Source organism: Bidens hawaiensis, unplaced genomic scaffold (genome assembly GCF_021521415.1).
Source record: "Bidens hawaiensis isolate Kalapana, Puna unplaced genomic scaffold, B.hawaiensis_p1.1 tig00025392_1, whole genome shotgun sequence".
In the NCBI taxonomy this organism is placed as follows: domain Eukaryota; kingdom Viridiplantae; phylum Streptophyta; class Magnoliopsida; order Asterales; family Asteraceae; genus Bidens; species Bidens hawaiensis.
This window is the reverse complement of record NW_027494060.1, coordinates 221,682-293,770: the sequence shown is the minus strand read 5'-3', so window position 1 is coordinate 293,770 and position 72,089 is coordinate 221,682. Positions and strand designations below refer to the sequence as shown.

The 72,089-nt window shown below is 38.4% G+C and overlaps 7 protein-coding genes and 1 pseudogene across 8 annotated transcripts; 4 read left to right on the top strand and 4 right to left on the bottom strand.

The window, feature by feature from the left end:
- Window positions 1-37,460: 37,460 nt before the first annotated feature.
- LOC143571553 (uncharacterized) lies at window positions 37,461-38,276 on the bottom strand. The gene has a single exon (XM_077056948.1). It carries the CDS (start codon window positions 38,274-38,276, stop codon window positions 37,461-37,463), a length of 816 nt encoding a protein of 271 aa, XP_076913063.1.
- A 2,907-nt stretch (window positions 38,277-41,183) lies between these two features.
- On the top strand, window positions 41,184-41,889 carry LOC143571552 (uncharacterized). The gene is made up of 2 exons (XM_077056947.1): window positions 41,184-41,534; window positions 41,617-41,889. Exons 1-2 carry the CDS (start codon window positions 41,184-41,186, stop codon window positions 41,887-41,889), a joined length of 624 nt encoding a protein of 207 aa, XP_076913062.1.
- Window positions 41,890-42,184: 295 nt separating this feature from the next.
- Window positions 42,185-43,342, top strand: LOC143571551 (uncharacterized). Its single transcript, XM_077056946.1, has one exon. The coding sequence runs from the start codon at window positions 42,185-42,187 to the stop codon at window positions 43,340-43,342; it is 1,158 nt and encodes a 385-aa protein (XP_076913061.1).
- Window positions 43,343-43,741: 399 nt separating this feature from the next.
- On the top strand, window positions 43,742-44,308 carry LOC143571550 (uncharacterized). Its single transcript, XM_077056945.1, has one exon. The coding sequence runs from the start codon at window positions 43,742-43,744 to the stop codon at window positions 44,306-44,308; it is 567 nt and encodes a 188-aa protein (XP_076913060.1).
- A 115-nt stretch (window positions 44,309-44,423) lies between these two features.
- LOC143571549 (uncharacterized) lies at window positions 44,424-45,161 on the top strand. The gene has a single exon (XM_077056944.1). The coding sequence runs from the start codon at window positions 44,424-44,426 to the stop codon at window positions 45,159-45,161; it is 738 nt and encodes a 245-aa protein (XP_076913059.1).
- Window positions 45,162-47,337: 2,176 nt separating this feature from the next.
- Window positions 47,338-56,292, bottom strand: LOC143571548 (rhodanese-like domain-containing protein 4, chloroplastic; annotated as a pseudogene). The gene is made up of 16 exons (XR_013142114.1): window positions 56,203-56,292; window positions 54,958-55,025; window positions 54,800-54,880; window positions 53,833-53,917; window positions 53,237-53,334; window positions 53,053-53,140; window positions 52,649-52,976; window positions 52,335-52,580; window positions 50,548-51,128; window positions 49,153-49,255; window positions 48,990-49,076; window positions 48,855-48,929; window positions 48,700-48,774; window positions 48,446-48,526; window positions 47,664-47,957; window positions 47,338-47,549 (listed from the first exon to the last, which is right to left on the bottom strand). The product of XR_013142114.1 is annotated as a rhodanese-like domain-containing protein 4, chloroplastic (transcript).
- Window positions 56,293-59,538: 3,246 nt separating this feature from the next.
- LOC143571547 (uncharacterized) lies at window positions 59,539-59,976 on the bottom strand. The gene has a single exon (XM_077056943.1). The coding sequence runs from the start codon at window positions 59,974-59,976 to the stop codon at window positions 59,539-59,541; it is 438 nt and encodes a 145-aa protein (XP_076913058.1).
- A 544-nt stretch (window positions 59,977-60,520) lies between these two features.
- Window positions 60,521-61,069, bottom strand: LOC143571546 (uncharacterized). Its single transcript, XM_077056942.1, has one exon. The coding sequence runs from the start codon at window positions 61,067-61,069 to the stop codon at window positions 60,521-60,523; it is 549 nt and encodes a 182-aa protein (XP_076913057.1).
- Window positions 61,070-72,089: the final 11,020 nt, after the last annotated feature.

Below are 72,089 nucleotides of genomic sequence, written 5' to 3'. Positions count from 1 at the left end.
GGCAATCCGTTGCACCCTGGCATGTTCCGCCGCCTTTGGTCAGGGTGTGACACAATCAATACTACCAAGTATCCCAGGAAATTAATGTTTTGTTTCATGACATTCATATAATTTTTGAATCACTCATATAGGGCTACGCAAATACGTTTTGCTATATAACTTAATCATATTTTTGGTAAACTTATAACCACTATCGCGTACCATTCTTTCGGACATTTGAAGATACTCGTACAAAAAATCATGAACCATGCCATATGTCATATGTCGGATCACTGCAGTGCACATTTGTATTGGAGTAAAACCTCTTCCCCCCTCACATTCGAACGAAACTCAAACCAGGGATCCGTTCTCACTATATCGCTGACTATTCTTTGAAATATACGTTTACTCATTCAAAAGCGCCTCCTAAAATCTCCGCATGTGAAAGTTACAATTTACGGCAAGTAGTCGGCTACCAAACCGTCGTGTGCACCTTTACGATCTCGATTTAACCGAGCTTTTCTTGTGAGAGAAGGCGATGTTTGGTCGTCACAAAATAAAACATGTTCGATCGTAAACTCCATTGCATGTAGAAAAAAACATGTATCATCGGACAAAGAAGAATCATTCATTTTGAATTTTTGGGTTGAAATTATATTGTTTTGGTTAAAATAGGTAGAAATGATTTGAGAATGGTCGAAATGGTTTGAGAATGGTTTAAATGGATTTTTTTTGTACTTATAGTAATATAATAAAATCAAATTCTTTAAGAAATGAACCAATTCAACGGTCATCAAGTTTCACTAACCATATTGACAGTGGTCATTGGGGTTTCAGAGAGACCCATCGCGTGAGGGGTGTTACCTAGGCAGCCACGTCGGTTCATTTCCTCACTCACTGGCCCATACCGGTCAGCCTTATGGTTCATTATCTGGTTGCTAAGTGGGTGTAGAGGTAGGGTATTAAACCCACCATACAATTAAGTGCAACTCCCAAATCAAGGCTTGCTCATGCGCTTAGCGGAACACTTGGCGTCCTAACGTCAGCGGACATACTATACGCCAAACATAATGCATGGCACCAAGGTTATAGCCTGATATAATAAACATTCCCTGACACCTAGGGAATGGTAGCGCAAAAGTCTCCACCAGCATGGGACAAAAAGTTACAACTTACATGAGAAATAACACCCAGCTAATGGGGATTGAACAACACATAAAGGACGGTACAAAACAGTACAACACGTCCATGTCAAAATGTCATGATGCCCATCAACTTCCACCAACCTCCATGACCGCACGGGTGGAGAATATTATTGGTGGAAAGCCTGACAAAGTGGTTGACCATACTCTCTCTCCTCTGGCTATAAATACCAATGGATCTCTAAACGGTAAAGGATATACACGCTCCATTATTACTACTCTCTCAATACATTCTATTTGTACGATCAAGTACTGATTCTCACACCGGAGGGTGGTTACGAGAGAATCACCCCCCCTATTCCTCGTAACGAGCTCACGGTGTTCTGTTTTTCAGGATACTCTCGTCTGCACCAAGAAGGTTTTATAACCCATCGTGGGGAATACTTAACCATAACCCTCGGACTAACATGCTAGACCTTGAGGGGAGGATTTGTGTTTCTTCATTGGCACCATCCGTGCATATCGCTAGAACAGTTACTCAAATATCACTCCGTTCTTGATTCAGATGAGTGGCAAAACTACACCGAAAGAGGTTGGCCACACTCAAAGGCCAACCAAGAAGGAAATATTGAAATTCTAGACATCATAGGTAGTGGTGAAGGCATCGCTAGCGCGTCCACCCCTCACCCTACTATGACAAAAAAAGCAAAAACGAAACCACATTCACAACTAACCATGCCACCAGATATAATGGCTTGGTTAGAAGTTGAACAACAGAAACTTAAGGACAAAGTCCAAGAAAAAATGGCGGCAGTCCTTAAACCACGAACGTTGTTCGATGGTGAAACCAGCAGCAACGGCGATGAAGAAGAGTACGAAGAACACTCAACGCCAGTTCCTACGAAGCACCAACCGCAAAATCACCACCTGCTCGGCAAAACAACAAAGAAAAATCACGTCAGTCGCGCCTAGAAGACGACTCACATCTAGATGATCCCGACTACGAAGCTAGTTGGAGAGGCCTAGACAACGCCGGAAAGTTGGTAAAATATCATCCAGATGCAACGGAAGATTTCTCCAAGCCGTACCAGATAACAACATCGGCCGGAAAATCAAAGTTCGTTGCAAAAATTTTCGAGGCGGAACTACCAGAAAACCCAAAGATTCCGCCAACGGTAGGCCAGTACGAAGGAATATCAGAGCCAGATGATCATTTGCAAACTTATACAACTGTCGGGCTAGTATCAAGGTGGACCATGCCGTTGTGGTGCCACATTTTCACGTTGACGCTGGTCGGGGCCGCCAGAGCCTGGTTCGAAAGACTGCCAGAAGACCAGATCACAAGTTGGGAGGACTTTGCAAAAAAGTTCATCCAACAATTTAGCCAACAAAGGCGTCACATCAGCGACCCAGCAGATATTCTAAATGTGACTAGAAGGGATAATGGAATGCTTGAAGATTTCATTGCCAGATTCAACCAGGAGGGTCTGAACATCAGACAGAAGATGTCGATTTCTTGGTCATGGAAACGCCCCACCCACACTATGACGTAATCTTAGGAAGGGAGGCGATTAGGGACTTCAACGCTAACCCCAAGACAGCCCATGGCATATTGGGAGTACCAACTCTAACAGGGATAGCGATGACCCAGGACAACAAAGAATGCAACGTGTCAGAAAGAAAAACACTGCCACAAAAGATATCAAAAACGAGCAAAGAAAGAGAAGTGGAAAAATGGGTGCTCAATAAAAAATTTCCAGAACAGAGCATAACCATTGGACCAACCATCTCAGATGAGGCGCGGGCGGCGCTAAAAGGTTTTTAGTTAGGAGCGTGGATTTGTATTCGCATGGACCCCGACAGACACAACGGGGGTCCCAAGAAGCAATGAGGAGAATAAGCTAAAAGTTAACTCGACTTTTGTGCCATTGCTACAGAAGCGAAGGAAGATGGGGCCAGACCAAGAAAACGCCTGCAATGAGCAAGTCCAACAACTTGTAGACGCGGGAAATATCCCCGACATCCAATACCAAACTTGGGTAGCCAACCCAGTGATGGTGCCTAAAGCAAACGGGCAATGGCGCATGTGTATCGACTTCGAAGATCTCAACAAAGCATACCCAAAAGACTGCTACCCGTTGCCAGAAATTGACCTCAAAGTGGACACATTAGTCCCCTTTCATTTCAAATGTTTTCTGGACGCATACAAGGGATATCATCAAATTCTTATGGCGGCGGGAGACCATGATAAAACGGCGTTCAGAACAAACAATGGAACGTATTGTTACAAAATGATGCCATTTGGCCTCAAAAACGTCGGGTCGACATACCAACGGTTGATGGACAAAGAATTCAAGTATCAGGTTGGGAGAAACTTAGAGGTTTACATGGATGACTTAGTCATCAAAAGCAAGAAAGAAGCAGAGATGCTAAAAGACATTGAGGAAACCTTCAAGACGTTGCGATCGATCAGCATGAAATTAAACCCAGGAAAATGTTCCTTTGGAATGGAAGAAGGAAAATTCTTGGGGGTAATTGTAACTAATGGAGGGTTCAAAGCCAACCCGGAGAAGTAAAATGTTCCTTTAGCAATGCATTCCCCACAATCTATTAAACAAGTGCAAACACTTAATGGCTGATTGGTCGCACTTAACAAATTCCTGTCAAGTTATGCGGAAAGATCTTTCCCGTTCGTCTCAACCTTAAGGAACTGCCTCAAAAAATCTCAATTTCGGTGGACTGCGAAAGCGGAAGCGGCATTCCAAGAGATCAAGTCTGTCAGCAGAGTTACCAACGTTAAAGGCACCAAAGGTGGGAGAACCATTGATAATATATTTAGCAGCTTCTGACAAAGCAATTAATGCGATGCTAATGGTGGAATGAAGCGGTGTCCAGACGCCGAGTTATTATGTAAGCTGTACCCTAGAATATGCAGAGACAAGATACTCCACCCTAGAAAAATTGGTATTATCTCTTGTACAGTCACGGAGCTTGAGAAGATACTTTCAAGGACACCCGATACACGTTCTCACCAATTATCGCTTGCAAAACATGTTGAGCAAGCCAGAGCTATCTGGGAGACTAGCAAAATGGGCGATAGAATTGGGAGAGCATGTCATCGAATATAAACCTAGGCCAGCAATCAAGGGCCAGGTTTTGGCTGATTTCATAGCGGAAGTACCTCACGAAAAAGAGGAAGAATGACGAAAAGAAATAGAGCCCCCCGTCGATCAAAAAAAAAGAACAGGTTTGGAAGCTGTTCACAGATGGGGCATCTAACGATGAAGGTGCAGGCGCAGGGCTAAGAATAACCAACCCAGAAGGACAACACTTCACATACGCGATACGCCTAGAATTCAAAAGTACAAACAATGAGGCAAAGTATGAAGCGTTGTTAGTAGGGTTAAGAATAGCCAATAAGTTAAGGGCTCGGCACTTAGAAACACACGTTGATTCAATGCTAGTGGCAAATCAAATTGAAGGGTCATATAACGCAAAGGACGACAAAATGGCGTCGTACTTGGTGCAAGCTAAGGCATTGATAGCAACCTTCATCACGTGCAAAGTAAAACACATCAAGCGAAGTGAAAACAAACAAGCAAACGCCCTTAGAGAATTGGCATCGGTTGGTTTCGAACATCTTGCAAAAGATGTCCGCATAGAGGTACTAGCAACACCTTCAACAATGAACAGGGAGGTCTGCGTATGTTCAGCAGTGGAACCAAATTGGATGACACCAATTGTCACTTACCTTTGAACGGGTATTTTACCAGACAAAAAAGCAGAGGCCCGAAAGATTCGCCACAAAGCACTGAATTATACAATTCAGAATGGCATCTTATATAGGTGATCGTCTTTAGGGCCACTCCTCAGATGCGTAGATCCACAAGACGCAAACTACCTGTTAAGGGAAATTCGCGAAGGGATATATGGTGTACATTGTCACACCTCGACCAAAGGCAGCGGAACATGCCGGGGTGCAACGTGATTGGACAAATACACAAGACACTATTTAAAGTGACATATTAAATCAACTCTTTTATTTCAACAAATCAATAAACAACACATTTCATCCACACAAACAAATTGAATACAAGTAACATTTATATTGTTCGTTTTACTAATACCCTAATGGTCTTGGTAACGTTTTTCGTCAAGTCCTCAAGTCAACAAAAGTCAAACCTGTAACATTTCATAAAATAAAGTTTGTCAACAAAAAGGTTGGTGAGCAATTCATAAGTTTGAGCATATAAATATATAGTAATAAGAAGCTACAACACTTGTATACAAAACAATAATAAAAGCACTAGAGTTGGATAAATTGACAATTGCTAAACACATTAGCACCACCTAGCTATCTAGGATTTTATGACAATTGCTAAACACATTAGCACCACCTAGCTATTTAGGATTTTATGACAATTGCTAAACACATTAGCACCACCTAGCTATTCTAGGATTTTATAGTTATCGTTAATTGCATTACGTTAACGACACCTTTCAATGAGGGGTTGCCAAATGGTATAGAATTTATAGTTCCACCATCCAAAAGCGATAAACACATAAGCATATAAGCATGTAAGCATATGACACCAAATCAAGCAATTATTCAGGTAAAGTATACAATCACGTTTGTGGGTTTAAAGATTCAAGTAATTAAAGCATTTAGTTTAATAAGTATGAAATGTCACCCCAAAACGGAAGATGGAAAACGGGGTATGAAAGTACTCACCTCGATTGATGAACCGAGAAATAAATAGATAAATAAATGGAGCTCGAACGGTAAACGAACAGATCCGACTTGAAACGATAAACACCTTAGCTAAAATAAATAATGTAATATATTAATAAACTTGAAACCATAATGAAACTATATTGGAAACATTGAATGAGATGGTTCGGTTGTAAATCGGATTACCGGTTAATTTGTTACTAATTAGGGACTCGTACTTAATTGATAATTTAAAATAAAATAATAATATTTTATTGGGATTTTAGATAACTAAACCAATATTAAATAGAAACAAGACGGTTTAAATCAGGAGTTCGGTTTTATAAAAATGAATTGATAATAAAGTTTATAATAATATTATTAATGATAAAGATAGTAAAGATAATAATGACTTTAAAAATATGTTATATATATATAGGATTAGGTTCATTTCAGAAGTATTTTTAGTGCGAGAAGTGCGAGAAGAAATTTTGGCCAATCATGTAATTTTTTTTTAAATTCTAATTATTTAATTAGAAGGTTATATTAGTAAATGTGCATTTTTCTTACTTTGGTAACTATTTTTATAATTAATGATAAGTTACACATTAGTATTTTATTAATCTATAAAGTTTTATTATATAGTTTAACCCAATTTATTTGTTCATATATAACATTCCAATTAAGTTTAGACGATTTCTCTTAAACTTTTCATCACAGTTCCCACTTCATTAATTTAGCAAATTATTTTAATTCGATTAACCAATAACCAAAACGTGTACATATAGATGTAGGTTCATTAATTTAAATATTCATCATACAAAGACTATGAGATACAAATTTCATGATCTGATTTCAAACCCATTTCATTAATACTTTAAAGTATTACAAAATCCTTAACCATGACATAAACAAAATTAAGAGTTCAAGCTTTTTCCAAGCTCCATAATTTCATTATAGACAAAATACCAACTACATAAAGTTAAACCAAAACATAATTTTTAGAAATACAATCATGGATTAACCAAACTTTCATTCAGATTCAAGATCATCCCAAAATATGATATCTTTTCGTGTTTACCCTTCGCTTTCGACCTTCTTCTCTTCTCGGCATCAAAGTAACCACTACTGGCTGATTGTTAAAATCTAAACATACCAGATAATAGATAATAATGATCAGCCGGTTTAATCAGACATGAACTTACACAAAAACTTACAAAGCCCTACGCACATTAAAAATTACCTACACATAATCAACCATGAACTTACATAGCCCTACACAGATTACAAATTACCAACACATAACCAGACATGAACTTACACATGAACTTACAAAAACCTACACAAAAGTTACAAGACCTACACAGATTACAGTTTACCAACACATTATCAGACATGAACTTACACATAAACTTACAGAGCCCTGCATAGAAGCTACATAGCCCTACATATATTTCAACTTACCTACACATAATCAGACATGAACTTACAGAGCCCAACACAAAATTTACAAAGCACTGCCCAGATTACAAATTACCTACACATAGTCCTACACTTAATCAGGTATGAACTTACAAAGCACTACACATATAAAAAATTACCTACACATAGTCCTAAACTTAATCAGACATGAACTTACAAAGCCCTACACAGAATAAAAATTACATACATATTTTACATGTGAGCTTACACAATCTTAGTATACCATATTTTATTACTCTCGCACCATTATTTTCATTGACCATCCTCTTGCCTATTATAAAACATACTAGATCAAACATTAGCATTATTTACAGTTTGTATTCAAACCCTCTTGATATTCATTTATACAACACCCACAAATTAAAACCAAATAATATTTTATCAAACAAAAAAATGGATTAAAGCAACTAACCATTTTTTTACTAATGTTGCCGACGTCTTCATCAACATCTACTGGATTCAACAAATTGATTCTAAACCAAAGAAAATATATTTTCTTTGCAATCAACACACGAAAATTAAACCTAATTAGTAGGCATAGGGCAATAAGATGAACTGAAGCTAAAGTAAGTCAAAGTATGTGCATAATTTGTTTATATGCTACCCATAATTAAAAAAAACACCACATATTATACTACATACCTTCAATTTCTTGTGTAGGGTTCATCGCTTGAGCTTAAAAAAAACCCCAATTATGCTTCTAAATACACCAATAAACAAAAAAGGAGGACCGATTGCTTCTTATACTCAACCAAACACAATCAATCTATTTTAAACTAGTGAATTTTGTGTATCAATTGGAGGAGGGAAGACGGGTTTCCCGGTAATAGTTTAGGCCGACGGTTTGGGAGTGAAAATTGGGATACCATACGTTACTATTGGTAATCCTAACCACTACTGACGAATTTGCCCTTTTAGCATAAATCAGCTTATAAAATTTTCAAAGTATTTACAAAATTGCCATCGTGTAACTATAACCATTGATTTGTGTAATGAATGGTTGAGATTCACTTCTCGCACTTCTCACTCTTAAACCACTTCTCGCATGATTCATCCCCTATATATATATATATATATATATGTATATATAAGGTAATAATGATAATAATAATAATAACAATAATTATTTTTCAATAATACTAATATAGTATAGTAATTATAACACTAATTATTATTAAAAATACTAATAATAATATTTATAGAATAAAAGCATTGGTATTAATTAAGGTGTTGTTGATAAAAATAATAATAATAGTAAATAATATTACCATACTCGATGTTGGTTCGATTTATAACCGAGTTCACAAAATAACTATATTAATATTATTGCTAGTAATTAATGATAAAAATATGTTTTTAATAGATAATAATAATATAACCCTTAATAATGTTAATAACAACTTTAATATATATAATATTAATGATAGTAATAATAATAATAATAATAATAATAATAATAATATTAACGATAACTAAAATTTAATAGTAAGTTATATGTAAAAATACTAATAAAAATCTTTATGTATTGATGTTAATACTAATAGTATACATTTGTTAAGTATAAAAAAAATAATACTAACACCAGTCTAGGATGAGACGGGAACCCGTGACCTCTAGTTCAACAACTTAGGTACCAACCAACCGAAACAAGATATCAATTGTTAACTTAAACCCGTAAAAAAAATAACATATCCATTTCCCGTGTGTTCATCTTTTCCCCAAATCAAAATAACTCTATACTCAAACCGACTCGTTTCAAAGTGTATAACCAAATATATAACCGATACTACCAAACCAATTATTAACCATTTAAACCCGACAATCGATATATGAAAATTATTAATAACAAAACTCAAATTAATTTTACCTATTATACGTTCACGAGTCGTCGGAGTTGATTCGGCCGCCGGAGGCGCGCCGGAAAACGGAACAGAGAGAGAGGGAGAGACGGGTAGGGGGAAGAGAGGGGGTGCCGAGAGAGATAGAGAAATAGAGAGAGCCGAAAGTTGCGGTGGGAGAGAGACTGCCGGAGAGAGAGAGCTGCGATGCCGGCGTTACACGGCGGCCGGATCTTTGGTCGCCGGAAAAACGACAGAGAAGGGGAAAACGGGGTGGCTGGCGTCGGGTTGGGTTACAGGGAGGCAGAGAGTGGTGGTGTGCGGTGAGAAGTGGTGGTTGTGGCCGGAAATCGGCATCGCCGGAAAAACGAGCTGGCAGGGGGGCGGCTGTGTGTTGTGTGAGTGTGTTGGAGGTGGTGGTCGGAGTTGGCGGTGCTCGCCGGAGGCGGCGGCGGCCAGGAAAACAAGAGAGAAAGAGATGAGGCTTGATGTTTATGTTAGGGTTAGGTTTTGTGTTGGTGGTATATGTAATGCATTTTTCAAAACAAGTCCTCCAAGTTTCAACCGTTGTTTAACACGAGTTTAAAGGTTTTCAAAGTTTATAACGAGTTTACGAAAATCCGTTTGAACCTCTTATGTTTTTCTTAACAACACTAAATGATGACAAACATCGGTTTATTTAAGATTGAGGTCTAAAATAATATTTTATAATAATTTAATAAAGTTCTAAAAATGTTGAGTCGGGTTTACGTAATAAAAGTTTACAAAACAAAAACAACTCGAGACTCGAATTTGACGGATGTCACAGTATCCCCAACTTTTTAGAAATTTCGTCCCGAAATTAAAATAAACTCAAAGAAAGGTAATTATGATTGGATATCGTCTTTAGTAAGATAATTTGATGAACAAATTTTTTTTTGCAAAAGAATAACGTCAATTCCTTAGATCACTCGAAAAACGCTACCAATGAGAAACATAATAAAGGCACTTATATATAGGAAGTACCAACGGCGTATCCACCATGCCCTTATCATGACTCGCATTCCTACCTCTTTCCGTTATCATCCTCGGACCTGAGTTATCGCACACAAGTGTACTTACTATGGCTTCCATACGGGGATTTCGATAATTAAGTGTGCACCCATAATTATTTCGATCGTCGCATGGTCCACATGGTTCGTTTGATTGCGTGGTTTAAGAGACATATATATATATATATATATATATATATATATATATATATATATATATATATATATATTGAAATCTTTAACTATTAAATGTGTAAATAAATTTGTTGAATTTTTTTTTTTTACCAAAATTGGTAAAACAGTACTAGCTGATGTGTTGTAAAACACACTTACTTTTCCTATCCTTTTTTTTAACATAATTAAAATCATTCAAGAATCAATCTCAATCAAGCACAAGTCAATCTTTAAGTTACTTGCAAAACAATCCAAGATAAAAGATCAAAACAACTAGTTAAGTATCTTGAACAAAAGACAAAGTTTATGGATGAATTACTTAGTATTAGGGTTGAGTTTCTTGATGAATATTGTCCCTAGCAGTTGTACCAAGTTATCCCGAGCCTCCTTCTTCCTTTCCTAGCCAACAAAAATCAAAAAACTGATTTTTTCTTTGCTACTGCCCTATTTCCGATCGGACCAAGTATTGTGGCTAAGTTCTTGGAATTAAATTTGTTTGAGCTGCTTTATATGTGAGAAATTCCCAGCCACACAATAATTAACTTTTCCTAAAACCCACAATCTAGCCGACCACAACACAAAACTCCACAAATTGATTTTTTTTCGATCGGCCTATATTGAGCTGCTTAGGTTAGGTGCTTGCTTAGGGTTTTAATTTTTTAAGTTATATTATATATTAAGACATGTAAGGCTTTCTCTAGCGGGCTTGGGTCGGGCTTTGAGCTTTAGTCTTATTAACTTGATCATAAAGGCCTCCAATATCGGCGCCGTTGCCGGGGAAATTTTCGGAAATTTCCTTACTTGATCAAGTAAGTGTGTTTTACGACACATCACTAGCGGTCGGAAATTTTCGGGATTGACTTTTTAATAAGTAGGAAGATGGGATACATAAATGAAACAATTAAAATCTTAAAGTATAACCAAGGTGAAAATAACTATTTTGGTATAAATAAGTAAAGACGATTAAATAAATAAAATCTAATAAGTGAAACGAGGATCCAAAGAGTGAAAATGAGAAACCCGAAAGGTGAGTACATGAGTTAGGGGTAAACAACGTTACAATTTACAATAATGTCGTACCTTGAGTTTCATACGCGTACAAACTTGAGGTTATAAGTAATTGAAAATCCGATTTCGTGAAATCACGACGATGAGGTGAGTTTCTTTGGGGTGACGCATACGTGCATAAATATAAATAAAATAGCATTTGATTAACAACCAAAAACAATCGATGAAATGTGATAAAACATGAATTTATATAATCGTCATTATAATAACGGTTTCCAATAGGGCCAAAACTAGTAGACAGCCACACATAGACCGTTAATATATTAGATAAAGTGATATAGAATAACGTATAGAATCGCGTTACACAAATGCTCAAATATAAATAACATAGTCATGAAAATATCGTTTAAAAGATAAACGATATTTTGGCGAAGTTAAGGTTTTGAAAGTATTACACAAATTGTTATTGAATAACTTGAATTCGGTCATGATAATCGAAACACCAAAATGAAATCTCGTGTGCATAATATTGTCATCGAAACATCTCATCAATGGGAAAGAAAAATCCCAATAACAGTGAGACTCGAATAAATGACGAAATATGTAAATCGCGTTTTATATGCTCATTGAAAATATAAGAATAACATCGAAAATGAAATCTCAAATAAAGTCGTTTTATTGTTTCCAAGAAAAATGAATATAATAATATCAATATATCGTGGTATCGCATAGCTAGAGAAACGTTTTGGTCATTATCAAGTGTAAATCTTGTAAGTCCAATTTGTTAAAGGAATTTGTATACATAAAGCGGTTGTGATGAAAAATATTTATAAACTGATGCTTGCGATAATAAGAAGTAATAGTTTGCGTAAATAGTTATTGAACAAAAATTTATGTTACAATATAAAATATTTATAAGTGCGTCCCAAAAGATTTGCAAGCCATGGTCATTGAGTTTATGCAATATGGTGAAAGTTGTAAATTAATACTAAATAAATCCCGCATTCAACATTTAAAATGAAATCTCGTATTTATAAAGTTATTAAGAGATTTATCACCTTAGGTGACAATATTTATAAATCTTGAAATCACCCATATAATTATTTAATAATCTCTTTTTTTTAAACAATTCCTCATAATAAAATTTTGTTGTCATGACAATATTACATTTTACAAAGATAATTTATAAGATATGGACATAACATGTAAACCGTTAATCTTGAAAGAGTTTATAATCTATAAGTGATTAATTGCACACATGAGGTTGTTATAAATACGCTAGTTGTATGTAGGTATACATATATATATATAAAAAGATTTAAGGGTAAAGCGAAGCTTGCGTGTGTAGGGAGAGGTCTTAGGCTTCGTACGGTGAATGGGTTGGAATTTAGTGGTAAGTGAGAGTGTTTAGGTCGGCTTGAGTAGTTGAGTTTTTTTTTTTTTTTTTTTTTGAGTTGAATCGATGGGGTTTGTTGAGTTTAGGTCTTTTGAGTGGGTTAAGCTTGGATGATTTGTGTGAGTAGTGGTTAGGCTAATAGGTGAGGTTTTTCTTATTTGAGCTTGGGTTAAGTTGATGGGTTGGAAAGTTCAATCTTGACTAGTTTGGGTTGAGATTCGGTTTATACATGTATTTTGTAAGGGTTGTTTGGGTTGCTATTTTGATATCGAACTCTATATTGGATGGGAACGGTGTGGCTATATGGGTCGTGATTTGACATAGCAAGGATCGAATAATTTGAGTCATAGTTGGGTAAGCTTTGGTTTGTATATGTTCAAGGCATTCGTGAGTGTGTTTGTCGGTGTTCTTGAAGTATTAGGATGGTGAGTTTGATAGGTTTTCGTGGCGTGGGAGTGTTGGTATTTAAGGCTTTTTGTTGGGTTGATTTTGTACATCTTGGATTTACGTGGGGTTGGAGTTGGTGAGGGTATAACTTCGGTATGTTAGGTTTCGTTCATATTGAGGGAAGATTTGAGTGTTCGGGAAAACTTTTGAGTGATCGTCCAAAATAAACGGAATAGTTATAAAATTTTATAAAATTTTCTACAAGGACTTTAAAGACTGTTTAAAGTTTATACAATATGAAAATTTACTTGAAAAGTTGAGGTGAAATTTATCATAAAACCTTCTTAATATGATGAAATTTATATAATAAGATTTTAGTTTATAAATTGTCTTATTGAAAATAAATGGCATATTAAAAATTATTATGAATATATCAAACTCTATATATGCATATATTTAGTTATTTATTTTCCTTTTTATAACTAAGAGATTTTAATGAACGAAATTGCAATAAAAATCCTTGTGAAATTAAAATGAGAAAATTGGTGTAAATTTTACCATATAAAATCGAGATATAAAAGAATTATTAAAAATAAAAAAATATAACATTTATAAATGAAGACTTGTGATAAGGATTTATAATAAAATAAAGGGAAAATGGTTTAAGTTATTGAAATGTACAAATAAAGTTTTAAGATTTAAATGCGGAAAAATCGTGCATGAACCACCATGACTTGACATTCCGACACTAAAAACCTTTTTTCAAAAATACCATGTTGGAGTCTAAACATGTGCACGTAATCACCGCGACTTTTTCATGTTTTAGACTCAAATAACAATGATAACACAATAAATCGAGATACAACGTCATTCCAAAACACTAGTCCACGAAATCACCATAGTCCTATTGTTTTAACACCAAAAATTAGGATGGCGAGCGAAACGCTCGCATTCGACTACTTAAAGTGGTCATCTCATATGAGACAATCTTTAAGGAGATTTGAAACAACGGGATCCAAGTTAAGCTTGTGATCCATAACACATAATAAAAACTAATGTTTTTGCGTTTTAAGGTAAGGATACCTTGGAGTACTATGAAAGTGTGTGTATGTATATTTATGATTTGATAAATAAATAAGTATATAAATAAACAAGTGCATTGAACAATCAAGTAGGGTAAACACGTATAGGCAACACGTATAAGGACCACAAAGTAAAGACTATACTAGGTCGTTACGTCTAACCACCTATCCTATAGTCTTGTGGCTCTGATACCAATCGGTCACACCTCGACCAAAGGCGGCGGAACATGCAGGGGTGCAACGTGATTGGACAAATACACAAGACACTATTTAAAGTGACAATATTTAATCAACTCTTTTTATTTCAACAAATCAATAAACAACACATTTCGTCCACACAAACAAATTAAATACAAGTAACATTCATATTGTTCGTTTTACTAATACACTAATGGTCTTGGTAACATTTTTCGTCAAGTCCTCAAGTCAAGAAAAGTCAAACCTGTAACATTTCATAAAATAAAGTTTGTCAACACAAAGGTTAGTGAGCAATTCATAAGTTTGAGCATATAAATATATAGTAATAAGAAGCCACAACACTTGTATACAAAATAATGAATAAAACACTAGAGTTGGATAAATTGACAATTGCTAAACACATTAGCACCACCTAGCTATCTAGGATTTTATGACAATTGCTAAACACATTAGCACCACCTAGCTATCTAGGATTTTATGACAATTGCTAAACACATTAGCACCACCTAGCTATTCTAGGATTTTATAGTTATCGTTAATTGCATTACGTTAACGACACCTTTCCATGAGGGGTTGCCAAATGGTATAGGATTTATAGTTCCACCATCCAAAAGCGATAAACACATAAGCATATAAGCATGTAAGCATAGGACACCAAATCAAGCAATTATTCAGGTAAAGTATACAATCACGTTTGTGGGTTTAAAGATTCAAGTAATTAAAGCATTTAGTTTAATAAGTATGAAATGTCACCCCAAAACGGAAGATGGAAAACGGGGTATGAAAGTACTCACCTCGATTGATGAACCGAGAAATAAATAGATAAATAAATGGAGCTCGAACGGTAAACGAACAGATCCGACTTGAAACGATAAACACCTTAGCTAAAATAAATAATGTAATATATTAATGAACTTGAAACCATAATGAAACTATATTGGAAACATTGCATGAGAAGGTTCGGTTGTAAATCGGATTACCAGTTAATTTGTTAATGATTAGGGACTCGTGCTTAATTGATAATTTAAAATTAAATAATAATATTTTATTGGGATTTTAGATAACTAAACCAATATTAAATAGAAACAAGACGGTTTAAATCAGGAGTTCGGTTTTATAAAAATGAATTGATAATAGAGTTTATAATAATATTATTAATGATAAAGATAGTAAAGATAATAATGGCTTTAAAAATATGTTATATATATATATGTATATATAAGGTAATAACGATAATAATAATAACAATAATTATTTTTCAATAATACTAATATAGTATAGTAATTATAACACTAATTATTATTAAAAATACTAATAATAATAGTTATAGAATAAAAGCCTTGGTATTAATTAAGGTGTTGTTGATAAAAATAATAATAATAGTAAATAATATTCTCATACTCGATGTTGGTTCGATTTATAACCGAGTTCACAAAATAACTATATTAAATTTATTGCTAGTAATTAATGATAAAATATGTTTTTAATAGATAATAATAATATAACCATTAATAATGTTAATAACAACTTTAATATATATAATATTAATGATAGTAATAATAATAATAATAATAATAATAATGACGATAACTAAAATTTAATAGTAAGTTATATGTAAAAATACTAATAAAAATCTTTATGTATTGATGTTAATACTAATAGTAATAATACATTTGTTAAGTATAAAAAAAATAATACTAACACCGGTTTAGGATGAGACTCGAACCCGTGACCTCTAGTTCAACAACTTAGGTACCAACCAACCGAAACAAGATATCAATTGTTAACTTAAACCCGTAAAAAAATAGCATATCCATTTCCCGTGTGTTCATCTTTTCCCCAAATCAAAATAACTCTATACTCAAACCGACTCGTTTCAAAGTGTATAACCAAATATATAACCGATACTACCAAACCAATTATTAACCATTTAAACCCGACAATCGATATATGAAAATTATTAATAACAAAACTCAAATTAATTTTACCTATTATACGTTCACGAGTCGTCGGAGTTGATTCCGGCCGCCGGAGGCGCGCCGGAAAACGGAACAGAGAGAGAGGGAGAGACGGGTAGGGGTAAGAGAGGGGGTGCCGAGAGAGATAGAGAAATAGAGAGAGCCGAAAGTTGCGGTGGGAGAGAGACTGCCGGAGAGAGAGAGCTGCAGTGCCGGCGTTACACGGCGGCCGGATCTTCGGTCGCCGGAAAAACGACAGCGAAGGGGAAAACGGGGTGGCCGGCGTCTGGTTGGGTTACAGGGAGGCGGAGAGTGGTGGTGTGCGGTGAGAGGTGGTGGTTGTGACCGGAAATCGGCATCACCGGAAAAACGAGCCGGTAGGGGGACGGCTGTGTGTTGTGTGAGTGTGTTAGAGGTGGTGGCCGGAGTTGGCGGTGCTCGCCGGAGGCGGCGGCGGAGGCGGCCGGGAAAACAAGAGAGAAAAAGATGATGCTTGATGTTTATGTTAGGGTTAGGTTTTGTGTTGGTGGTATATGTAATGCATTTTTCAAAACAAGCCCTCCAAGTTTCAACCGTTGTTTAACACGAGTTTAAAGGTTTTCAAAGTTTATAACGAGTTTACGAAAATCTGTTTGAACCTCTTATGTTTTTCTTAACAACACTAAATAATGACAAAGATCGATTTATTTAAGATTGAGGTCTAAAATAATATTATATAATAATTTAATAAAGTTCTAAAAATGTTGAGTCGGGTTTACGTAATAAAAGTTTACAAAACGAAAACAACTCGAGACTCGAGTTTAACGGATGTCACATACATGCGGGTCCAAGAATGGTGGTCGCCAAGATCATGAACACCGGGTATTATTGGCCAAGATCATGAACACCGGGTATTATTCGCCAAGATCATGAACCATATACCTTGCGCCCAAAAAATGCACTGATCCCGGTGACAGCCTCTTGGCCATTCCAAAAATGGGCGATTGATATAACAGGACCGTTCCCCGAAGCACCGGGACGAGTGAAGTTCCTGATTGTCGCAATCGATTACTTCACAAAGTGGTCGAAGTGAAGCCAGTGGCGACGATAAATGCGACTAGCGTCAAAAAATTCATATTGGAATTTATCATATGTCGCTTCGGATTACCCATGAATTTGGTCAGCGATCACGGAACACAATTCGCAGATCAATACATCCAAGGATGGCTGAAGGAGTTGAATATTACCCAAACATTCACTTCTGTTGCCCATCCACAAGGAAACGGGGAAGTGGAACGCGCCAATCGTACCATTGTCGGCGTTATCAAGAAAAGGCTGGTGAGTTATAAGTTAGGATGGGTTGAACAAGTGCCTCATGTCCTTTGGGTGATACGAACCCAAAGAAGTACAAGTAATGCAGAAACACCGTTCAGCTTGACTTACGGTACTGAAGCAATGATCCCATCCGAAGTTGGTGTGCCATCACCAAGAATCACGCTGCCAAATGATAATGAGGCGGAGAGGCGTCTAGACCTAATGCTCCTAGAAGAACGAAGAGAATTGGCTGCAATGCGAGAACAAAATTACAAGCACCAATTACAGAAGTACTACGATACAAAAGTAAAGGTATGTGAGTTCAATGTTGGAGATTACGTCCTTCGCAACAACGAGGCATCAAGAACGCAAGCGCAAGGGAAACTAGCGCCATCTTGGGAAGACCCTTATCAAATTAAAGAAGTATTGGGGAAAGGTGCCTATGTACTGATGCAACTCGATGGCTCACCGATTCCAAGAACATGGAACGCGGCACAGCTGCGAAGGTGTTACATGTAAATCGATTCCAAAATTGTATAAACAGGCCAAGGGTCAACAAATTTGAATGGAAACGATACTCCGCATTTCAAAAATGGAAAAGAAAAGAAAGTTCATTTCATATATTTAAAAATAATTACAATCGGATACCAACACCCGCAAAAGAAGTTACAAGCCTAACTATACAGATCAAGGGGATGACCTAATCGACATCGTTTATACTCTTCCCCGATTGATCAACTGCAGCGCCATCTCCATCGCCGCTACCAGATACGGTAGACGGACCAGCCTTCGTAGGCTCCAGCAGCTTCCTTAGCAGTTGCACGCCATTTTCTTCTTTGGTATACTGCGCTTCAGTGGCTTTGTACTCCCTTTCCACATCGATAGCATGAAGAACATAAGCTTCAGGAGGAAGGTTATTACGCAGATGCGTCACAGCCTCCTGAAAGCCAGTCTTGTGACCAACTTGCTGAGCAGAAGTAACAAGGGTCCCAACACACCACGTTAAATCGTCATCGTTAATGATGCGTTGGGCGACCTGAAAAACAAGGGCGTTAGAAAAATATAAAGCGATAAAAGAGAGTGTATATCTACTTGGAAATAGTTACCTTGAAGATGGCATGTTTTAACAGCCAACCGCGGTCAGCGGTAGCAGCGGCACGTTCATCAGTCAAAGACTCAATAGTCTTCTCATGCGAAACCAGCGTATCAGCCAACTTGCCCGCATCCGCTTTTCTCAAATCGGCTTCCGCCTCCAACTTTTCAATACGCTTGCGCAAAGCAGCGTTCTCATCCTTGAGCTTCGCGGAAGCCTCCTTGGCAGAAAGAGCGTGGCTGCGTGCATCAGCAAGATCGACATTAAACTTCTTGCAGGCAGCCTGAAACTCTTTATAGCGGCCAGCACGCTCACCGGCGGACTCTGCCAAGTCTGCCTCAACTTTGGCCAATTTCTCTTCAGCAACAGTCAGAGCCTGGCGGTGCTCTGCTGCTTCTTTACCTACCTTCCAGGCGGCAGCCTCTGTGTTTTTCACCGACTGCTCCATCTCTTTCATAGCGGCACTTGCCACGATCTTCTCCTAATGAAGAGCGCGATTTTCGCGCATCAGCTCCACTAAACTGGAGAGAGACTGGACGTGATGAAAAGCAGCGTCAAAATACAAACTATTCCAAGGCTGAATTTTACGAGCAATACGCTCGCCGGGAGGAATAACATGTTCCAAAAAATCTGTACAAGTGGCAGGATCTTCAAAATTGGCACTGCGAGTGACCATCCATCGAGGCCGAAAAATTTGGCCCGCCTCCACGGAATCGCTAGGATCTGTATCTACACTCAACACCCCGCTACTCAGACCACCGCCACTGCTACCAGGAAAATCAAAAAACCTACCGCTAACAACCGCACCAACGCTAAAAGGGGGCGGCTGCACAATCTCGTCGCCGTAAAGAACAAAGGTCTTGTCCAGCGAGGATTGCTTAGACTTCATGAAGTCAGCAAAGGAAACACCAGCCGACTTGTTGCAAAAAACCTTAGGCAAATCATCCACAATTTCCTTCATCGGTTCAACAGACTCCATTGGCTGAGGATCAGGCGGAACAACAGATTCCGCTGACGCAGCCACCGTCGCCACAATGGTTTCGGCCTCAGACGGGCCAACCACACCCATCATCATCGGCAAAGTAATCATCTGAGAAACTGGCATCGCCTCAAACAAGTTACCCACACTTGTCATCATTGGCAAACTGGCAAACAAAGCCGCCAGAGAAGAAGCAAAGGTGGAAACCGTGGAAGCAGCAGTCGATGAAGAAGTCGCCAAAGTTCCTATAACACAGATGAACATAAGTAACGTCACATAGAAGGAAAATTTTGACAAAAATATAAAATGTCATACCTGACGACTTAACCAGACTATCAATCTTCACGAATTCGCCAAGACGAGGTTTCTTGAAGTGGCGATGCGCCTCTTCTTCTTCTTCATCACCCGCAGGGGTGGAAGCCAAATTGTGTGGAACAGTGAACGTCCCACCGGCTGAGGAGGAAGAAGATGAACTGGTAGATACGAAATTCGTATCCACAATAGTTCCAGGAGTTGTGGCTGTAGAAGACACAAGATCGGTAGCCACCAAAATTGGAGTTGTGGCGACCAGACTTGTGCCCAAGACATACACAGCAGTCACAGGATGCGAGACTGAAGGCAAGGAGAAGCCAACAAAAACCTGATGGCTGACGGTTGGGGATGACACTGCGCCACTGCCAGAGCCAGGCGACACAAGTAATGTCGCCGACGAAGATACCGGAGAACCAAACAGCACGCTAGACATGATTACCTCGTCTTCATCATCATCGCTGGCGTTTACACCGGCGGCACCTCTCGGCGGCGCAGTAGGCTTCCAACCGCTAGGTTGCGCACCTTTCCCGATGCATTTAGGAAAGCGCACAACGTGAGAGCGTTACCTTAAGACAAAAAACTGTTATTAGCAAAAAGCAAAGCAAAAAAATAGTCATGTAAACTAAAACTTTCTGCTGACTCATTCTCCTATGGGTTAACAAAGCTGGGAGGTGGCAGTGGCCGAGGGGGTAGTGGTCGCTCCATAGGAAGAGGAAACACAAAGTTGGAGGTAGTCCTCATAAGGATCGGCTCCTCACGAGGGCCTAACTCCCTCCGGTGCAACAACTTGTTGCCCTCTGGAGCGGGTTGCAGTAGGAGCATGGGATCCTCCACCTCTGAAAAAAGGGCACAATGTCAGATTACCAAAGCAAATAAAGTAGGATTACAAAGCAAACAAATAAAATGCTAACCTTGACCGCCGTTATGGATGACCGGCACCTTCATCGTATCTTCCTAGATACGACTCATGCCGAGTAGCGCCAACGCGCGCTCCGAGTAATGACGGAGTGGGGAAAGGCTGACCTGTAAAGTGGTGAACCACTCCGTCCCAGAATAGGGGACCAGTTTAGGCTCAGCAAGCTCTTTCACATCCGTAAAATACATAGCATGCGGAACAACGCGGGCAGAAACGTAGAAGAAAAGGCTCTTCCACTCGTGCAAACTCTGCGGTGCTTCCAAAGCAATGGCCTTGGCGCCAGGGAGGGTAAATATATTATACCACCCCTGGGAGAAACGCCACCAGTAAAAGGCCGATAACTTGTCAGCCGTAGGCGTAATGCCGAGGCAATGACAAGTATACTCGAAATGGCGAAGGCGAGCCATTCCAAGTGGATGAATCTGGCTGAGGTGCAGCCCAAATTCATCCAACACACCCAGAAGAAATCGGGTGATGGGCAAATGAAAGTTTCCTAAAAGAAAATACTCCTTATACACGGAAATCTTGCCGACAGGAGCTTGTCGAGCCGTCTGACCCAAACGGGGCAACTCGGGCTCGAATTCTAGGCCAAGGCCATAAACCTTGACCATGTTGTTGAAATCCTCGGGAGCCATACGACAACCGACGAACTCCATTGTATTATTCTTCTTTGTCTTTGAAGTTTGAGATGATTCAGCCATAAACGAAAGAAAAAATTTCTAGAGAGAAGAAGTGTGAAATAAGCAAATTTGTGTGATATGAAATCCGAACGAGGTTGGCTCCCCTTTTATAACCATCACAATTAATGAAGGGAAGGGGTGCAGAAAGGATGAAAGCCACACGGTCCAATCATAACACGCTAACTACATGGCAGATAAATGTGTTGCAACTAGGCGCGTCACCGAGATTCTCGCCCACGCGCCTGACACAGACAAAAAAGCTGCACTAAAGGGCAACCGTCGTCAAACTGTCATGTCAAACCATCGTTTCACTGATGCATTTAATTCACCTCTTCCAGCCAAATAACATGTCAATATAGATGGAAAGATGACAAGTATTAGCAAGATAGGCCACACCATGGGATGATTATCAAAAATCACCCGCCAGAATAGGCTACTCCATGGGATGATTATCAAAAATCACCCGCCAAAATAGGCTCCGCCAAGGGATGATTATCAATAATCCCCGCCAAAATAGGCTCCGCCATGGGATGATTATCAAAAACCACCCGCCAAAATAGGCTCCGTCAAGGGATGATTAAAATAATCACCCGCCAAAATAGGCTCCGTCATGGGATGATTATCAATAATCACCCGCCAAAATAGGCTCCGCCATGGGATGATTATCAATAATCACCCACCAAAGTAGGCTCCGCCATGGGATGTTTATCAAAAATCACCCGCCAAAATAGGCTCCTCCATGGGATTATTATCAATAATCACCCGCAAAAGTAGTCTCCACCATGGGACGATTATCAATAATCACTCGCCAAAATAGGCTCCGCCATGGGATGATTATCAACAATCACCCACCAAAATAGACTACGGCAAAGAATGATTATCAACTATCACCCGCCAGAATAGGCTCTGCCTTCGAATGCTTGTTAATAACCATCCTCCAGGTAGTCCGAGGATGATTATCACTAATCACCCGCCAAATTAGGCTCCGCCATGGGATGATTATCAGAAACCACCCTCCAAAATAGGCTCCTCCATGGGATGATTATCAATAATCACCCGCCAAAGTAGGCTCTGCTATGGGACGATTATCAATAATCGCCCGCCAAAATAGGCTCCGCCATGGGATGATTATCAACAATCACCCGCCAAAATAGACTACGGCAAAGGATGATTATCAACTATCACCCGCCAGAATAGGCTTCGCCTTCGAATGCTTGTTAATAACCATCCACCAGGTAGAATGGTTTTCATTAACCAGACACCCAAATAGGCAATGACAGATGGTAAAAGGCAAGCAAAGGACAAATGGCTAAAACATACATTCGCAACCAAAAGCCCATGATAAGTCCATAGCTCCCATTTCTTCAAGAAGGGCAACTACGGACTAGGGGGACTTGTAGAGGTAGGGTATTAAACCCTCTATACATTTAAGTGCAACACCCAAATCAAGGCTAACTCATGCGCTTGGCGAAACACTTGGCACTCTAACGTTGGCGAACATACTATACGCCAAACATAATGCATGATGCCAAGGTTGTATCCTAATATAATAAACATTCCCTGACACCTAAGGAATGGTAGGGCAAAAGTCTCCACCAGCATGGCACAAAAAGATACAACTTACATGGGAAATAACACCCAACCAATGGGGATTGGACAACACATAAAGGACGGTACAAAATAGTACAACATGTCCATGTCAAAAGGCCATGATGCCCACCAACCTCCATGACCGCACGGGTGGAGAATATTATTGGTGGAAAGCTTGACAAAGTGGTTGACCATACTCTCTCTCCTCCGGCTATAAATATCAATGGATCTCCAGACGGTAAAGGATATACACGCTCCATTATTACTACTCTCTCAATACATTCTATTTGTACGATCAAGTACAGATTCTCACGCTGGAGGGTGGTTACGATAGAATCCCCCCCCCCTCCCCCTCATTCATTGTAACGAGCTCACGGCGTTATGTTTTGCAGGATACTCTCGTCTGCGCCAAGAAGGTTTTATAACCCATACGTCTATTTATACATCCCGTATCAAGTGAAAAGTTGTGTTTCTTTAATGTTTTGAGTTTGGTTTGATTCGTGTTTCGTTTATCTTTTTTAATTTAAGTTTTGAGTCAATTATGTTATAGTTATAGTGTTTTAGATTGTTTGGTGTCTTGAATGTTAAGCTTTAAATCTTTCAATCATTTTATGAGAAGTTTATGTTCGTGTTTGTTCGTAAATGATTATATGATTTAGATCATTAATGTCTTGTTACGTTTTCATATAAATGATGGCTTGTTAGTTAAGAGAAAGAAGGTCTAGAAGCTTCTCATCATTACTTGGAGATCAAGGGAGATATTTATCAAGTTTATGCAAGATTTAACAAGAAATAACAACAAAATCTCGTTGCCTCCTCCATGACCACGCCGCGCCGCGCGAAGGCAAGCTTAAGAGGGGCCGTGCGGCGCCTAGGGCCTTCTGGTCAGCTCGTTTAAGCCCATACGCGCTTATATAAACATCTCTTGCAAACCTAGCCGAGGGAAAGTTTTTAGCATCCGATTTAAAGAGGTTTTCCAAGGATTTGAAGGTGATTTGAAGCTAGTAACTAAGGAGGATCAAGAGAGCTTTCATCCAGGTGTTCGAGGATCAATTGCAAAGGGTTTTATTGCTCTAACTTTCGTTCCTTGTTCATTATTTGTCATGTCTTGCCTCCTTGTTTTTAAGACTTGTTTAGTATTGCTTTTAATAATGATTCTAGGCAAGACTTCATGTATACCTAGGTTTGATGAACATGTTTGATGCATGATTCTTACTTTGGACAATTGTTTGATTATGGTTTCGTTATATTAATAGTAAAGACTTGATTTTTCTTTCATGATGCATATGAATGTTTGTTATCTTGATTGATTATTAATCATTGCTTCACATGGATCTTGTTTTCTATTGATTGTGTTCTTTAGATATTAGGTTTCATGTTTAATCAATTACTTGGTGTTTTGTTTATTATGGTTGAATAGGCCTATTATATCATAGAAGCTTGTTGATAGTTGGTTAGGATTTTGAATGTTTTGCTAAATTCCAATAGCTTTAAGGTGAGGAATTGTTCATGTGTCTTGGTCAATTGCATGCTAGGATACTAGTGACAATATTCTCGCTTATTGTGTTGATCCATGTTCATGATGTCATGTTAGTTTATCAAGTTATCTAGAGTTTTGTGTTTCGTAAGATTGCTTGCTTTAGATACTATTAATTAACCCTATTTGATAACCGTAAGGAAGCCAATATAATTGATTGCTTAATAATCTAATATTTATTCTTTGCGATTCCGTTTGATTCAGTCAGTGGTCCTTAGGGTTTGTTAGATGAATACGTTTAGAAATCAATTTCTATAATCATGTGTCCATTGCTTGATGATTGTTGATTCATGGGATTCTTACCTAGGTAGATTCCTTCTCTGATTGGTTTCGATCTCGTGATTAATTGCTTGTTTTCTCGTTCACTTGTTTATTTAATTTCTTAGCTTAATCTTAGTTTAAAACCCCCATTTAAACATTAATAATAAATAGTCGTGTCGTAAGTTGAGTCTAATTAGTTAATTAACGTAATTTATAGAGTCCTGTGGGTTCGATATTCTGGACTTACTTAGCTTTAGTACAATTGACCGGTTCACTTGCCAGTGTTTTGTGTAGTTGAGTCTTAAATCTAGTTTTTATTACTTGTTTAATTTAGTTAATATTTAATTGACTGTTTCTAGCACATCAAGTTTTTGGCTTATCGATTGCGTTAATAGCTTTACTTGGACTTACTTGCTATATTCATGCTATTTGTTTTATTTTCGTTTGAGTCGTAGGAGTCTAATTTAAGTTTTAGTTTATTTTTAAGTATTCGAGTCTACTCACTTAGTCTTTTGCATTTTTCAGGTTTATGCCACATCTCCGTTCGCAAGGACCGCTGTTGGATAATCTGGATTTGTCCCCGTTAAAGACCAAGGCTAGTTCAACACAAAAATCGTCACCGTACAGTTCACCGCCAGAAAGCCCGAGAAGTCAGCCAGATGTTCAAATGGCCGACGATAGAACAATTGTTGCTCAAGCCTTCAATGGCTTAACCAGAAACCAGTCATGCATCGTCGTTCCCGCAATCAACAATCCCAACTTGTGGCAGATTCCATCATACGTCATGAACAACATCGTTCAAACTAATCAGTTCACGGGGCATGATGACGAGGATGCACCGGCTCACATTAACCGACTTTACCGCGTTCTTAAAACTTTTAATTTACAAGGTGCTACCAAAGATGCTATTTTCTTACATATGTTTCCGTTTTCACAAGCAGGTAAAGCAGCTACTTGGCTTGACACGCAACCACCTGGCACGTTCACCACTTAGGAAGCACTACGTTCTGCATTTATCAAGAGATACTTCCCACCGGCTAAAGCGGCTATTCTTCGTGATCAGATTCACTCGTTTCACATGGAGCCAGATGAACAATATTGTCATGCTTGGGAGCGTTTTCAGAGCTTGTTGTCTCGATGCTCACAGAATGGTCTCACACCATGGGCTCTCGTGGAGAAACTTTACAATGGGTTGAACTACGAAACCCAAGTTCGGTTCGACACGGCCGCGGGAGGAAGTCTACTGGCTAGGAAGAATGTCGCCGAATGTAACGAGATGTTTGAGAGCTTCGCTCAATCGGACCTTGCCAAAGAGCCACATCGCGGGAATTCCACTCCCGTCAGCAGTACATCCTTATCCACTCGAGGTGTACACCAGGTTAATCTGGATACTAGTGTGGCTGCTGCTTTGGAATCACTGACTAGAGAGGTTAAGGAGCTAAAGGCTAAGGTGGACAGGTGTGTGTTTTGTAGAGGTGGACATGGTACGTTGGAGTGCCCGGTGATGAATCAACAGGTTGACTTTGTTGCTGGTCAGACTAGGTTTCCCAACAATTACAACAACAGTCAGAGTTGGAACACTTATAAGAACCCGAATCAGAATAATGCTAATTGTCGTCCGTCGGGTGCACCACCCGGATTTCAAAATTCTTATAATCAAGGACAAGGTCAGTATTATAATAATAATAACACCGATGGTACTAATGTTCAAAATAATATGCAGGATTCGAACGGTGGACTTGGGCGTTTGGAAGAGATGATGAAGGTAATCTTGGATAGAGATCAAGTTACACAGAAAAAGTTAGACATACACGATTTGCTCTTCAAGAATCAACAAATTCTATTCTCGATATTCAAAGGATTGTTGGTGATATTGCTAGTCGTTTAGAAGAAAGGCCCCCAGGTCAGTTTTCGGGTATCCCTCAAACTAATCCGGCTGCTCAATTGAAAGCCATCTCCACTCGTAGTGGTAGAGTTTTTGGTCCGGAGGTAGTTAGTAGAGAAATTAGGGAAGATGGGGACGATGAGTTGATAGATGAGGAGATAGAGGTAGAGGCTCCAGGTAAGTCACATAATACAACACCAATCATAGAGCCGCAAGTTAAGAAAAAACGATAAGAAGCCGGTTGGTGCCCGGCCACCACCACACACCATTGACCTAGCCTATGTCTCGTATCCTGCTCGTCTAAAGAATCAAAAGTATACGAAAGATTACGGGCATTTTCTTAATATGTTTAGCCAATTGAATGTTAATCTCCCGTTTGTCGAAGTTCTTCAGCATATGCCTAAGTACGCCAAATTTTTGAAAGACCTTCTTAAAAGAAAGGATAAGTTGGAGGAGCTGTCAACTGTGCCCCTAAAAGGGGAGTATTCCGCAGTAGTGCTTAATAAAGTTCTGGAGAAATTACCCGACCCCGGTGTTTTTACCATTCCATGCCTTTACGGAAGTGATACGACATGTCAAGCATTAGCCGATCTAGGAGCTTGTATAAACCTTATGCCATATTCTTTGTATGAAAAGCTAGACCTAGGAGAGCTCACCCCCACTCGTATGACGTTGTCTTTAGCCGATCGTTCCGCTAAGTATCCGAGGGGTGTCGTAGAGAATTTGCTCGTTAAGGTAGATAATTTGGTTTTCCCCGCAGATTTCGTTGTTTTAGATATGGAGGTCGACGAGAGAGTTCCTATCATTTTAGGTCGTCCGTTTTTACGTACTGCTAGGGCTATTATTGATGTGTTTGAAGGTAAGATCACTCTTAGAGCCGTTGATGATAGTGCCACCTATTTAGCTAAGTCCATGAGACATCCGAGTGGTCAAGACGGTCTCATTGATCCATGTCACCGAGTTTACTCGATAAAATCATTTAGCTCGGGCATGGGCCCTAGTCTTGACGATTCTCGTTCTGTATGTTTAAGTGTGGGGAAGGAGCGAGCGGTTTCTAGTTCTCGGGAAATGATGAAGCATGTGGGAGAAAAAGGTGGTGGTAAGAGAAAGATTGAGAAGGTTCGTGGAGTTAGAAAGAAGAAGACCAAGATTGATGAATGGTCGGACCGTGATTCGGTATCCTTGAGGGCATTGGAGTTCTACCGAGGTGGAGGAAGCTCCACTCGGTCCGCCACGTGATTCGCATTGCATGGGTTATTGAGTGAAAGCTCAAGTGTAGAGTTGTATACTTTATTTTATTTTTATTTCTATTTTCTTTTTCATTGAGTCACTAACGTAGTCTTTTGTAGTTCTTCTTTGTTTTGGTGTTTTTGAGTTTTGCTAGGTAAAAGAGAGACTGTATGAGCTAGAGAGATGATCCCCAAGGAAGAATTTAATGAAAAAGGCAAGTGTGGGGGTGGAGCAGCTGAGCCGTATACTTTTTATTTATTTATTTTGCTGCTAATTATTCATGATTTGTTTGTTGGTTGGTAAAACACTTTAATTGCTTAATATCTATCATTATGATAAGATACATTTTTAGACATGTTTGTTTTGTTTTGCCGCTTACGTTCGTGAGAAAAGGAGTTACCATTTGCTGAGCACGTTCGTAGTTGGAGGGCATTCATGGAAGAAGACTTTGGCATCATGTTCCATTCGCATATTACCAGCTAAGTCTTTTCCATTATCTAGCTCATTAATTTTTTATTTTGTTTTTGTTTTTATATTTTTTAGAGTCTTAGTTTTTGTAGTCCGACTTTATTTTTATTTTATTTTTATTCTAAGTCATCCTTATCCTTGCATTGAGGACAATGCAAAATTTAAGTGTGGGGATAGGATATTTGAGTCGTAGTTTAAATTGATTTTGCTTTCAAAAAAAATGCTTTAAAAATGTCCCTTGAATATAGTTTTTTGCGTTAAAGTGGGAGATGATGATATTTATCGGGAAATTGGTTTTTCAAACTACTAATAATATGAGATAAATAATAGAAAACGCACTTAACATGGGATGTGTCGGTAGGCTTAGCCTTGAAAATGAAATGGCAAATTTGATAAAATGGTTAAAACGGAAATCTTTTGTGGGTAAAGCGTTTTATCCGTGGAAAATAAGTAATGAAAGGCCGGACCATACTCAAGCATAAATTATTGGTATGAAAAGTGGAAATATTATAAGTTTTAAAATCTGAATATGTTATCATATGATGCTTGGGTAGGTTTAACGTTAGAGTATGCCGTGTAGCCTGTGATATAAACTTTAAACTGCTATTTTAGTGTTTTACACCTCATTGGCGTATGGTTTAATAATCTTAAATCTTGTATTGATGGGATGCTTCGGGTCCGGAGACCATGGGTCTGTATGCAATATATTCATCTGGGTATTCACAATTCCTAAGTGGGGTTGTGGATATTTAAATAAAGCCAAAAAGATCAAACCCTTATAAGTCTATAAACATGATCACAAGAGTACAAAAGTACAAATTCACTACAGACTTGATCATCCACGCTGTTAGCCATGTGGGGTCCCCTTGCTCGTGTCTCATTACCATTAAGAAACGGACCACAAGGGACACGCTACATGTAAGCCCTACAGATGAAATTTTGCATGCTCACCTATGGTGATGGTTCTGGGGTGTTGCTTGATAACGGGGGTATGTCATGTTGTGGGGAACACTAGCTATTAATTAATTGAACCTTATTCGTATCTAATGGCTGCTTGGTAGACTTTGATGCTTAAGCTTAGGTGGATAAACAATACCCTTGATCGTCTTAACTATTCATGAAAAAATAGAGCAACAAAAGTTTTAAATCTGCTAATTTTGAGGTTTAAGTCAAGTTGGGGTGGTCTGGTCCGGTAAAAGCTGAAAATAAGCGGGTCTTAAATGTGTAAACCACTGAGTACTAATTGTCGGATCTTATTTGTCCTGGTAAAGATTAAGGCATGGGTTTAAGTGGACAACAATATCGGTGATCGCGGTTTTTGCGTTCTTCCAAGCTTTAAAAATTAACCTATATGTTTTTAAAACTGTATTTTCCGATTCTGATCCAACTGCATAAGACTTTTTCAGGGACAAAAAAAGAGTAAGTGTGAAGATATTTGATATACGTCTATTTATACATCTCGTATCCCGTGTAAAGTTGTGTTTCTTTAATGTTTTGAGTTCGGTTTGATTCGTGTTTCGTTTATATTTTATAATTTAAGTTTTGAGTCAAGTATGTTATAGTTATAGTGTTTTAGATTGTTTGGTGTCTTGAATGTTAAGCTTTAATTCTTTCTATCATTTTATGAGAAGTTTATGTTCGTGTTTGTTCATAAATGATTATATGATTTAGATCACTAATGTCTTGTTACGTTTTCATATAAATGATGGCTTGTTAGTTAAGAGAAAGAAGGTCTAGAAGCTTCTCATCATTACTTGGAGATCAAGGGAGATATTTATCAAGTTTATGCAAGATTTAACAAGAAATAACAACAAAATCACGTTGCCTCCTCCATGACCAAGCCGCGCCGCGCGAAGGCAAGCCCAAGGGGGGCCGCGCGGCGCCTAGGGCCTTCTGGTCAGCTCGTTTTTGCAAGTCCAAGCCCATACTCGCTTATATAAACATCTCTTGCAAACCTAGCCGAGGGAAAGTTTTTGGCATCCTATTTCAAAAGGTTTTCCAAGGATTTGAAGGTGATTTGAAGCTAAGAACTAAGGAGGATCAAGAGAGCTTTCATCTGGGTGTTCCGAGGATCAATTGCAATGGGTTTTATCGCTCTAACATTCGTTCCTTGTTCCTTATTTGTCATGTCTTGCCTCCTTGTTTTTAAGACTTGTTTAGTATTTCTTTTAATAATGATTCTAGGTTAGACTTCATGTCTACCTAGGTTTGATGAACATGTTTGATGCATGATTCTTGCTTTGGACAATTGTTTGATTGTGGTTTCGTTATATTAATAGTAAAGACTTGATTTTGCTTTCATGATGCATATGAATGTTTGAAATCTTGATTGATTATTAATCATTGCTTCACATGGATCTTGTTTTCTATTGATTGTGTTCTTTAGATATTAGGGTTCATGTTTAATCATTTACTTGGTGTTTTGATTATTATGGTTGAATAGGCCTATTAGATCATAGAAGCTTGTTGATAGTTGGTTAGGATTTTGAATGTTTTGCTAAATTCCAATAGTTGTAAGGTGAGGAATTGTTCATGTGTCTTGGTCAATTGCATGCTAGGATACTAGTGACAATATTCTCGCTTATTGTGTTGATCCTTGTTCATGATGTCATGTTAGTTTATCAAGTTATCTAGAGTTTTGTGTTGCGTAAGATTGCTTGCGTTAGTACTATTAATTAACCCTATTTGATAACCGTAAGGAAGTCAATATAACTGATTGCTTAATAATCTAATATTCATTCTTTATTATTTCGTTTGATTCAGTCAATGGTCCTTAGGGTTTGTTAGATGAATACGTTTAGAAATCAGTTTCCATAATCATGTTATTTGTCCATTGCTTGATGATTGTTGATTCATGGGATTCTTACCTAGGTAGATTCCTCATCTCTGATTGGTTTCGATCTCGTGATTAATTGCTTGTTTTCTCGTTCACTTGTTTATTTAATTTCTTAGCTTAATCTTAGTTTAAAATCCCCATTTAAACATTAATAATAAATAGTCGTGTCGTAAGTCGAGTCTAATTAGTTAATTAACGTAATTTATAGAGTCATGTGGGTTCGATATTCCGGACTTACATAGCTTTAGTAAAATTGACCGGTTCACTTGCCGGTGTTTTGTGTAGTTGAGTCTTAAGTCTAGTTTTTATTACTTGTTTAATTTAGTTAATATTTAATTGACTGTTTCTAGCACATCACATAACTTGTCTTAAACAAACAACTTGTCTTTCAAAATAAACAACATTAAACATAAACATCTTGAGTCTTCCGATGCCAGCCTCTTATTTGATGCCACGTGTTTCCCTCAAGCGAGCTGCCTCATCCTACTCACCTGCGTGCATACTAAAAGTCAGCTACGCTAAGTGAGTTCTAGTTAATCAGGAAACATACAATACGTCCATACACATTCTTATATACGCACCCGTAGGTACATATACATACGCAGTCCTTTACCATTCTTCGTGCGTTCATGCTACCATACTTTCCTTTATACCTTGTTACACATACACATATACATATACTTCGTCCTAAAACATTCGCAGATATTATTAGGGTCCGTTCCCTACATTCGCGGATATTATTAGGGTCCGTTCCCTACATTCGCGGATATTATTAGGATCCGTTTCCTTTCTAACCATACCTTCCATACATTTCTCTACATTCATAGTTATAGCTTCCATACGTACACACATCATATATCTATATACCAATCATATCTTTAAACTATCCCTTGACGATACATGCAATATCCGAAGATCGTTCATGCATCATCAAGCATTCATTCATACATAAATTATATAAGACATACACTTACCACTTAAGGTAAGTGTATTAACAAATCACATCGAGTATGCACACAGCCCCGAAAACATAACAAGGAAGTGGGGCTAGAAACTCACCTAATTCTGTTTCTTTCTCCATTTATCGTAATTCCCTTATTTAATTGTGCCATGCTGACTGTATATAGGGTACATGTATCAATACTCGTCTGATCTAATCTGGTGGTCTAGTATTAGCTAACTTTTACTTAGCATTTATGGTTTTACTTTATTTAACGTTCTAGTATTATATCCATACAATGCATGCTATCAAGTGTATACACGTATAGGTACATATATATGAATCTCCATGTATCCAGGTCTCAATGTAAGCGAACTTACTGATATGTACAAGCGAACTTACATGTATAAGCGAACTTAGATATTAGGTGATCTTATATATAAACGAACTTAGATGTAAGCGAAAATAGATATCATGCGAACTTATATGCGGCGAAGTTTACAGTTGGCGAACTTGTATACATGCGAACTTATACGTCAGCGAACTTGAAGTGGCGAACTTGATCAGCGAACATGCTTAGCGAACATGCTGCAACGAACTTACTGCGGGCGAAGTTACCCAGCATCAGCTACGGTTCGTTCTTAACCCCTATAATCATCTCCGTTTTAACGCGTAACCCTTCGATATGGTATTAACCAAACCTGTGAGCGTTCCCTTGATCATTTTCGGGTAAAACTCGGCCCGGAAAAGCATAAAGTTTGGACCTTTAGGATTAAAAAGTTCAATACTAGACCCAAGGTTTATTTTAATTGAGTCGTTCATGGTTATAAGTTCGTTAGGTTTGTTTTTAACATCAAGTTTGCTACTTTAACACTTGCTTATACCCGATCTACTCTATGTTCAAGTTTCAAGACTAAACGTTTATAAAAACGTAAACTTTAAGATAAAAAACATAACTTTACGTGTTCGTTTGGTCTTGGTTAGCTCTTTTATGAACTCTAAATCATGTATATGGCTCGTATAGTAAAGATCTACCAAGAACCATTGTTCGCTCGATCTCGTTTCCCCTCTTTCTCTCTCTCGGCCGTAAGGTGGCTATGTGTGTGTGTTTGGAGTGTGTAGGCAAATATGGAAAGATGGAATGAGGATTAGGGTTTTAGAATGGTTTAAGGGGGTATTTGTATCCCTTGAAGCCCATGGACCTAAGACCCATTACCCTCTTAATCCATGTTAACTACTCTAAGTCCGTCTTTCTTTCTTTATTTAACACCAATTAAATATTAACACACGGTAACTAAACGCAACTTTCTTTATTTAATATTAAAATATTTAGGATGATACAGTTATCTTACTATACTATTAAAACAATACAAGATATCCACATGGCCTTCAACTAGCATGTCCACATAAGCTTCCAAGTCATCCGGTTTTCATCTATAGAAATGCTACATGATTCACTAATTAATATTTTTTAGAATCATAACCTCACTAACTAATGTTTTCTATAATCATAACAATTATTTACTTTCAAATGATTTAAAAACCGATTTTGACCACAATTAATTATTTATAAATGATTTTGTGTTCCCTTTTTAGTATGACTATTATTTTAGCAATTTAATGATTTGTATAGCAGTTTCTCATTCCATAATTTATACATATTTTTCCTACATCTTGTAGTCTTGCAGAGAACAAGGTAAAAAATTCTTATGATATCCACATATATATATATAACGTTTGAAATATTTTCCACTCATGTGTAACACGGGCCAATATCCTAGTTATGTATCATATTAACATAATTTTTTTTACGAGAGGTAGTGGGTATGGATGAGAACATGGCCGTCCCCGAGAATACTCAAAAAGTCAAGGGCTCGGGGAAAATGAAAAAAATGAGCCCTAAAAATTTAAAAAATCAGTAACTTGTATATAAAAATTCAATATTACAACGATAATTATAATAACAATTAACAAAGTTATTGTAACAATGGTCAATTTTGAATACTTGAACAATTCTCGAGTCTCTTTTAACATTTTTTATTTTAAATCAGAAGTTATTTTGGTCTTTAAATATAAAAAATAAAGAAACATAAGACTAATGGGCATATCAGTAAACTAGCAATCAAGAATATAATCAACTAAGATTCGACCCCAATTTTAGTGGTTTGTGCTTCGTGTTGATTGTTGAACAACAAATAAAGTTAAAAAGGAAAAAGGGCTTCCTGTTGAGCAACAAATAAAGTTAAAAAAAAACTTACAGCAAGAATTGAACATATGACCACCTTTTGAAAGAAAGAGGCCTTACAAGTTACACCAATATACATATTTTAGCATGGATTAGTTTATTTATGCATTATATAATAAATGTGTAAAAATAGTTATGGGCTCTAAAATATGGTGGGCCTTGGGTTGTTGCTCTCTTTGCCCACCCTATGGGCCGTGCCTGAATGAGAATTTGGTACCGAGTAGTACTAATGTATCAATATATTCGATAACCACCTTGCAAGAAAATTCAGTATTTATATTTTTGGTACTGATACGATTTTGATCTCATCCATGGTGGTGGGGCCGACATTTATTATGTTATTTATTTATACAACTTTTTTTAATATTATGTTTTGACTATTTAGAGCATCTTAGTTATTTATATAAACCAATGGATATGGAAAGGTACAACCTTTAAACATCTGAGTTTGAAAGGGGAAATGTTTTGAGTTCAAATCCCACACACAACAAGGTATATTAAGAAATTTGCCATTAAAAAAAAGTTATTTTATGTAAACTTAACTGCCCAACACGCTTGTCCATTTTAGGGACTATTAGTGTTGGGTTTCAAACTTTTCAAAGAATGTAGGTGTATATTTTGCAAGTCAATTACCATAGAGTCGAGCCAGCATGGGTTCTAGCTCGAAATTAAACGACACAACCCGCTCATTTTGAGCGCGAAGTTAAACGGGCCAAAGAGTGAGGCAGCGAGTTGAGATTGGCTCGGTAAAAGCCGGCTCAGCTCAGGTCGCTTTAAATCAAGTTTTTTAGGTAGCTTTATTTGAGCTTTTATAGAACGAGCTAGGAGCCGGGGACTTAATGAACATGTAATTAATACTATTTTATTTATTTATTTATGAAAACAAGGGGTATAGATGAACCAAACGTTTGTTGGTTTAATTAATAAATGAAGGTTAATAAACTCAATACAAGAGTAGAATTGGTTTTGGTCCGGTCCGAAGGAAATGGTAGTAGTCCAGTAGTGATAGTGTGTGAGAGAGAGTAGACTGACTAGTGGTGTGTATCGGCAGGAGGATGAGATGAGATGCAGTGGTACGTGGTTGCATCGCTATATTATTATTATTAATATGATTTTGAATGTCAGGGTATTTTGACTACATTGACTACTAATTATTGCACAATGTTCTCATAGAACATCATAACATTTATATGGTTGTTACAGGTGTACTCCACTTCAATGGCTATGCTGCTGACAATGGTTTTATCAGTGTTCCTCTTTACTTTCAAACCAACGTTACAGGTGAGTAATCCATCATTCCATCCTTTTTAGTTACTCTAGATGTTAGTGGTGAGCATAAACGAGTAAGACCTGCGAGATCCAGGTCGGGTCTCATGGGTTTGACCGTTTTCTCTTTACATAAATCGGGTAAGACCCGCGAGACCGAAGCGATCCGACCCGGTTATTTACAATAGGGTCGGGTTCTGGTTTCTGAGAATACCACTAAACTGGTCTGGGTCGGGTCTCACGGGTCTGACCCGTTTGCGCATTCCTACTAGATGTGGAGCCTGGTGTGCAAGAAGTGAAGAAACCGAAAAAACCGAACCAAACAGAATTTCAAGGTTTTTATTTTTTTATTTTTTATTTTAAGTAATTTACAAGAATTTAATAAATATTTAACTCAAATATTTTTGGTCAAATGTATAAAAGTCACTTAGTTAGTAATCAATAAAATCATTTATACCTAAATAATTATTCCACTCTCACTATTTTTTCAGCCTAAAATTTTGAAGCTCAAATGGCAAAACACGAAAAGAACAAAACCGAACTGAAACTAAAACGAAAACCAAAAAACCTAAACTGAAAAAATCGAACCCGAACGGTTTCAAAAATCCAAAAACCAAAGTTTTGGTTTTTGGTTTGGTTTGGTTTTAGCCCAAAACCGCACCATGCACACCCCTATATGTGGTTGGTGTTATGAGTTAATGAGGAGGGTTTTGTTGTATTGCAGCTTCTTTTGGGTATTATTATCTGCATAATGTCGCTACACATGTATTTCGCACCTCCAACCACACTTGTAGGGTTGCCTGTGGCTGTGACGCCATCTCAAAGCGTAGTCTCTGATAAAACAGATTCTTGATTTTGTTTGTGTTTTGTATTGTATTGTTTTACAGAAAAGCAGTATATTTTTTTCTTGTAAGTAGGATGAGACTGTTAAAAAGTTATACTAGGAATTTATGACATTACAACCCTTTATGTTTAACAAAATCATATTCATTTTGCGGTATCAATGTTTCATTCTATTCACCTTTGTCATTTACAGTGAAAATAAAACAGCAGTAGTTAATTAGGGTCTGACCCGAAAATAGATCAAAACTGCATATATAAGCAGTAAACCATCATGTCGGTTTTACTGAAACGACAGTGTTTCAAGAATTAGACCAATGTTTTGGCAGGTAAAATCAATTGGTGCAAATCGTTGCTTTGGTTGATTTTGGCAAGGTCACTATCCACCTTGAACCCTTGCCAGTGGGTCGCCTGTTAACCCGATAATTCGGTTTGGGTGAGCCCACTCGATCCAATGAGGGGTTCACGGCTACATGGCAAAGTCGAGCTCATGACTTGGGCTACAAAGAAATACATTGACCATTACATATTTAAGTCAAAACTCTTTAGTGAACATGAATTACATTTCCAATGTTTCGAGGCATCAAAATCATAAAATCTACATTTTAAAAATCCTAATATTTTCATTTATACACCCAAGGAATTGAATAAATAAAATCTTTTAACTTAATTTGTATAAACATTAAAATATACTGAAAAAGAATTATGGAACATAATCATTCTCAATAACAGGTTGTGTTCTAATAACTGTGGCTATAGGCATTTTACTTTGGCCAACATTTGTTGTGTCCAAGACTTCATTTTTTTCAGCCTCCTTTTCCATTTTTCCAATATTTCTCATTCTAAATATTCTAACCATCATAAAAGCAATAAATCCAATCAACAACAATCCCAAAACCCCTACACCGAATCCGAAAACCCACCATCTCCACAACTTGGTTCGTTCTTTATCGTTCGGAGTTGATGTTGATGGTAACTCTACCACCATCGAGAAATGCCCTTGGTCTCGCACGGTACATGTGTCTTGTTGTGTGACGTTTGTCACGTTACTCATTTCAAACGTCCCGTTTGAATAAAACGTGACGCATTTCGCCTTTTGTGGGACTGGAGGAAACTGAACCAAGACGGGGCCTCCAAAGAGAGTGAGGTTGAGCTTGGTCAAATTACCATTCTGCCCTGGTGAGCCGTAGATGTTAAAACCAACAACCGGAGCAACAAGAGTGTGATTTGGCACACTGTAGTAGTCAGACGACCGGCTGCCTAAATTTGAATAGACAATATCTATCCTTGTGAAATATGGGTAGGCGAATATTTGTGGTGGCATAAGGAAGCCGCTGTAATTGGCACCTTTACGTCGAAAACTATCCCATCTTAACCGAACCATTGAAACCTCAACACCTGTAAAGTTTGAAGGCAAGGACGCGTTATATAGAACACCCGTTTGAGGGCGTGTTGGCAGTGACTTGTGTGCATACTCTTGAAACAGATCATCTAGGAGGGTAGAACTGGAATTGTCCATGGCCTTGATGCATTTCAAGCAAGACAGCATGATCATAAAACCAGTGATTATTAGTGTTGTCTCAAACCCCATCACAATGAACATGAATCAAAAGTCTGACTACATTAACCTTAAAAGGAAGTGATCATGGTTGATGATCAAAAGTAGAGTTGTTGTTGACAGTTGGAGTAGGCATATGTATATATGTGAGATTTGGTTGTAAAAGGGACGGTGCCAACGAGGGTATAATTGGAATTTGGACTGACTTATATGGATGCTTGTGACCTTTTCATCTTATTTTACTATTTTATAATATTATATCATGGTATAATGATATTATGGTATCCCAAAAACATTTATTAGGGGTAGTAAAAATTTCAGAGTTTTTTTATATAATAATCAACATGATATATATATACATCTATAAACGAATTACAAGATAACGATAAATTGTCTACCGATCAACATTTCATATATTAACCTGCATGGTATATATACTTCTTTAAACATACAAGTATAACTGAATTACAAGATAATGAGATAGTGATAAAATGTTAACACTTATCCTAATATTCAAACTATTAAGTATTCACCAGCAATCTTGATAAACTACCCTAAAAATAAAAACACATCTACAAACTAAATCCAACCCTGAACATGTTACTTGGCTTCCTTCGTCTAACTTTTAAGCGAACGTGATAATATTTCACTTAAACTTTTTGTTTTACATTTTCTAGTGTTTTTCTACATTGAATTAATATAAGGAAAACATGATGTGAGATTTAGTAGGTACGGTTGTTGGTTGTTGCTGCTATATGTTTTAAACTTTATATCATTCCACTAATTAATTAAAACAAAACCTAAGCATGAATATTTGAGGTTGGGATGGGAGGAGAGTTCAAGGTAGTCAAAGTTGTTTGTATGATTATTGGGAGGTGAGTGGCTAATTTATTATTGTAAATTGTAATAATGTTTACTATATTTACATTTGAATTGGTTTTGATAGAAGACTAGCCGGCAGCGTGCTACATATGGACAGTGCCCACTGCTAGTGGAGTGGTAGCTAAGTCAACACCATTTTACTTATTCAACTATATATATATATATATATTTCCCTTACATTACATTACATGTTTCAATATTTCTCAAATGGTTATCATTTTAATCTCATTATTATTAGTAAGTATATAACAATAACAATTTGATGGCGGTGAGATAATTAATTGTAATTGTTTTGTTTTGTCCAACAACCAACCAAATATGATAATGCTAAACTATCATTTGCAATGTTTACTAATTAACCTCATCATTCACGCTTGCTATATATATAGTGTTTTATCTTTTTTACTTATCATACATAACATATCACCGGAAGCAGCCTCTCTATCCCTATGGGGTAGAGGTAAGGCTGCCTACATCTTACCCTCCTCAGACCCTACCATAGCTTTGCTATTGGTGGGATATACTGAGTACGATGATGATGATGATGATGATACATAACATATATAATATATGAAAGCTTTAAAATATATATATATATAGAAACAATTTTAATCCGCATGTTAAACGGGCTTAAGAGGAAGTCCGGATCAGCGTACTAAGAAGAATAACGCCGTTAAATTTGTCACAAGATAGGACCACCATCCAGCATGAGAATAAGTATAGTGCAATGCTTGTATTAAGCATTTAATGCATATACCATTCATGCATTATTCAAGCATGTAGCGTGGTTACCTTTTCTTTGATGTCTAGGTATGGTTTGGACCCACCCCCTCCCCCAGAGTTCCGGTTCATGCAAGTGGTTTGTCAAAAATCTTGCCTTGAGTCTGTGGATTTTCTTTTTACCTATGTGGTTTCTATTTCATGATACTTACTCTGAATCTCTAATATATCAGGCAGTTAATTTTTTATAAATTGGCCAGAATACTTTTATAATTAAAATAACAAAAAAAAAGAATACAATTAACAAAAGAATATATAAACTCCTTTCTCTCATACATCATTTCTTACTTTCTGTAATTGTCAAGTAATGTGATCCACTAATGGAAAGGATACCATTACGAACTTTACAAACTTTACAAACTAATAGTAGTCAAATGACACAAATGCCAAAAGAGAATGTGTCATGTAGTTCGACTCAAAAACGAAAAGTCCGCGATGAACCATGTCATGCTACATGCAAAGGGAACGGAAAAAATACTTCAAATGGTATTCAGTTTACACGAATCGTGACGGATGATAGTACGCCGACAACATCATTCCCCTCTATAATTGGCAGTCATGCCTGAAATATCACGAGGTTTATTTATTTAACAATGCTTTCTTTATTAAACTTGTCATCTTTTGCATCTTCCTTCACTTAATACAATGAATTTCGTAGGCATTCGAATTCAACCGCGTACACTATTACCTCAATTTTGTGACGTTATTGATCAACCATCCATCCTGGATAAGAATATCGAAGAGGATGCATATAATTTTATGCACGCTGGTATGCCTACATACCATCGTGTCGTAGAGGAATTCAGACCTGAAATATCACAAGGTTTTTATTTATTTAACCTTGCCTTTTTTTATTAAACTTGAAATCCTTTACAAATTTCGTTACTTATTACGTCAAGTTCCTTAGGTATTCGAATTCAACCATCCACTCTCGATGAGAACACAGAAGAGGATACCTATAATTTTGTTTATGATGGTATACCTAGGGAGCATCGTGTCTTAAAGGAACGGAGTCCGTGTCCTTATTGTGGAGCAAAACGATTTACATATGAATTCGCTACCTTTTGTTGTATGAGTAGGAAAACAATGTTAGCAAATTCAGAAATTCCATATGAATTGTATCGGCTTTTCACCTCACAAGATGATATTGGAAAATTTTTTAGGCAAAACATACGTGCCTATAACACCAATTTTTCTTTCGCCTCAATGGGTGTGACATTGGATGACACTTTGAACAATATGAGAGACGGTGTATACACGTTTCGTGCACATAAAGAAATATATCACAAAATCGAGCAATTAGTTTCGAGAGATGGAACACCTAGGTACTTACAATTGTATTTTTATGATCTTGATACTGAATTAGATCATAGACTTCGATGGCCAAATCTTGATGAAAGAATTACTAAGATGTTGAGAAGTATTCTGTCTACAAACCCATACGTCAACACATTTCGAAGTCTTGCAGACTTAGGACCTCTAGATAACTACAGAGTCACTTTGAATGCTTCGGTGGAACTTGATCAAAGGGTGTACAACCGACCAACGACATCCGAGGTTTAAATAATATTACTATACTACAAATATTTATATAACCATAGTATAGATTATTTTACTTATTTATTGCACCACTTTATAGGTTGCTGGTATTTGGGTTGAAGGTAATAACAATATCACTTCGTACAAAAGAAGTATTGTTGTGTACGGAAGGTCTGAATATAGTCAAACTATCCAACCATACTTTGGTTGTTATGATCCATTGTCATATCCTCTATTTTTTCCTAATGGCGAGTCGGGTTGGCATTCTAACATACCACGTCAAGGAGTATTAATCAATGAAGTTCACACTAATCACGATAATATCGATGAAGAAATAGAAGGTACAAACAATTTACGTATTTTTCTTAAGTGAGGATCATAATTAGTACCCTAACGTGTACTATTTTTAAGAAAAGTACCAACAGTTTAGTTATTGTTTTCATAGGCTAACACACGAAGTGGTAGAACAACCGTGGCTATGCGAGAGTACTACTGTTACAAGTTCCAAATTCGATCTACCGAGAATGTGATTTTATTCGGTGGTAGATTGCTACAACAATTTGTTGTAGATGTTTAGATAAAGCTTGAGACGTCACGTTTACAATTTTGTGAACAAAACCAGAATAAGATAAGAGCTAATTTGTACCAAGGTATTGTGGAATGCGTCAATGCTGGCGAGGTTCTACCAAGTAGAGTTGGAAAACGGATTGTTTCCTGCATCTTTCATCGGAGGGCCTCACGACAAGCGACGCCGATTTCTTGATGCGATGACTTTAGTTCAAGATGACGGCAAGCCTGATTTATTCCTTACAATGACGTGTAATCCTGGGTGGCCTGAGATACGTGACAATTTTAAAGTTGGTCAAACTGCACAAGATCGACCAGACCTTGTTTCAAGAGTGTTTCGTGCCAAATTAGAGGATCTTAAGGAACAACTCTTCAAGAAACATCTCCTTGGAGAAGTTAAGGCATACGTTTATTTCATCGAGTTTCAAAAGCGTGGTTTACCACATGCGCATTTTCTTCTTATTATGTACTTGCAACACAAAATCAGTAATCCAGATCATTATGATAAGGTCGTGTGTTCTGAAATTCCTGACATACTAAGGCATCCCAAATTGCACGAGCTTGTAGTCAATCACATGATGCATGGTCCTTGTGGACATTTACGAATAAGCAGTCCTTGTATGCAATTGAATAATGATCGTCAAGTTTTCCGCTTCCGTTATCCAAGACAATTTAATGAACATACAACACAAGGAGAAGATGCATATCCATTATACCGAAGAAGAAATAATGGAATAAAGGTGGTTGTACGAGGAACAACTCTTGATAACAGATGGGTTGTCCCGTATAACCTAAGGCTTTTGATGATGTTCAACTGCCACATGAATGTCGAAGTTTGCTCAAGTATAAAATCTGTGAAATATTTATTCAAATATGTTTACAAAGGGCACGACAAACAAGTTATTCAAATCAATCAAGATGAGCAAGAGGTTGTTGTTAACGAGATAAAGAGATTTCAAGACGCACGCTATGTATCTCCCCCGGAGGCAATGTGGCGTATTTTTTCCTTTTCTCTTTCTCAAATCCATCCTGCTGTTTTGGCATTACAACTTCATCTCCCTAATAATCAGATGGTTAGATTTAGAGATGATGATGTCATGTCTGAAATTGTTTATAGGGAAAGAGATAAGAGAACCATGTTAACTGCTTTTTTGATACAAATAGAGTGGATGAAACAGCAAGGCAATATTTGTATAAAGATTTTCAAAACATTTCACGTGGAATGGAGGCTCACGTCGTTGGAATCGTCGTTTACGTAAAGCACAAAGAGGCCGTATCGTTTCCGCTAATCCGGCCGAAGGAGAAAGGTACTACTTACGCCTACTTTTGTCGAATGTAAAAGGCCTACTTCTTTTGAAGATCTTTGCAAAGTTAACGGTGTACAATACACGACATTTCGAAAAGCAGCTCTTGAGATAGGATTAATAGAGAACGATGAAAGTTTATCGCAATGTCTCGCAGAAGCCTCTGTATTTCAGTTTCCCGGTGCTCTTAGAATGTTATTCTCGGCCATAATTATTTTTTGCAAACCTGGAGATGTTCGAAAGTTATGGAATGACCACTTTGAATCACTATCTGAAGATCATCGGTTAAATTGTCAAAATGTCGAATGAGTTCAAAATTTGGTTCTTACCGAAATTAGGGACCTTTTACAATCAATGGGTAAAGATATCAATCTATTAGATCTTCCAAGCATAACAGAAGATGTTAACTTACAACATGTAGGTTATCGTGAGGTACAAGAGGAGTATGGGTTGGTTGTGGAAGCTGAGCACTTGCGTGCCAAAGAGTCACTTAATTCTGACCAAAAAATCGTGTTTGATGAGATAATGAAACATGTGGATAACGATTTACCAGGTGTGTTCTTTATAGATGGTCCAGGTGGAACTGGAAAAACATTTGTGTACAAAGCTTTGCTTGCTGAAGTTCTTTCACGTGGTCTTATTGCTCTCGCAACAGCTTCATCAGGTGCTGCAACTAATAATATGCCAGGAGGGAGAACGGCTCACTCGAGATTCAAGATTCCCCTTAATGTTGATAATAATTCAATGTGCGGCCTCACAACACAGAGTCGGGCTGCTGAACTAATTAGGCTATCTAAAATAATCATTTGGGATGAAGCATCGATGGAAAGACGACAGGTGATCGAGGCAGTTGATCGAACATTGCAAGACATTATAGGTGTTAGTCTCCCATTTGGTGGAAAGATAATGGTTATGGGGTGATTTTAGGCAGATGTTGCCGGTAATTAAACGTGGCACGCGTGCACAAGTTGTAGACTCTAGCCTACGAATGTCGCCTCTTTGGTCTTTGACTAAAAAGATGCGGCTGACCATAAATATGAGAGCGCTTAATGATCCGTGGTTTTCTAATTTTCTTTTAAGAGTCGGTGACGGAACTGAAGAATCGATCAAAGGACGCTTTATCCGTATACCCGATGACATGACAATTCCATGCACTATCCGAGAAAACTCTATAAAAGAACTAATCAATGTCATCTATCCGTCAATTCAAAACAATCTATATTCTTCAGATTATATAATCTCTAGGGCAATATTATCCAATAGAAATGAGAGTGTTGATGAGATCAATGATCAAATGATTGGCATGTTTCAAGGGGAGGAAAAAGTTTACTATAGTTTTGATGAAGTCGAAGATGATCACAACAACTTCTATCCGATCGAGTTCTTAAACTCACTAACGGTGAGTGGTTTGACGCCTCATAAGCTTCAATTAAAAATTGGTTGCCCGATAATATTGTTACGGAATATCAATCCATCGCTTGGTCTATGCAATGGCACAAGATTAATATGTAAAGGTTTCCAGCCCAATGCTATTGACGTAGAAATAGCTGGTGGTCAACACACCGGTAAAAGAGTATATTTGCCAAGAATTCCTCTAAGTCTTTCTGAAGACGACATGTTACCATTTAAGCTAATATGGAAACAGTTTCCCATTCAACTTAGCTTTTCCATGACCATCAACAAAGCTCAAGGTCAAACAATTCCGCACGTCGGTGTTTATCTACCAAATTCTGTATTTTCACATGGGCAACTCGGGAAAATACTAAGGTATTAGTACACCCCGCCAAAGATTTCAGACGAGATGGGGTATACACCTCAAATGTTGTCTATCGTGAAGTATTACGTGATGAATGAACCACATGTGTTATAAAATGTAGGTATATATGTTATAGATCGTGTGCTTTAATGTTTTATATTTCTGAATATATTTTGAATACATTTTGAGTTTATTATTATTTGAGTTTAAAAGGTAAGACATGGTCTTCCTTATCCAACCTATCCTTTACAATATACTAACTTGATTGTTTTTTGATTAAATAAATTAGAAACTATTATGGACGAAACAAAGAAGAACTTAGAAGAAACGTCAGGTATCATATTAACATCTATGTTATATATATAACATTGTTGATTTGGTAAAAACATGTATGAGAGACTGAATATTTTTTTTTGTAGTGCCCAAACTTGCTACGGCAGATGTGGTAGTTAAGGATGAGAAGATTGTAGAAACTTATAATCAAGTCACTGGAGCAGTCAAACAAGAAGACCTTGGTACCAATTTGGATGAAGAATGGTGGTTAAAATACGCAGATGAGGTTATTGAGATGTGTAAGGCATATGAGTAAAAGTTATCTTATCAAGTGGTTAGCACATGGATGCTTATTTTTAAATGGTTCCATATAAGACTTATGTTTTCTTATTCCTGTGTTGGTTTATTAAAACTGAAATGGTATTTATGACTTATATTGTCTTATTTATATTTATGACTTTTCTTTACTTAATTGAGTTATGTAATGCTTATGGCATAGATAGACCATACCGATGTGACAAATACGAAAACTAACAAAACTAATACATAATATGTCATGAGATCATAGATAAACTAACACAAAACGAGTATTACAATGTAAATCAGCGACGCCGCCGCATCGCGCGTGCACCTACTAGTGTGTGTGTATATATATATATATATATTGTTTTATCTTTTTTTACTTATCATACATAACATATATAATATATGAAAGCTTTAAAAAATATATATATAGAAACAATTTTAATCCGCATGTTAAACGGGCTTAAGAGGAAGTCCGGATCAGCGTACTAAGAAGAATAACGCCGTTAAATTTGTCACAAGATAGGACCACCATCCAGCATGAGAATAAGTATAGTGCAATGCTTGTATTAAGCATTTAATGCATATACCATTCATGCATTATTCAAGCATGTAGCGTGGTTACCTTTTCTTTGATGTCTAGGTATGGTTTGGACCCCCCCCCCCCTCCCCCAGAGTTCCGGTTCATGCAAGTGGTTTGTCAAAAATCTTGCCTTGAGTCTCTGGATTTTCTTTTTACCTACGTGGTTTCTATTTCATGATACTTACTCTGAATCTCTGATACATCTGGCAGTTAATTTTTTATAAATTAGCCAAAATACTTTTTTAGTTAAAATAACAAAAAAAAAGAAAAAAAAAAGAAAACCATTAACAAAAGAATATGTAAACTCCTTTCTCTCATACATCATTTCTTACTTTATGTAATTGTCAAGTAATGTGACCTAAGAATATTATATATTTGATTGTTATAATATAGTAGCATGTGTTATATTTTGTACACCATCCATCAAACAAACTTCTTACAAAACATACTTATACTTATATGATACTAGTTTTTATCCTTCGTATTACGGGGTTATTTTATATTATTTGTTTATAATATTTATTTATTTTTGAATTTTTATCTTTTTTTATTGTATGAAAGTTAATAATATACTTATGGTTTGATGATAAATTGTTTCACAAATAAATAAGATGTTATAACCCGGTTTGAAAGCCATATGGGTTTGATTAGACCAAAAACCCGTTTATTTTTTTTACTACAAATTGGTTTTTTAGTTATAATAATATATATCTTTTTTTAAATAAATCATATATTAATTTTTAGTATATCCTTACTTTATAGGATTATTATATCAAATATTTAGTGGGATTAGTTTTTAATTTAATGAGATGTTATAACCCGTTTAAGAAATATATGGGTTTGATAAGACCCATACCCGTGAATTCAGGTCAAATGCGAAGCCTCCATTTAAAAATCAAGCAAATCTGGTGACTCCAAAAAAGGGGGAGCGACCACATCGCGACACCTAGGATTTTTGGGTTTTCGTTTATATATATTATAGATATGTAATCATACAACCCAACCATTCATTTGAACAACACAAGATTTGGCATATTATTATTATTATTTAAAACCATCACTGCAGCAACTCTACTAACTGAATCCAAAATGTATACAAGCAGATGTCAATAAATATACATATATAGAATGCCATTAACAGCTTAATTAGGCTCTGCAGATGACCACTTCAAGAATTTGAACTCGAAATTATGCAAAAAACTATGGCTTGACGGGCTAGGCGAGGATGGAGGTTTCAGATTAGGATCCTGAAAATAATAATAAATAAAAACTATTAAAAATAAAACTTCAACTCTATCAAGATGATGATAAAAATCATAATATTTGTTGCTTGAAACATGTCTGGTTTTTAGAGAACTTACATAAGGGTATGGTGAAAGTGGGCGTGACGGTTTTGGAACTGCTTCTTCTTTCACTTCTATCTTAGGGACCGCGTTGACTTCTACTGGTGTTGCTGCTACCGCTTGTACCTCCAATGCTGGTGCCGATGCTTCTGCTTGTACCTCTGGTGCTGCTGGTGGTGCTTCTGCTTGGACCTCTGGTGCTGGTGCTGGTGGGATGGAGTTAGTGGGCTCCACAACTGCGTCTTCGGTAAGCTTTGTTGGTGCAGGAAGGGCATTGAATGTCACGGGTGGTAGAAGCGCTTTCCCAATGTCCTGAGTTTTCAAAACAATTTAGCACTAACATTCAAAACCAAATATTCGCCCAGCTTGCGGTGCTCGCATATAATGTATATATGTGTGAACCCTCGGGTGGGCAAAAGTAAAATTGCACTAATTTTAACGTTATTTTACTAATCTCGTGAAAATAACGTTAAAAGTGGCAGAAGGTTAATCAGGCATCATGTGGTGGCGTTGATAGCCGAAAAACAATGGTACATGCACCAATCAGCCGGTGTCCCGATGATTGAGTGCTATGTGCCTTATGTCCAAGGCTTGATGCAAAACTACTATCGAGCCGGGGGTCTCATCGGAAGCAGCCTCTCTATCCCTATGGGGTAGGGGTAAGGCTGTCTACATCTTACCCTCCTCAGACCCTACCATAGCTTGGCTATTGGTGGGATATACTGAGTACGATGATGATGATGATGATGATGATGATGATGATTCAAAACCAAATATAATATATACATGGTTTTAGGCACCTTGATGTCATCTAGGATCTCTTTAGGCCCGATTTTTCCGCTCACGAATTCACTAACTTCTTTAAAAGTTCGTTCTCGATCCTGCCATGGAAAATACATAAGCGAATATTTAAACCAACCGATCAAAAAAGAATTTCTCAAGAATCTTGCTTTCCACTACTCTATTATGATGATCACCTTCATGTTGGTTTTGAGAAATAGTAGATAAGCAAAAAATATTATTAGTCAATACATGCAATGAAATAAAAGAGGACCTCTGCATATAGTAGCTTCTTGCTGACAAGTTGCACCAATGCAGCCGAACCCAACACCTCGAGTATAGTTTCAACCTGAACACGATGACAATGCATTTAAGAATCCAAAACAGAAAAAAAAAAAAAAAAAAAAAAAGGTTTTTGAAGATCCTAACCTCCGTAAATGCCAACAAACTTAGTCCAGCAGCTGCGGCGATGCAAAAAATTAAAGTTATCGCTTCAGAACCCTCCTGCATTCCTAATACTATAACTGAAATAACAAAACTGTGCATTAATATGGAGATACATACACCAAGAATGCCATCAACTGCATCATTTAGACTGCTTAAGTCTAATGAGAAGGATTTTTTGGGTAATATCCACGGAAGACCGCTGTTCTGTACAAACCATGAAAGGTGTGAGAAAAAATAACAAAAACACATTGGAGGAGAGATGCATTTAACATTAACAAACCATCCATCCACGCGAGCCTTCTGCACCGTCTTTTATCGCATAAGCAGCTTTGAATCCGTTTACTGTCACCAACTCCGCCACAAGTTCAGAGCTCCCGTCGAATCTATATATTTTACATGTTACTTAAAAACATCTTTTTAAATGTATATAAAAATGTATTAACTTGAGAAGCTTACAAATAACTAGAGTAATTATGCTATCACTACAGTAATTATTATAACTATATTTTTTTCTTAGGGTAATTACTTTACATCATTTTACTCTACTTCAGGCTGCAACATAATAATAATTACTCTAGTTATTTGTGCGTTTAGAGCTCCTGTCGAATCTATACATTTAATGTGTTACTTTAAAAACTCATTTCCCGACCGATAAACAAACACAAAGTAAACGACTAACTCTCGTTTATATTAATCAGAAAATATAATTTCAAAACTGATTACAACTTTCAAACCCTAACTCGGTTTGACTCTTGATGAACCCGAACTTGGTTGCATCTTGTGTGTGCCTCTAGATGAACCCTAACTCGGTTGCATCTCACACGTTCTCTGATGTCTAACCATGACTCGCTTTACATAGACTAACCTAAGTTGCTAGCAAGACATTACCAATTATAATTACAAAACAATTAGGAAACAAATTGTAATTTGGAAACATAACCAGCTATGGTCGACTTGTCAATATTGTTTCCTCAAGTTCACCGACTTATGACTTTGAGTCCGAAATTACGTCCAACAAAAACACCTTCTTTCATCATCATCGTACTCAGTATATCCCACCAATAGCAAAGCTATGGTAGGGTCTGAGGAGGGTAAGATGTAGACAGCCTTACCTCTACCCCATAAGGATAGAGAGGCTGCTTCCGGTGAGACCCCCGGCTCGATAGTAGTTTTGCATCAAGCCTTGGACATAAGGCACATAGCACTCAATCATCGGGACACCGGCTGATCGGTGCATGTACCCTTGTCTTTCGGCTATCAACGCCACTACATGATGCCTGATTAACCGTCCGTCACTTTTAACGTTATTTTCACGAGATTAGTAAAATAACGTCAAAATTAGTGCAATTTCACTTTTGCCCACCCGAGGGTTCACACATATATACATCATATGTGCGCACCGCAAGCAGGGCTTTAAAAAACACCTTCTTTAAAAGTATATAAAAAGCTATTAGAATCAAATACAAACAGCTCTTAACGTAAGAAGAGTACAAATAAGTAGAGTACTTATACTAACACTATAAACAATGAGATTAATTATGCAAACACTACAGTTTTTTAACTAGAGTAATTATTATTATTATTAGTCTACTTCAAAACTGTATAAACTATATTTGTATGTTTCGCAGGTAAATTTCATTTGTATCGGATCCTACACTATAATAAGATGGCTTACTTGTCCAAAATAAACAATGTGGTGTTTTCAGGCTCTTTGAACTTCAAAGCCAGTTTCTTCAAGAACCCTTGTTTATCATCACCATTGTAAGCAACCGTCACCGGCTTCTTCTTCAACCCCCTAACATCCGGACTCCCAACCGCCCGAATATCCGAACCAGCCCTGATATCTAGCAACTGAGCATTCCCATCATCACCCAATTTCTCATAAGCAGTTCTTGCAGTCTCCACCCTCCATGGCTTACTACTCTTTCCAAACACTTGTGACAAGATTGTCGGCGGCTGCAGCGGCTACCACCAGAGGGTTCTCGACGCCGAAATTGATTAGCCTGTTAATGGCACCACCGATATCGGCATCGGGTGCCGAAAATGAGGATTCGGAGGCGGTGGTGGACTGGCTAAGTGCTTCTTCATATGTAAGTGCTTTGGCAAAAGCAGAATTGAAGACAGATGATGATATCAACACTAAACTAGTGCCATTGAGTTGGGGTTTAGAGAGTTTGAGGTGTGGCAAAGAGAGAGATGAGTGCTTTTTGGGTTCTTGTTTAAGAACAGATATGGGTTTCAAGACAACAGATAATTCTGGGAATAAAGAAAGAAAGAAAGAAAGAAACAAGTTAGTTAGTTTAGTTAATGAATTCTGGGTTCAGTTGTTGTTAAGGGTGGGAGATCAGATGTTGAGGTGGAATGAAATTTGAGAAACCAACCAGTGGTTGAGTAACATGTGGCAAGGGAGGTTTGATGATCATGTTTTGGGTTTTGTGTGGTGGAGAAATGGAGTGAGGCTTCTGACAGTGTGTTGGTAGGAAAAAGACAATAATGTAATAGAATGAAACTTCAAGTAGTTTTAAGAAAAAATGAAAAATTATTATATAGAAGATAAATATAAAATTATATAGTAATTATAATTCCTCTAAATGAATAGTATCATGTTTAACCTTTTTTTAATGCCTTTTAGAGAGATAATTTAGTATGACATTAAAGATAGCTGAAACATATAATATTTTTAGCATGACCACACAAATCAAGCCTAGTGAATAACCATTTAGCAACCTCTAAGTAAACATCAAAATAGTTGAAGTGTCAAAATGTATTTTGGTTTAATTTTTATATTTTAGAAAATATATGATAAAATGCTCAAGGGTATTTTCTTAAATCTTAAGATTTTTTTTTTTTTTTTTTTTAATTATCTAGTACAATAATATAGTTGTGAAGTACAATGATAGATCTGGTACAATAGTATACTTGCTTACAAAGTACAAGTGAAAACTTGTGTTGTACATATATAGAACCTAGCAGCATTGTTTGTATGCTAATTAGTAAATAGGAGAGGGTTTCTCTTATATGTTTATGTCTAACAGTTTTAACACTCCACATGATGATAATAAACAGGAACAAAACTGTAACTGGAATGCACAAATTCATGGTGATTTTTCTATGTAATGTGAAGAATGGCATTTAGAATATAAGTTTTGCAGTCAATATCTTGTGATTGAAGCCCAAACAAAAGCTTTAAAAGCTGGAAAGCAATATTTTTTTTTTTTTTTTTGGCTTGCCTCTCAACCAATCCACATGTAAGATGAATTTAGAAGTCAAAACCGCCAATTAATTGTAATGATGATTTTGATTCAAAAGAAATTGTTCTAAATTCCCAGACTTCCAAACAAAATCACTTGACTTTATACTAGATAAAACATACAACTAGTACTAGAATGAAATTTGATGATACATTTTGTAAACTAGAATATATTAAAAGAAAATCAAAATACAAAAAAGAGAATTAGAGAAGATGGAAGAAATAATCTAAACCTTGACCGATTTCCCAGATGGAAATGGCAGCACCCCACGAGCGAGCTTCATCCAACCGCATTTTAATGGACGAAAGTGACGGGTAGAACACCACGTGTTGATCATTATCATCTGTCGAATACAAGAAGAAATGCTCTCCACTTTTCTCATCCCATTTCAACTCAGGCTTATGCTTCTCCAACAAAGAAAGATAGTCTCTCCCGAGAATAGCCCCACCGCCGCCACCTGCAAAAAACTAAGCTATTCATTTTATTATTCTGATAAACAATTAAGCAATTATAAACTCAAATTACCTCCTTTAAGAACATAGTCATTCCCATAAAAGTTTATGCCTAAAAATATTTTATGAGCCAGGTTTTGAGATCCATCCGGTAGGAGCAGCTGCATTGTAGAGCGGATCCACTTCAGCGGTGCATTTGGACCCGGATTTTGAGGATTTGAAAAGTCATAAGTCATCAAGGAGTAACCATCCACGGCATCACTCAAGCTTTGCAGATCTCGAGGCCCAAAATCATACCCCTGAAGCCTATCGGAATGAGGTGGACCGATAACATATACTAGTTGCAGGCTCCTCTCATTTGAGTGCATGGCTTGTCCCAATTTTTTAATGAACTGCAGTGCCTGGTTTATGGAAACACGTTCTCGCTACAATATCTAAACCGGTACTGATTGCGGAGATATCTAGTTAGAGGTTTACCAGATTGCGCATGTGTGGATCATGCAAGACACCGTATGCAGCCCATCGTGACCAATATTCTAGTACAATGCCATCAAAATCCATCTCCCTATCCAGTCAAAAACATAAAACAATGGTTGTAAGATGCCTTCATACTATCTAGACGAAATCAACGAAACTGTATCAGCAAGAAGATGCTACTTACTTGCATTCAGCTATTATAAGGCTAATCACTTTGTTCCTCTTTGTCTTCTCTTTTAGCAGACCCATAGGAATAGCTTCAAGTACAATTCTAGGTAAAACCTGTTAATATTGAAGCAAGAGAATGATAGAAAAAATTAATCTGCATTCATTTTATATCGAAAAGAAACCAAATCTATCACTAAAGAATATATGTGGCCAGTTAACTATTTGGCATATCAATCAGTAAATAAAAGAATGCTAATTTTGAGCAACCTACAGCTACCGACATCTATATTTATATATTAGCTTATAAATGGTGCAAGAAAGCGTCTCTTAACACTTTAACGCAAACATAAGACACGTCTAACTGAAAAAGAATTCGTTTAATTTTCTAAAGTCAAAGTGCAGCTCTTCTCCGAATGGATGGGGTCAGAAGCATAAACGTATGATACAATTTCAATGTATAAATTTGCTTGTACATTGATGCTTCTTTCATTTAATGTTTGAATTTCTAGCAATCAAATTATTTGCAAAAATAAAAAAGAAAAGAAAAAAGAAAGAAAGAAAAAAAGACAATTCATTTGACTGAAAACGGTTAAATAGGTGAGTTGACTGTACCAGAGCATGTCCCCTCATTCTGAGATCTGAAATCCATCCTTTATCAACATTATGTCTTCCTTCCAGAACAAACTCAGCCCCATGACTACATTAGCAGGCCAAAAAATAGTGAAAAAAGGGTAATAATATAATACAGAAGCAAGCACACACAATATCACCATACACCATTATTATAATAGACTACTACAGCAGCATGATGTTATAAGTTAACAAACTGAAGTTAGCCAACCAAACTAGTTTTATAAACGATAACCATACATACTTTTCAGGCACCGTCCTCTATATTTTGGAAACTTGAAAAACTAATCTACATCGTGTTTTTAACTGCTAAGCCAGTTTCTTTTTCTTTTTCAAAAAGTGTCGTTCTCTTTAATGATAGTATGCAGGTACATAAGTGGTAGCCTTCTTTTATATGCAGAAAAAACATTATTATTATGGTTAATACTACTTTTTACATGTATTGTACACTTATCTTTGTTTATTTAAGATCATTGAAATTAGGCCTCCCTGCACTTATAGCTTGTTCTAGGAGTGAGCAATAACCAAACAGAAAACCGACAAAACCGAACAGAAAATAACCGATAACCGAATTAACCAAAAAGCGGTTATCGGTTGTTTTTGGTACCCTCGGTTAACTGAACCGAACCATTTGTACTTTCATATGTATTTCTAGCTTTTATATCTCCATGTCATGTATTTATGCATCAATTTCATGTATTTCTAAGTAAAAATGTTAGCCCAAATTTGATTTTGGTTATTAACCGAAAACCAATTTGTGAATTTGATTTGAGGCTATTAACCGAAGCGTGCAGACCCCTATCTCTGTTGATTGGTTGAAAGATATACTACTAGTAAATTTGTTGAATCAGCATTCAGCTGTAAAGTTATTTAGTTAAACGAGTGAGAGAGAGAGAAGAACAAAGATCCTACTGATTGAAGATGAATATGATAGGCGCTAGTAGGTTACCTTTTTAGATGATACCAGACAGGTGATATGTGAGTAAACTTAGAGTTGAACTCCTTTGCCATTTCATACCCCTTTGAGTTCCTGCTTCAGCAAAACAAATATATCTACATTAAACAGTTTGTAAACGGTAATTGAAAGCAAGTGTTAGTTAGTGTTACCATGGTATAATGTAAGCGAGCACGGGGTTGGGAAAATTTCGACTTGATGATGCATTGTTTGCATGTTCCTGAAAATGAAGTACTGAAAGTTGCAACACTTGTGTTGTTCATGTAAGGTATGACAAAGGACAGAGGAAATAATAATAGTGTGGTTTAAGTTTATATATATATATCATCATCATCATCGTACTCAGTATATCCCACCAATAGCAAAGCTATGGTAGGGTCTGAGGAGGGTAAGATGTAGACAGCCTTACCTCTACCCCATAGGGATAGAGAGGCTGCTTCCGGTGAGACCCCCGGCTCGATAGTAGTTTTGCATCAAGCCTTGGACATAAGGCACATAGAACTCAATCATCGGCTGATCGGTGCATGTACCCTTGTCTTTCGGCTATCAACGCCACCACATGATGCCTGATTAACCTTCCGCTATTTTTAACGTTATTTTCACGAGTTTAGTAAAATAACGTCAAAATTAGTGCAATTTCACTTTTGCCCACCCGAGGGTTCACACATATATACATTATATGCGCGCACCGCAAGCAGGGCTTTAAGTTTGTGTATATATATATATATATATAAGGGATATAAATAAGCAAGGATTAGACTATCTAAATTGGTGGCTAACAAACTGAAAATGAGCCTAATGGAAACCAGAGGTGCACAAAACCCAAAACTGAAAAGTCAAAACCGGTTGTTTTGGATTCAGAACCAAAAATAATAATACTAAAAAACATAGAATAGAATAGATACATACAGTGAGGATTTGTTGGTAAGCATTCGTTACTATACGCTGCTGCTGCTGGTGGTGGTATAAGTATAGAGATATGGCAACAGGACAGACGATTAATACTAATACTAATACTACGCCGCCGTCTGACTTCACCTTCACCTTCACCGGTTGACCGCCGATCCGACTCCCCCCGCCTTCGTTTTCGCCTCATTCCCGACCGACCGACCGACCTTTATTTTATTATTATTATTACAACTGAATGAAAACCCCACCCACCTTACCTTTGATTACTGTTCGGACATCGTTATGAATTTAGAAAGAAGACAATCAAGGAGGATTGATATATTTCAGACTGATTATTATTACAAGTTTTGTTATTTTTTTCCTCCCTGTGCTTCAGCTTCTTTATATAAGATTTCTGAGAACTTTCTTTACCCTTCTTCTCTTTGACCATGCCCTTGACCGACGGATTTCTCTCTTCACCGCCGAACTTACAGAGGGTCCTCTTTTACCTGCTGGTCTCTTCTTTTCTCCTTCATGCATGCGTGTGGCGGTGGTGTCTGACTTACACAGTGATCACCTTCCAGATTATTCCCGCTCATTTAAATGTCTGGACTGGGCTTGGGCCTCTTTGTTTAATGTGCTATACTTTTGTTTATGGGCTATTCATCTTTGATCTGGGCTTATTTGGATGTCACCTCTTCAAGTCCCCCAGTCCATTAACCTTATTACTTATGATAAGGTTAGTGGACTTGTAATCTTTTACTTCCTGCTTCCTTTTCTTGGGCCAACCGATCTCTTGGGCCTGCAATCTCTTTTCGGCCTCTTCATTTAGGCGGCAAAAAACCTCACCATTCCCCAAGAAGCTATCAAATCAATTTAAATCAGTCTTTCCTTCATTATTGCCCCTCACCCACTTTCTCACCCTTAGCATTTCTTCTTCGTTTCTCCGGTGACCCTCCATCTCCTTCCCTGTCGTTCCAACCTTTCTTTATGCCAGGTTAGTTTCCATTTTCCCTTTATCATGAGTCGTGAGGGTGTGTCTGTTATCACTTCTAAACTTACTCAAGAAAGGATGCTTATTTTATGTTCTCGGTATCGCATCCTTGTGTATCTATCACCTGTTCTTCCTGAACCACATGAAACCGCTTTAAGCCGTCCCGATCCCATAACTATTTACACCAAAAACCTAGAATTTGCCAACGTTCGTTATCCTCTTACTAATTTCCAGACTGCCTTATTGAAATATTATCGTCTGGCCTTTTCTCAAGTACATCCCTTGGGTTTTTTACGAGTGACACATTTCGAGATGGCTTGTCGTGCTTTGGATGGGTTGGCCACGGTGTCGTTGTTTCGTAGGTTTTATCGGCTAAAGTGTGATGGTGACTGGTTCACCTTTGAACGGCGTCCAGCTGGCAAAAATCCTCCTTGTTATTCGTACATGCCCACTGGGTTTTACCCTCGAGAGTGGAAGAATAGCTTTTTTTCCGTTTCTCCGAACTTCGCGCCTGGCCTGAATCGTCGTCGTTTGTCTTCCTCTGCTATTAATGATCCCACTCCAAGCTCTCCTACAAGCCAAGAAGACCTGTACAAGCAGTTGATTGAAAATAAAACTGAGGCGGCCACTTTTCCTGAACCCTTGCTGTGCATGGCTGGGTTGAGCCAGATATGGTCTGATCCGTCAACCCGTACAGCCATACTTAAGGGTGGGCGAGGTCATTCATCGCGTCTCTCCCCTGCATTATTGCTATTGTTGTTCATATGCCTGTTTATTGTTTCTCATTGTCATCTTTGTGTTGTTTTTGCATAATTGAGCCTGATGAAGGGTCCTCTGAAAGCTGCCGCGTTTGTGACTCTTCATGTGCCCCCAACTTATAGCTCGGATGTGAGTACTCCGGCCAGCTCAGCATCGTTAGAAGTGGCTACCCCTGATGAGGGCCCTCTCCCGATTGTCGAAGATACCCCTAAAAGGAAAAACCCCTTAATGGAGAAGTACAACACTTCCGTGAAAGAGAGGCTCCGGAATGCCAAGCGTCCTTATCTGGGCAAATCTTCAACTTCTTCCCTTGCCCCTGTGTCGTCTCATGAAATTGTTGATTTGGAAGGGGATTTCTCTTTTCCTGTGGTTACTCAAACTGAAAAAGGTGTAGAGGGTGGTTCCTCCAAAGGACCCGAAGCTGACCCCAAAGGCAAACAAGTTCAGTTGTCAGATGATCCTCCTATCAATTCCCCTTCTTTCGGTCCCGATAGGTCTCATGGTCAAGAGATATTCGTCCCCAAGTGGAATGTTGTCGTAGGGTCTTGCATTAATACTCCCGAACAGGCTCATGATTATTTGACTGAAGCTGTCCCTCCGGCTGACTATGACCACATACAATCTTTGTCTATTAACTCCCTTGTAGGCGAGTTTGGCACTTATTTGTATCGGACTATGGCTCTGGGGACGGCCACACGTCAAGCTGTGATCGATGCCGATCATATTCTTCGTGAGAACCAAGAGGAAATAGCTGGGTTAAAACGTGCTGCTGAGAAAGACAAGCAAAGAATCCAACATCTTCGTCAAAAGGTCGTCCTGGCTGACGAGAGGATCTTGGAGCTGTCCAGTGTGGAAACGGCCTTGAACGTGTCGAAGGATGAAATTGCATCTCTGACTGCTGAGCTTGCGGTCTCCCGTGCTCATGTAGCCGATCTTGAGTCGAAAAATGCTTCATTACAGGGGGACCAGCAGAAGATCGTTGAGGTATGTTTGATTTCTCTTTCTCTTACTTTTTTCCAGGTTTTTCAAACTCTGAATCTCTCTCTCTCTCTCTCTCTCTCTCTCTCTCTCTTTTAGCTGGAAACTTCTCTCGGTCATGAAAAAGCGAAGTATGAGTCCCTCAAGGGGGAGGTTGAGGCCACTAGAACTGAACAGGAGCAGGTTGTTGTAAAGTTACAAGACGAGGTGAAGGCCATTCGTGAGGATCGTGCGTGGATGGTGAAAGAAGGTTTCGGGATGGTCTATGAGAGGGCTCGCTCTTGCCGTGAGACTGACAAAGTTCGTGACACACTAAATCGAGCCCTTTTTTCTTTCGGCTCTCAACACGGGCTCAAAGATGGGTATGACCATAGTGCTTAGGGGATCCCGATACTTGCTGTTCCCTCGTACTCTAGTACTGCAGAGGCTGAAGCGGAGGCAACCTATCGCGCCTATAATACTCACGTTCCTCCTATCTTGAACCAGTTGTCTGCTGATCCCAACATTTCGACTGATGATATCAAAGCATTGTCTTCTGTGGTTGATCCTGCTTCCCCACTCCCGTGATGGTTTATGTTTCTCTTTAATGGTTACCTTCTTTTGTGAACTGTTTTATTTTGGAAACTTATATCTACCTCTCCGAGGTTGAAACTGTTTTAATATTGTAGCCGTTTGAGGCAGTGTAAGACTTGATGATAATTAGGTATTATGTTTTGAAATGTTATGATCTGGGTTTCTTTTCCCTTGGTATGGCTTTTTGTATTCGCTTGGTTAACCGGTTTTGAGCCTATCAACGAGGCCTTCCTTATGTCCTTTGTCATAAAGGATGTGTTTTATGAGCTCATATGTTCTCACGGGGAGAATGTGTTAAAGTATTGCTTACACATGTATATCAAGGTGTTTATCGAAAAGATTCATTACTTAATATGTCATTTTACAACACACAAAGTTACAAAAAAGAACTTTTATCGTCCGGTTGCCATATGTTGATGCCCTCACGGAGAGGTTATTTTCGAAATGCTCAAGTTCTCTTATGAGCCACGTGGTTGTAGAGATGTTACCAAAAAACCTTCCGGGCCATACCATCGTGCGCTCCATAGGCCCCTTGTTGGGTTCAAGCATAATATTTCCTAAGTTGCATAGAGTTCCAAGTGCGTGGAACCTCTTCCCCCGTGTGGTATGCCAGTTTATACGACCCTTTTTCCCCGGCCCAAATAACTTGGTACGGTCCTTCCCATCGGGGACCTAATTTCCCTTGGTCCTCTTGTCTGCTCGCCTCATTTTCTCGCAACACCAAATCTCCCACTTTAAACTTGACCTCTCTAACTCGGGCATTGTAATACTTCTCCATCTTTTTCTTATACTCGATCTCCCGCCGAGCTGCCATTTCTCTCCTTTCTTCTGCCAAGTTTAAGTTTATCCGGAGGTCTTGCTCGTTATCTTGTTCTGTCATGACCACCCACCCAGTTGGGAGGCCGATCTCTACGGGTATCATAGCTTCTGTTCCATACGTTAGGCTGAAAGGGGTCTCTCCGTTGCTTGTCTTTGGCATGGTCTAGTGAGCCCACAAGACATGGGGTAATTCATCCACCCATGAGTTTCTCTGCCGGCCCAGGCGATTCTTGATCCCTTCAACAATGCTCCGGTTAGCCCTCTCAACTTGTCCGTTTGCCTGGGGATGGGCGACAGATGTGAATATTTGTCTGATTCTCAACTGTTCACACCAATCTTTGAACACGCCCCCAGCGAATTGCTTGTCGTTGTCGCTGACTATAGAGTGAGGCAATCCGAATCGGCAAACAATGTTTTCCCAGACAAACCTTTTTACTTGCTGCCCTGTGATGGTCACGAGGGGTTTCGCTTCAACCCATTTCGTGAAATAGTCAATGGCAACCACTAGGAACTTCGCTCTTCCCGTCCCCTTGAGGAAGGGTCCAACCAGGACTATTCCCCATTTCTGGAAAGGCCACGACGAGCTGACTGGTATGAGATTCAGTTTAGGTTGTAGCGTGATGGGGGCGTATATCTGGCAACTATCGCACCGTTGTATCTCCTTCAAAGCACTTAAAAACATTGATGGCCAGTAGTAACAGCCCTCATGGCTCGCGTTGCCACCATCTTGGCCCCATGTGCATCCCACAAATACCCTCATGTATCTCTCGTATTACATATTCGGCCTCAGTTGGGCCTATGCACTTCAAGGAAGGACCCAGATACGATTTCCTGTAGAGACCTCCTTCAATCATCTCGTATTGTAGAGCTCGTACTCGCAATCTGCGTGCCTCCTTCTTGTCTTCCGGTAATATTCCCTTTCCCAAGTATTGCATAAACGGGGTCATCCAATTATCCCCAGGTGTCTCCACGCATGACACCTCAACTTCCATTATGGACGGTGCACGGAGTGTTTCGACTTTTACATCTTTTGCTAAATGATCAAAAGCGACAGAAGCTAACTTGCTTAAAGCGTCCGCCTTCTTGTTTTGGCTCCGGGGAACATGTAGAACCTCGGCTCCTTCGAAACCCTTCAGTTCTTTGACTTTTTCCAAGTATTTTATCATCTTTGGGTCTTTGGATTCATACTCTCCTTTTACTTGGTTAGCCACTAAAAATGAGTCGACATGAGCCTGGACACGCCTGACCTTCATTTTATGAGACATCCTTAGGCCTGCCTAAAGTGCCTCATATTCGGCCTCATTGTTGGTGCTGGGGAAGTCTAGTCGGATGGCGTAGGTTAGCTCGATACCCTCGGGACTTATAAGGATCAATCCAGCCCCGCTACCATCTTCATTAGAGGCTCCAGTTGGGTTGGTCCGAGCTCTTTAGCGTCTCCTAGGATGATTCCTTTTCAGGTTCTTCCTGACTGGGGTCTTCTTCGCACTCTCCTGGCAAACTCTCAGTGATGAGGTCTGCCAACACTTGTCCCTTAAAAGTTGTTCGGGGCTTGTACTCGATGCTGTGATCCCCTAATTCGATTGCCCATTTGGGTAACCTTCTTGACACTTCCGGCTTGGTGAGCACTTGTTGTAAAGGTTTGTCAGTCAATACCCTTATCTTGTGGGCTTGGAAATATCGCCTTAACTTTCGGTCTGTATAAATGAGCGATAGTACTAGTCTTTCGATGGGAGAATACATCTCCTCGGGGCCCTTGGGTGTGCGACTGACAAAATAGATGGGTATTTGCGCTTCCCCTCTTTCTACCATGAGCACCGAACTAATGGTGCGGCTGGTCTGATATAAGTAAAGTATCAGCGTTTCCCCTGGTTGAGGTGACACGATCAAAGGGAGTTCACACAAGTGCATCTTTAAATCTTGAAAGGCTCTGTCGGCTTCCGTATCCCAACAAAATTTCTTCTTCTTGAGGCTTCTTCTCAAAACAGCCATAAAAGGGCGCGTCCTCTCAGCGATTCGGGATAGGAAACGATTGAGGGCTACTAATCTCCCATTTAATCTCTGCACCTCTTTGATACTCTTGGGAGGATTCATCTGTAGCAACACCTCCACCTTTTCTGGTTGGCCCTTATCCCCTCCTTGGTCACTAATACCCCCAAGAATTTCCCTTCAACTCCAAAAGCACATTTCCTTGGGTTGAGCTTCATATTTGCCCCCCTTAACGTCCGGAAGGTTTCATTAATATCCTCCAACATCCTATCCTCGTCGGTACTTTTTATGACTAGGTCGTCCACATAAATCTCCACGTTTCTTCCCCGTTGCTGATCAAACAGTTGATCCATGAATCGTTGGTACGTGGCTCCAGCATTCTTCAGCCCGAAAGGCATCTTGGTGTAGCAAAAGGTTCCCTCATTGGTATAGAAAGTCGTCTTCTCCTCATCTTTTTGACTCATCTGGATTTGGTGATACTCTTTATATGCGTCTAGAAAACATCTCAATGAGAAACGTGCTAAAGATTCAATCTTCTTCTCGACTTCGGGCAGGGGATAGGAATCTTTGGGGCACGCTTTATTCAAATCTTTAAAGTCCACGCACATTCTCCAGTTGCCATCTGATTTGGCTATCATCACCGGGTTTGATATCCAACGAGGATATTTGACCTTCCGAACTATCCCAGCCTGCAGTAACTTCTTCGTTTCCTCCAACACTGCCTGACTCTTCTGGGGACCCAGGCTTCTTTTCTTTTGTTTAGCGGGTTCCATCCAGTGGAACTCGTCAAGGCTATGATGTACAAGGTTTCTGGGGACCCCGGTTATATCTCCGTGACTCCATGCAAAAACGTCTGCATTTCGTAACAACATCTCCTTGAGTCCAGCCTTCCCCCGGTCAGACAATTGAGCTCCAATCCTGACTGTTTGCTCGGGGTAGTCCCCATTCAGGTTCCATTCTTCAATTCCCTTGGGGACTTTTTTAGGTTTACTACCCATACCGATGATAGCAACGATTTCAGCCGACGATTTAATGGTGGCAACCCCCTTGGGGGTCGGAAGCCTCAAACATCCATGTACCGTTGACACCACGGCTCGTAAAGCTTTCATACCTGGCATCCCCAGAATAACATTGTATTTAGAGGGTGGGGCCCGTACCACGGAAAATCTGAGGTTTATCGTTCGTGTTCTTTCCCCATCTCTTAGCGTCAGGGGTAGCGTGAGGGAGCCTAAGGGCTCCACTACCTCTCCCGAGAATCCCATCAGTGGACATACATCTTCCTCCAGCCTGCTTCTGATTTCTCTTTGGAGTCGGACAAAGCAATGCACGTACATTACTTCTACCCCGCTTCCTCCGTCCACATGCACCCGGGCTATTCGATGTCCCGATATACTGGCGGATACATTGAGTGGCATTTCTCGGGCCTCCCCTTCGTCTATTCCAGGGAAAGTGAGGGGTGTTTTCAGCCATACCGAGTGAGCGGCCCAAAGTTCCATTCTCCCCCTCTTGGCATTCATCCTATGTTCTTCCCCATCCTCTTCCCTTTGCCTGACCATGTTAACGTAGTGTTTGTCGTCCCCTTCTTCTTTGACTTGGGCTGGAGATTCCCGGGAAGGCGGTGGGAGTTGTCCCGATTTTAGAGCCATTTCCCATAACCTCTTCAATTGCACGCAGTTTTCGGCGGTGTGTCCCGTACTCTTGTGATAGTTACAATACCCCGTCGGGTTGGGCTTGTATGCTTGTTTGAATGGACTAGCCCCCTTAGCGGGGTATTTGGCCTTATCTGCCAAAAGGATGTCTCCGGGCGTCGGAGGACGTCTCTCCTCATATGTCGGTCTGTATCGGATTCCTTCGGGTCGGGCGTTAGTCGCGAACCTCGCTTGTCGGTCTGAGGGCGAGTAGGAAATTGTTGCTGGGGGTCGGTATGGGGAGAACCGGACCTTATCGGGAGGGAACCTTCTCTTGCTGGGACTCATTCCTCCCCCAAACTTACCCCCATTGCTCGCCTTGGGGACAACCCTTTTAGTTTCTCATTCTCGCAGCTTCGTCCCCGTATCTTTTCCTCTGACAAAAGCTCTTACCCGGTCCATGAGCTGGTCAAAGGTGGTGGGGAAATCTTCCCCCAATTTCTCTGTGAGCTGAGAGAACCTTACTCCATTGATGAAACCGCTAATCTTCATGACCTCCGGGACGCCTTTGATGTTCATACTTTCAGTGACGTACCTTTCTATAAATTGCTCCACCTTTTCGTCATATTTTCTTCTTATGTGCAAAATCTCATTGGGATTCTTTAATGCTTTCCTTTGCTGACTGAAGTTTCGCAGGAACTTCTCTCTTAATTCTTCATAACTGTCAATGCTTCCTGGCTCCAGGATATCGAACCAGATCCCCCCCCCCCCGTCAGAGTTTGCGGGAACATGAGGCACCACGCGGGCATAGACCACCTGCTCACCATCCCCGCTCCTCTGAAGGCGTGCAGGTGATCCTCTGGGTCTTGTGTTCCGTCGTATTTGTCTACTGTGGTGGGGTATCGCAGCTTCGGGGGCAAGGTCGCTTCTGCGATACGTCTGGTGAACTTCGACATATCGGACGTATCCGAGGGTCGATATGGTGTATCAAGTCCCCCTGGTGGTTCTTTTTCCTTTCCCTTGGCCTCGGCCAAAAGGGTCACCAGCGATTCCAGCAGGTCTCCCGACTCTTTTTCCTTGAGTATCGCTTATTTCCCCGCATAAGGGGTTTCGAACAACTAGCGAGCTTTAACCGACATGAGTTTCTCTTTTCGCTCTTGTTCGTCCAGGCATGCCTTGAGCTTGTCTCTATGTGCTCGGATGAACTCGGGGGTTATCTTCCACCCCTCTTTGAGATTCTCTCCATCTTCTATTCTCCTCTCAGGGCTCTTCTCTCTTTCGGTTACATCTTCAATTGACACGGGCCCCCCATCTTCATTGGTCTCCTTTTCGGCTTGTTGCACCGTACTTCCGTCACCTCCCAGCGTGAGGATTGTACTTCCTTCTTCTGGTCCTAGGAAAAGCGTAGCTGGTGTTCCGTCTGAGTCAGGACCAGCCATTCTTTCTGACTTGAGTTGCAAAAACCTTCAATAAAGAAGGTCCCACAGATGGCGCCAATGTTCGGACCCTAGTTGAATCGTGATGACGTACATGGATCGTTATGAATTTAGAAAGAATGTAAAGAAGACAATCAAGGAGGATGATATATTTCAGACCGATTATTATTACAAGTTTTGTTAATTTTTTTCCTCCTTGTGCTTCAGCTTCTTTATATAAGATTTCTGAGAACCTCTCTTTACCCTTCTTCTCTTTGACCGTGCCCTTGACCGACGGATTTCTCTCTTCACCGCCGAACTTACAGAGGGTCCTCTTTTACCTGCTGGTCTCTTCCTTTCTCCTTCATGCATGCGTGTGGCGGTGGTGTCTGACTTGCACAGTGATCACCTTTTTCTTCTACCCAGATTATTCCCGCTCATTTAAATGTCTGGACTGGGCTTGGGCCTCTTTGTTTAATGGGCTATACTTTTGTTTATGGGCTATTCATCTTTGGGCTGGGCTTATTTGGAAGTCACTTCTTCAATTACTCCTTCAAATCGGATATACATGTTTTCACTTCATATTGTGTTTGTGTTGTTTGCAATATTGTTTCGAGGAGTTATTTTAGTACATGTGTTTTGGCCAACTACGCAACTTTAGTATTTATTCTTTATTTTATGCAAATGGCTACCTCAGTTTTAAAAACTTTTTTCTAACCCCGTCTATTTTTTCCGTTAAGTTAGGGATAATTTGATAACTTCGTTATTTTCTTTGTTTTTTTCTTTTATTTTTAACGCTTATATCTTGTAAACCCTAAATCCCCAAATCATAACATCAAAATCCAAATCCTAAATCCCCAAATATCATAAAAATTCAAACCCTATGATGATATGGAGAAAGGGTTTGGGGATTTAGGATTTGGATTTTGATGTTATGATTTGTGGATTTTGTGTTTACAAGATATAAGGGTTTAGAAGAAAAGAAAATAACAAAGAAAATAACGAAGTTATCAAATTATCCCTAACTTAACGGAAAGAATAGACGATGTTAGAAAAAAAGTACTAAAAATGCAAGTTTTTTAAAACTGAGGTAGCCATTTGCACAAAATAAAGAATAGATATTAAAGTTGCGTATTTGACCAAACCACGGGTACTAAAATGGCATTTAACTCTTGTTTAGACCTACCAACTTTTACATTAATTAAAAGCCCCCAAAAATTCTGCTTCAAATTGACAAAACAAAAAGTTAGCACGATGGGTGAACCAATTTTTAAAATTTGAGACATAAACTCACATCGGTCCATCATTTTATAGATGTTTCATATAAGGCATTATTAGTTATTTATTATTTTATACATTTTTAGATTTTTTTAATTAACATTATTGACAGATTAATTAAATGATTGTTTTCCTAATCTATTTTCTTGATCAAAATTGATTAAGCGGATTAAAGCCATCATTTCTTATACCACTCCCATTAGCAAATCATCTATAGTTTGTAACACTATTTGAAATAAAAAATAAATAATAAATCAAAAGATTGAAGCTCAACAAACTAGTTTGCAAACCCTTACATGGACAAATGTCAATTTTTCTATGGATCTATTTTTTAATTTATTTTTCCTTTTTATTTCACCCTAATTAGTTTTAACTATAATATTGTTTTCTTCTAATAACTTTAGATAATTAAGTTTTTTAAAAAATCTAATAACATAGTCTTGTTAATGTTTTTTGTGAACACATCGGTATAAATTTTATTAAAAACAAAGCTCGTAAAAAAAATATTTTTAAATATAAAATAAATATGAAGTATGTTTGATGAGTACAAATATACTTTTTATTTTGTTAAATATTTTTAAATTTAATATATTATTAAACTTTTAAATAAAGTTATTATTTTTTATATTTCTAGTCACCTTAAACAAAAAAACAACAATTATAAATTATATTTATTTAATAAAAAATAGTGTGGTTTGGGTTGCTAATATATACTATATATAAAACATGAGTGAAGGATCTCTTAAATTTTAAGAGGTACCAAATTGTTGCTTTAAGTACAAACCATAAAGCATATGATTAAGACATTTTAAGGACAATTTTGTCTTTTGATAATTTTGTCTTTTAGCAAAAATGATGTACGTTTGATGTTAATTTATTCAATAATAATTATAAATTTGGTCCTTTAACTATAATTATATTTTGTTAATTTATAGAATAGTTACAAATATACCCCTTATTTTAAACCAACTACCCCCATGACGTTTAAACATTTATAACTTTTTTCACACGTTAATTTTATTTATAAAACATTATACCAGTATTTTATTCTCTTTATTTTGAGTATGGTATTGCTATATTTTTTTCATTTTAAAAACTTAACGTGTTACGTGATTACCATTAAGAACCGGCAAACGGGTCGGGCATGTTTGTTGTTCAGGTTATGGGTCTAAAAGGTTAAGGTTAAAATGGGTCGATACACAAAAGGTTATTTTGGTTTGGGTCGGGACAGGTTCGGGCCTAAATGAGTTAAATCAGTACGAATTTCGATTTCGGGTTATAACATTGTTAGTTATAACATTGTCAGGCGGAATGGGTGGCGGGTCAAGACTCATTCAATGTAGCGTTACGTGTGTACCGACACCTGATTGCGCGCGTACAGTCGTTTGACGTGCATACTACCACCGTACACCAATTGAGCTTCCAATGCCGCATTACAAGCATATTATCGCCGGGTTACGGGTATACTGTTGTAAGTGTGCACTTACTGAAACAGTAACACGGTTATGCGTTCGATGTCATGTTTGCGTACGTACCCCGCTGCATCGTGCGGGCACCCATCTAGTGAGTGATGAAAGTTTGGTTTGGTTGGGTTGGGTAGGTAGAAGAGAGAGATGATTTTATAATAAAAGATTGGTTTGAGTTGGTTTGTGAACGGGGATGGTCTTAGTCTAATGGTTTAATCATCTCATTGAATTAAAAGATATCACTTGAGTCTTTTGAGCATTCTAAGACACAGTGAAATCAAATCAGAACCAAATCGTTAGTAAAACTTAAGTTTGCCATGTTTCCAACTCTACTTGTGACTGATAAACCCTGCAAAATGGCCACGTCGGGTTCCATGCCTGGTCAAAATAGGTTCGAGCCAAAACACAAGAGTTATATGCAAAACGGGTGATAGACAAAGCAACAATATTTATCTTGCTAATATTATAAGATTAACTAAAAGTAAATTGACAACTATATAATCACTAGGGGTGCACAACCGAACCGGCTCCGGATCCGAAAGCAACTTGGCGCGCACTTCAAATCTGATCCGAATCGTCGGTTAACGAACCAAACCGACACGTTTTCCCTGCTGCAGCGCACCGGTTTGTCAACTAGTTGAGATATAATACACATATTGATCACATCTGAATGTTTCCATTACCTATAAGTTAGGTGCCAACCTTGTTTTTAACTTTTGTTCACTTTTCGCTATATAACTGACTTCTCAAAAACACTTTTCTAGTCTGCTTCTCTTCTGAAATGTTCTTGCTGTTAATAACATATTCTATCTCTTACCTTAACTTATAATAATCATAACTAGACACATTTTAAAGTAGCATTTACTTGCTAAATAATACACTGCTCACAATCATATTAAATTTAAAACATATGATTACTTGTAAAGTTTCATGTGTTACATATAAAGCACTAAAACATGAAACATCTCGTTTTACCAGCGCTCTCTCGGCCTCCCGTCTGGCAACACAAGACTAGGAACCTTTGATTCGTCCTTTTTGCTTTCATCCTGCGCGCTCTCATCATCTTCGTCAAAATCTGGAGGCATGCCATCGTCGTCGTCATCATCGTTGTTGTCATCCATTTCATTGTCCACCAGACCAATCCTCTTCTTCTTCTTCGTTCTTGATCGGTAGTATCATTTGAATCGGTTTTCACCACACGCCCTCTAAACCTAGGAACAGAAACCAGCGCACGAAGCTTCTCTTTAATCAACAACAGCCGGTTCTTGTCAACCAGCTGAGAATCACGATACGCGTCTCTAAGGAACACAGAGTCCCGGTCCCCTTTCAAAGAGACATAAAACATATCAGGGTGTCTTATAAGCATCCCTCTAATCTAAACTCCTCTCGGAAATGAGTCAGGTGGTCAACCAACGTTCGCTTCTCTTCTTCCTCGAGCTCTGCGAACGAAACCGCAAGCTACGGCCGTCGGTTCTCAAGGACTCTAAAATACATACTGCTGGCAAATGGTGTCACGAAACTCCAACGAGATCGTTTTTCAAATGCGCGAGTAAAATCCGCTTATCCAAGGACATCTGTTGGGTTTCAACGGTGGTTCGGAACGAAAGCGGTCAAGTAATTTCAAACCCGTTTTAGTTAATAATTATTTCGTTTCGATATATATTAATCAATATTAATATATATGTATAAACGAACTATAAAACGCAGCGGAATATAAACGATTTACACGAACCAAAAACCGAAACCCAAGACCCGGATCCGATTACAACTATGTACGAGCACGAATAAATAAATAATAAACAACCATAGTTAAGTTTGTCGATATACCTCGGTTATCGAAACCGGGAAGACACCGAGGGCTTAACGAAAAATGCTAGATCTTGACACAATGAGACCCGACAAGAAATCTGGCGGCAAACGACGACGACGTACGGCAGCGGTTGTCGGAGCAGCAGCAACAGCTTGGTGGCAGCAGTATACAGCAGCGCCGGAAGCCCAAAGCAAGCGGCGGTGGTGATCTGCGATGACCAGAGGCAGCGACGCCCGGAAATGGAGCTCACCGGAAAATCGGGTTCGCCGGAGCAGAGCTGTAGACATACGGACAGGGGCAGGGAGCAGCACCAGTGGTCTCTGTGGTGGTGGTATGTGATGTCTAGAAGCCGGAAGGGACGGTGGCACGTTTTTCCGATGGCCGGAAAAACGGCCGGCGGCAATGGCTACTGTAGATGGTGGTTTAAGCGAACAACAGCACCGGTAGCTTGAGATACGCGGTGGTGGTGGTTGCTTTGGTGGAGAGATGACGACACAGGCGAGATCGGCGGCCGAATGTACGGTGGCCGTAAACACGGGTGCCGGCCGTAGTCTAGGTGAAGAAGATGGTGATAGTATTATATATATTAATATCTAGGTATATTAATATTATATATATATAAATAATTTAGGGTTTAATCCAATTAAACTCAATGGGCTTTTAGCCCAATCACCAAAGCAAAGCCTAATCCACCATCTTGTTGTGTCGGGCCCAGTTATCAATTAAGTGGGTTTATATTCGTTACCCCCGGTGTAACTTATACCGGGTCACATTCGGGTCGGTCCGCGTTGACTTGACCCGAACCGACCATTAAATCCAACAGTCTCCCACTTGGACGGATTTTGGTCAAGTATCACAACGCTAACAGCTAGAGGCGTTCTAACTACACATAGCTGTCCCCAACCGAATATGACATTTTAAATCCATAACCAAAGTATCTTGGAATACCTTATTGCAAGATAATGAATTTATAGTAATCGTTGTCATCTACCCTTTCTGTATAAGACATTAATTGAACAATGAGACATGGATCAAATCAATCTCATATAGTGTTCAATTATTGTAGTTCTCGATATAGAGTCAAAGTGGTCCATTCAAACACACAGTAAGTTTGGGTGAGACCTCACACTTTACCAGTTTGAATCAATGAGGGCGCCAATATGTCTAACTGTTACATTTTAATGTAAGAGTACAGAATCCCATCTTGACTACATACAACTCCTACTGAACTCCAGAACATTCCCAATCAATGCGTTACGCAACAGCGGTTGACATGATCAAAGAATATTCCTCGGTAAATGAAAGTTCTAATATGTATCTCAGGTCTTAGGATACTAAATGAGCATACTATTATAAAAACATCTTATGATCAAGATCCATGAAGATGATTTGATGCGAGTTACATCCAACGTCATTCATAATGATGTTTGTGAGTTTGGAAGTCAACTGCTTGAGTCCAAAGTCAGAATAGTCTTAATTCAGAATCGTTCCCACGAGTCTGACCGACTACGGATTTTAGAATATAATATTCAAGGATTAAACGTATTAAAAAGAACACAGTTGTATCATTCAACGTTTGCATTTAACCATTAAATCAAAGGTGAACTGAAAAATACAACTGTTTGAATGTTCATACATCCAAATACTAAATCAAAATAAATCACTAGCAAATCTAAGCCTGATAGCATCTCTATGCTTGTCCTGAGTCATCGGCTTAGTGAACGGGTCAGTTAGATTTTGATCTGTGTCTACTTTGCTTATCATGATGTCACCTCGTTCCAGTATTACTCGTACATAGTGGAACTAAAAATGTGCTTGGCCATGTGATGATAATTGGGCTCTTTGACTTGAGCAATAGCACCTGTGTTATCACATATCACGTCGATCATTTTCCTAAACTTGGAATTAGATCGAGGTTGGCTATGAATTTCTTCATCCAAGCAGATTATGAGCGAGAAACATCTCGGTCATTCTGGAAGTTAGCATCAGTGTAACACCTTACAATGAGCGCCTCTTCCACTCCTCCAAACACGCATACGAGATGTCAAGTCTAGTGCATAATATAGCATACATGACTGAGCCAATCATTGAAGCATATGAAATTGCTTGCATGTGCTTTGTCTCAATGTCCGTTGCCGGAGATTGCGATTTGCTAAAACGGTTCTTTTAGTAATGGAACGGCTCCTATCTTGGAGTTGTCCATTGAGAAGTGTGTCATGACTTTGCTTATGTATGTACTATGACTTAGCCCTAGAAGCCGCTTAGATCTATCTCGGTAGATCTTGATTCCCATAATATAAACAGCTTCTCCAAGATCTTTCATTGTAAACAAGATTCCAACTAGTGTTTAACTCCGTTAAGCATAGGAATGTTGTTTCCAATTATCAGTATATCATACACATACAAGATGAGGAATGATATAGTGCTCCCACTAGCCTTTCTGTAAACACAAGGCTCATCTTCATTGTTGATAAAACCAAACTCTTTGATTTTCTCATCAAGTGAAGATTCCAGCTTCGAGACGCGTGCTTAAAATTCACTTGCTCCCTATAGCCCGACCTTCAGGGGGTAGCTCAATCAAGTTCTAGACTTGATTGTCATGAATAGATTACATCTCGGCGTTAATGGCATCTCGCCGTTTCTCAGATTCCGGATCCAAGATTGCAGATATGTAGTTAGTAGCTTCGTCG

Coding starts and splice junctions, on each gene's coding strand:
- LOC143571553 (XM_077056948.1), bottom strand. CDS start 38,276: ATGGACAATTCCAGTTCTACCCTCCTAGATGATCTGTTTCAAGAGTAT.
- LOC143571552 (XM_077056947.1), top strand. CDS start 41,184: ATGGGTGTGACATTGGATGACACTTTGAACAATATGAGAGACGGTGTA. Junction 41,535..41,616: donor ACCGACCAACGACATCCGAG/GTTTAAATAATA, acceptor ACCACTTTATAG/GTTGCTGGTATTTGGGTTGA.
- LOC143571551 (XM_077056946.1), top strand. CDS start 42,185: ATGCTGGCGAGGTTCTACCAAGTAGAGTTGGAAAACGGATTGTTTCCT.
- LOC143571550 (XM_077056945.1), top strand. CDS start 43,742: ATGGGTAAAGATATCAATCTATTAGATCTTCCAAGCATAACAGAAGAT.
- LOC143571549 (XM_077056944.1), top strand. CDS start 44,424: ATGAGAGCGCTTAATGATCCGTGGTTTTCTAATTTTCTTTTAAGAGTC.
- LOC143571547 (XM_077056943.1), bottom strand. CDS start 59,976: ATGCCAAAGACAAGCAACGGAGAGACCCCTTTCAGCCTAACGTATGGA.
- LOC143571546 (XM_077056942.1), bottom strand. CDS start 61,069: ATGAAGGTCAGGCGTGTCCAGGCTCATGTCGACTCATTTTTAGTGGCT.